The sequence below is a fragment of the Pelecanus crispus genome, chromosome Z (genome assembly GCF_030463565.1).
Source record: "Pelecanus crispus isolate bPelCri1 chromosome Z, bPelCri1.pri, whole genome shotgun sequence".
In the NCBI taxonomy this organism is placed as follows: Eukaryota; Metazoa; Chordata; class Aves; order Pelecaniformes; family Pelecanidae; genus Pelecanus; species Pelecanus crispus.
In genome coordinates this window covers 53,734,009-53,806,097 of record NC_134676.1, presented here as the reverse complement: position 1 = coordinate 53,806,097, position 72,089 = coordinate 53,734,009, and the positions used below count along the sequence as shown (strand labels likewise).

Genomic DNA, 72,089 nt, shown 5'->3' with positions numbered 1-72,089 from the left:
AACTTTCAACACACCCATCTGCTTCTATGACCAGGCAAATGAAACAGTGAAACTATTGCATGGTGTCCTCATGCCATGCTTAGCGAGATCTCCATTGGAGGTGTGAAATGCTGCTGTCAGCCAAAGTATGTGGTGGCATGAATTGGGGCCTCTGCTGGCAGTTAATTTTATTCTGTTGCCTTTATTCTTGTGTTGTAGTTTAAGTCAGGAGAGACAAAACACACACTGTAATTACTACACAATAATAGGATCCAAGTGAAGGAGTTTGACTGTTTATCATCTCAGTGAAACAGTGGTCAATAGTGCAGAGAACAGTACAGAGTTACATGTAGAAAAGCAGTTATCTCTATTTCCCCATTCCCTGCTGTCACGAATCCTAATCTAGGATCCTGCTGACTATGCCAATTTGTTGCAAATGAGTGATTTAGATCACCATCAAAGGTATTAGCAAAACTGGTTTTAATATGATGTTTAAAGGTGCAACTTAACAAAGTTCGATGGCAAGGTTCACCTTATTAATTACTGCATGGAAGAAACATACAAAGGAAAATTGAGTTACACTCAGGTTAGACTGATTCACAGAGAGATGCCAGGGACACTAAAGGGTAAGGAGGACCCTCCCATTGAGTCTTGAGGTTCAGAGTGGACTCCCTTGCATTCTGAACTTCTTCCTCAGAGAGGAATCTAGGTGCAGCTAGGTCCAAACCTAGTCTCAGACTTGGTCAATGGTTTATGTCTAAAGGATTATATATGCAAAATTTATGTAATTTTTCATTAGCATCAATTCAGCATGCCATCAAAGTTACCAAGACAAAATCAAAGTTAACAGACTACAAGGTTATGCATGATATCGGTTGCTTACCAAAGATCTGCTGTTGGTAAAAGGTCTCTCTGCCTTGAGGAGCAACCTTGAGAGGTGTCCCAGCTCAAGGGGAGATCACCACCATGCAACCACCCTGCCTAGCAGGGAGAGGTCAAAAAAGGCTCGCTTAGGCTGTCATACTTATACAATAAAGTGCTTGGCCTGCAATCAAATTACATGCAATGGAAAAGGGATGCAGGACACTCCTTGTTCCCACAACTTACTTTGTTCTTTGATAAATGAGTCTTGGAAAAGTCACCTGCTACTCATGTGTCAATCGCATGATCAGTGTTCCAAGCTCATATGAATCGATGCTCACTGTGTCACTCTGCTCCTTTGTGGGTTTTCAGAGAACAGATTGGAACTAGAGGATTTCATGGCCTGGCTATGTCTCAGGCCTTTACCTCCTCTGGAGCCTGCACCAAAACACCACCAGTCTGGTCAAGGGGTTGAGTGCATCCATCACACCTGCAGACAGGAGCGGGGCTCTCAGCGGTTGGGAGGAGCAGGGTGCTGAGCGTGGTGGCTTCGGCCATGTGAGCTTGGTCCCAGGCATCCCTGGAGGTCCTCCACCACCAGGTGTCCCCCAAGGCAGAGTTGTGCTGTCCTCCACTTTGGGAAGAGGTAGATTAGGTTGCTAAGGAGGAGAGCCCATGAACTGCTCCAAGTTTTGGTCATTGATTCTCATAGCAAGATGCTGAGAAAATATCCTCATCTAAGTTTAGTTCTGTTACTTCTACACATTTTTTTCCTCACACCTGCCCAATTGTCCATCTAACAAAAATTACATCCCTAACAACAACATAGCAACATACTGAAAGTCAAAATGTGGGATTCCTCTGTCTACTGAACTGCTTGACCAATGCCAGCTCTGTTGGCGTGGTCATGCCAGCATAGAAAAGAATATACAACCCAGTCAGACATGCTGGCAGAAATGACTGTGAAACCATTGTTGCTATCTATCCAGCTTAGCCTTTCTTGTCTGAGTATTAAAATCTGCTAGACAAGATCTCGGACATCATATGTTGCCAGTTTCCATTTAGAAGGAGCACTGAATTTTGCTCTGCTGATTCTTGTCTAGTACATCTGGTAGGGCACACCTTTCTCTTCAGTGCTTTCTAGTTCTAATTTGTTATATTCGAGTTTTCAAATTCCACACTCACTAGACACTCTGTAGGTGTAAATCAGATTTTTAACTGATCCTAGGTCATCACAACATCTGAGGATCTGTCCTTTTAAGCTGACCATCTCAATATTGCCCTTCTATGTCTATCTGTTGGTTTCTGTTCTAAAAAAACTCCTGGGATAAATAAGATTATTTCCTATTGGTAAGATGTGACGTTTCTTTAACAGCCAAATTAAGATGTGATATCTGATGAAATGCAAGGCCTGATATTTGCTACACGAGAATGATACCTATTTTAAATGTCAGTTCATAACATCTTTACTATAAATCACTTGGACAACTGCAATCTCCTGTTTTTGTTCCCATATAAAGGTCAAAGTGTCCTAGTGAACACAAGTCCTCTACAAATAGTAGGAGCTAATACTCTGCATGACTAAATGTCTGATAGAGACAACACATCACTTAGAGCAGATCTGGACATAGCAGCAGAGTTTATAAAAATCTTGGATCAGATTTTCTGATACGCCTGTCTGCAGGCAGCATGCCTGAAGGGCAGCAGAAGTGGCATAAATGGCTTTTTGCCATCACCTCACACTATATCTTCCCCACGGCTTTATCTCAGACCTCATCTTATCTGAAAAGAAAGAGCACTTATGACATCGAAAGCATGTGTATTTGCATCTCAGTTTAGTCTTGGACTCTCAAACAGTTGCTGCTGTTTAAAAAAAAAAAAATCATCTTAGAAAGACTGTTGAATGGTCACACAAATGACAAAACAAAAAGAAAGGCCCTGTTTTGATCTCACATTTATTTTAATCATCACAAAATTCATGGTTCAAAAGAGACATAGGGGAGGCCAGAATCAGGATTATTGGGGTGTTTGTGGTTTTATTGCACTATTTAGAACAGTTTTATCATCAAAGCTGAACACCAAATTGTATTACAGAAAGCTTCCAAGAGCAACTTTTTGGTTTAAGACCATAAAAGGCAAAAATAAACTGCCTTTTTCTGTGTGATAAAAGACCCAGCATAAAAAGTGTCAGGAGGACTTTAATGCCAGTTCCTGTACTCCCAATATGTGTATCTTGGAATTCTTCCAATATGGGAGCAAGATGGACATTTATTTTTATTTTCTTTTTAAATGGAAGAAAGCTGCCAAAATACATAAGGAGAAGGATTAGAGCCAGTTGCTTTTTGTTGGTTCTTGGGTGGGAACAATGCCAGGCAAAGCCGTATGCTGAATTCCCAGGGAATTTCACTCTCAAAAGCCAGCTTCTGGATTTCCCTCGTTTGGGAAGCTCTCCCTGAAAGGGATATTCATATCTAGGAATCAACTCAATGCAGAATTGTCGTGCTGGCAAGTTTGCTATTGGTTATTCAAATGCTGCTCTGCATAGCAGCCTTTGCTGATTTTTTTCCTCTAGGTTGGGATGAGTGGTGAGCCAGGCATGTTTCAAAAGCAAGATTGCAGAGCACCCTGGGTAATCCAAAGTGCACTCTTACAAAAGCAGGAAGAGACCATTGCGCTTGGTATCAATAGCTGCTAACACTGAATCGCCAGGGTCGCTTGCCAAGGCTGAACAATTGACCACAGACACATTATTTCTGTCTTCTCAGAGCCTGTGACGGTATTGCAGCTGTTATCCTATAAAGAGACAGAGGGCTATCTCTTGTTACTAATCTACCCAGTGCCAATCATTCTCACCGTCCTGTATCTCCCCTTTGCTCTATTAGGTGTCCACATTAGTGGGGAAGAAAGGAATATTTTTAAAGGAAGCTGCACCTTCTCAAAATTTTCTTGCTGTCTGCATAAGCACAAGCAAAGGATGTGAAAAATCAGGCAAAAGATGTAATTCTGAGAACTATTTTGAGATGGCAATCGTTTTGTCAACTAAAAAAAAAAAATCTTGGCAGGAATCATACTTCATATTTTTCATATGTCAAGGAGACATTAGAGATCATGAGAGATTTCCTTGAGGCTTTGCAATAAAATCCTGTACTGTAGAAAGGCTAGACCCATGATTAAAGTATTAGACAGGGCCTCTGAATTTCTCTTCCTAGAAGAGTAACATATTTTTTACATGTCTATGGACCACTTCATGCCTCTATATTTCTGCCTGTAAAATGGGTGCAATAATATCTATGTACCATGGGTAAATTCTTGAGCTGTTTTCAGACATTCAAAGGCTGCAGTGATGAGAACAACAACAAAAAAGAGCTAGGAAATAACAATATATACTACAGACATTGCACAGAAAACTAAGCAACTTGTCAGACATTTCAGTTGGCTTCAGTGGATAGCAGAGAAAGAAAGCAAGAGCATACATCATTAGCCAAGCATGAAAGCCACATAATTCACCTTTAACCTGCAAACTTCTGTTATTTTGAAATAAATTATTTCGCTGTTCATTAGTATGAGGCATTATTTAACTTTGTAATAAAGTCCAAATGTTCTTATTATTGCTGAACCCTGATGCTGCAATGTAGCTCTTTTAAAGTTAGCAGTAATCATTTGCAATACAGTAAGCAGATGGAGACCCCATCAGAAATCAATGTCCCATTGTAATAAGTCCTGTGTGTCTAGACAGTCAGAGACAGTCCCAGCCTTTGAAAAGATTACAGGCTGAATAGACAAGAGAAACAAAAAATGTGGAGAAGAAGCCAGCAGACCACAAATGAAGTGTTGTGCTCAGGTTCCCAGTACTGGTCCCTGGTGAAACAGAGATGAGGATATGCCTGGGGGTGCTGTGGCTGAGTGCCTCACACATTACCTCCCACTTAGGGCCCGAAGTAAGAACTGCTGAAGGGCTCCTGCTGCCAGTGAGAATAACAATGAAAGAAAGATAACAGGATCAGCCAGGGATTCTACAGCTGAGGAGAGCTGACATGATATTTATCAGCTGTCTGCAGGAGGGAATCATATTTCTTTTGCACAGATGGATGTGCACATGATCAACTTCTGAAGACGCAAACCAAGAGTTTCTGATTCCCACCCAGGTTTACCTAGTGATTACATTAAATCCAAGCATATTTGTACCTGCATCTGATTAATTATAATTAGCAAAAATGAATTAGTGCATGTACACAGAAGTACCTGCAGGTGTAGTGGACCTGCTTTAACTAGGTCTTGTTAGGATTAAGCTGCTGTGAAAACAGACTGTATGACCTCCAAAACTGTTTGCCAATTTCATCCAAACTTGGCAATGGTGTTCCCATAAGATCTGTGAAAATATGTGGGTTGATAGGGAAGACAGAAACAGTGTTAGTATCTCTCCAGCTGTACAACCTTATCCCACTGGATATTGGAGCTTCCACACAGACAAACAGAATAGGAACTGGGGTTTCATTTATTCATGGTATGACTTGTCTGTAAGTGCACCCATTGTACCTCATTTCAATGCTTCCTTACCTAGCTTTCTTCTCTTCAAGGTCAATAGGATTGAACATTGGCTAAGTCAAATTTGGTTTTTTTATATGTGTGCTTTGACTGGGAGGGTTTTTTTAATAGATATTGCTTTTTATCTTAGCATCTTATCCCAAAGCCTTGAGAAAACCCTGAAGTCCAGAAACAGTCTTGTTGATCCTGGTAAAGTCACTTATGAACCAACAAAAATCAGTAATGATCTGAAAATGTATGGCTTGGCTTATCTCGCTGGCCCAGGACCTTCACAGTGTAACCATCACGAGCACATTCTGAAAAATCTGTCCTTTGAACTGGGAACGTTTCAGGGCAAGGAACACGCCATTACATGCATGGGCAGTACCTACATATTGCAGATGCCAGAAGAATGTGAATGAATGATAGTGTCTTTTTCTTCATTAATCTGAACATAGAAGGTCTTCGATGGTTCAGTTTCTCATAAAGAGGACTTTGGTTTGATGAATCATTGCTTGGCTGTTCACAATATCAAGGAATGTAGGAGGGACTGCTTTGCATGCACACGATTGATTTAATAGATCAGGTCTACACTCCAACTGTAAAAGTCACATCAGTGCTGTTGCTGATTGTCCACAAACAAACATTTGCTGAAAGCTTTGTTTAACAGATTGTACTATCGGGACATCATGATTTCTTTTCTAAACAAGCACTGAACCATGGACATCCTTTCCTGATGTGCTCAAATGTGCTGGACCAGACTGTAGATTAATCGCCCTTGATGTTTCAGTCCAAGACTTAAAAAAAAGCCTTTAATTTTGTAACAGTTTCAACAGCTGAGTTACATACATATTAAACAAAACCTGGTATAGACACATTAAAACCAGACAATGCCTTTTTAATGAGGCTTTTTTTGGTGGGGTAACTTACAAATAGATAACAAATGTCTAAGTTCTGGGAGATGGATTTGGGGAAACAAACACTTATTTCTTATTAGTAGAAGAATCTTAGTCATAGATGAAGAATCCATTTTCCTGAGCATATAACTTTATATTTAAGAGTATGCTTCAATCCAAGTGAATTGTATACTAAATAAGAGGGTTTTCTTAATTAGGAAAGAAGACATAGTTCTTATAAGCAAGTCCATTTTCCACTTTTCTTATTTGTGTGTTTGTGTGTGTGTGCAAACCAACCTGTTAACCACTCTGCTTATAAACTCTGTTTGATAGTAGGGACTCTCTATGCTATTCTATATCACATTGCAAATTCTGTTCTCATTGTTGTGTATGCCTGTCTCCTCTGTGACCTTTTGCCTCCACATTCAGCTGAAGTCCCCCAGGGGGTGACAGAAAGAAAAAAAATCTTTAACTTGGCTAGATATAACAGTGGAGGGTCATTAAATCCTGGTGATCAGCTATTCAATTACAGTCCATTTAATCATACAGCAGCAAAATAATTGGCAACGGCTCAAGGCAAACTAATTGTTCCAATCTGAAACTCGGCAGGGTGACAAGTGAGCTGTGGATGATGTGGTGATGGATTTTGAACATCTGACAGGTCTGATCTGGGAGGAACCTGACAAGAAGACTACTGACAATCCAGGAAGGATTTTCTCTTCAGTCATGTCAAAAAATGAGGAGAGACTGGGGGCATAAGAACAGCTGCTGGAAGGAAAGGAAAAGAGCACTTTCAGGAGGAAAAGAGGAGAGGAAGAAGGGTGAACTCTTTAAAAGCCTCTAATCTAAACCTTAAGGATGTTTTCCAACAAGGGCACAGAGGCAGGTCAATGTGTACAGTCTGCCCTTTTTTTGTTGGTGTTTTTTTCCCCTCTGAATTTCTTGCATCAGCCAAAAAGTAATTAGGCTTGCTGGAACTCATGTGTGTCCTGGGAGAACCGTGTAGTAAGCTCAGAGAGCTCCTGGGCTTGCAGCTGTGGGAAGGACTTAGCTGGAGCACATTGGGTATCATCACCAGTCCTGGAGGCTAGCCTGTGAAACTCTTGCCACAAAGGTTGTGGCATGTCCAAGAGACAGAGGCAGAGCCTGGAATCGTGCCAGTATTGATTCAGCCCATTGGGACTCAAAACACAGTGGTTGGGTGAGTATCTGCAGCTTAGTGACAGCACAGCCTTCTCCTATTTGGAAGGTAAGTACACCAGTGCTGTCAGGTGAGACCCTAATTGGCTCCAGTATGCCTTAGAGAAGCAAACATTATTCACTACTGGAAAAACATAGAGGTTAGTTGGATATTGTTCTGGCTCAGGCTGGAAATTCAGATGTTCCTTACGAAGACCTCAAAAGTCAGGAGAAATGCCAGAATGTTTGAGGGAGAGTTTTGAGGACAGAATTTCCTGGAACGGAGGTACAAATGCTTGCCTCGCTCTTTCCATGTGGTAGCACAAAAGCTTTCCAAAATGCAGAGATGGATGTACCAAAACAACACAGCGATAAAGTAGAAATGATTCAGGTGGGAGCTATGAAGAAGTTATCACATCACAGGCATAACCTGGTGAGCAGCTGCAAATACCAGAATATACAACAAAATTTTATCATTAAGTAAAGGTGTTTTTTTCACTGACCCTGAAACAGAAGGCAGTAGCCATTGCCAGAATCAAGGTTAAAGATTATGAGCAAATCATTCAGAATAAAAATGTCAGTGTTTTGGGGAACAAAACCTCTCTCTTTACAGCATCTACTGTGATCTCTAGTGGACAGGCGCAGGACTGGGAGGGATGCAAGAAAAAGTGAAATAAAGTGTAAGCTGAAGGGGTGAGTTACATATGTGTTTTTATTAAAGTGGTTGCTAGAGATGGAGGACAGTTTTGTAATCAGATCACTTGTTTCTTATTCATTATAATCCTGCTCCAGAAACCTGAGAGGATCATAAAAATGACAGAAGGGTCGAGGTTGGAAGAGGACTCCAACCTTCTGTGGAAAGCAGTGCCTTAGATTAGGTTATCCAGGCTCTGTCGAACTAAGTCTTGAATACTTTCATCAAGGGAAAGTCCACCACTTTTCTGGTTCCCACATCTAATTGTTCTCATGGTGATTTTTTTTTCCCCCTATATCCAAACAGAATTTCCCCTGAAATAGGGGAAGGTGTCTATAGGTGTCCAATTTGTGGAGATGGTCCCTAATTCAACTTTCCACTGCTATTGGTAGTTGGACATTTGTTTGTAATTGCTTCTGTGTAGAGACTTGGAGGCTGATCTCACCCATGACAACTGAGGCAAAGGCAGCACTGAGTACTTTTGTCTTTTCTGTGGGCATTTTTAAATTAACCTTCCACCCCCATTCAGCCACACGCCTACAGCTTCCTTATACTTCCACTTGGTAACTTACTGATAACAGCCTTTTTTGCTATGTTTGACATCTTTTGCTAGTTTGAGCTCTGGCTGAGCTTTTGCTTTCACACTATGTCCTCAACACAGAAATGTAGATTGCTTGTGCACCACTGTGTTGCTTTCCCAGCAAATATCAGGGTAGCTGAGGGGTGGATAGCTGTTTGCATGTGCCACTTCAGTGAACTGCTGATAATCAAATGAAGCCTCTTCTGACAAAGAGATGTTTTTCTTGCAAAAGGCATGGGAACAGAGCCTGTCCTGGATGTCTGTGCAGGATTTGCTGTGAGTCTGTATGCTATTTGTCTAGGAAGCTGAGGTAGAGAGACGAAGAATTAGTCAGGTGTTTTTGAGAGCCGATTATTCACACATAAGATAGACCTAATCCAAATTTACGGCTGAGGGTGAACACCCAAGACTTCAAAACATGCAGGAGAAAAAGACCCTTTTCACTGACAATTAGGGTAGGAATAGGAGGACTCTGAACTGAAACTACCCGCTGAAGGAACAGACAAGGCCTTTTAATTGTATACTTTGTACAGCTGGCATTGAAAGAGACAATGAAAGCTGACTGAACCTTGCCTTCTAAGCTTAGTCATAGCCAGGCTGCACTGCCTCCATGACAAAGAAAGAAGCTGGGGACATCAGTACAATTTGGCTGCAAGCAAGCCTCACCTCTGTTTGACCCTCCCTACCATTTCACCGACTTTGATGATGGCAAAGAAAGAGCCCGCAGCTAAAATGTGCTTGCAAACTCAACTTGCTCTCCTGCAGCAGAACTGGCAATCTGGGTATTACCACCCTCCATTTTGTAAAAATGTGAGCTTTAGGAGATTCATCTGAGCAGGAATTCTTCTGGAACAATAGAAAGGCCATTGTTATTTGTAGTGCAGCAGCAACTAAGGGCTCAGATGGAGCTCTCTGCTCATTCTCAGATGGAAAAATCCATGTTCCAGAGAGCCCACCATCCAGAGCAAGCAAGCCGACTAGGGGAGTGGTGTTGGGGAGGAGCTGCCCTGCCACAGGGACTCCGACACTTGGAGCTCTGAGAAGGTTTTGGACAGGCCCCGGTCTGGGCCGCTCACAGCGAATGCAAGCAGTGAGACCTTGACCAGCAACCTGAACCAAAACCTGAATGTCCCCCACCTGTTGTTCCTTCTTTTTCAGAACTGCATGTTGTTCTGAGAATAAACTTTGGCTTCCAGTAGCAAACTCCTGAGTCAGTCACATAGCCAGTTAAACTGGTAGTTTTCAGTACTTACTGAATATTTAGCAAGCAGCATTTCACATTATGTTTTCTAGAGTTGTTAGTTTTATTTACTCAATTGTGGAGTATCAATGAAATTAATACCTCTGTTAAATGAGTAATTAAAAAATTTTAAATCTTTTAGAAGTGTCTTTTAAGAATGAGTATTATTTGTCTTCTTGGGAATGTTATACAAGTATGCAACCACGTAGACATACATTAAAGGAATATTATTAACACCTGACATATTATTTATTTACTAAGAATGTGATAAATTCTGCCATAGTACATATCTGGAAAAAACCTATTGTTAACCAGCATGGATAATCTCAGTGAACCAGAATTAAGCATAGAGAATTAGAATAAGTATAAAGAGTAGAGTTAAGAATAAATAGAATTACAATGAATATTAGATGTAATTTTTAACAATGTGGAAAACAATCACAGAGGAAGACACTTGAATTGAAGAATGTGCTATATAACCTCTGCCCAAAACCTAAGCAATACTTCAAGAAATGCTTAAAAAGATACATTGATCAGAATGCATGCCACTGAGGGATACAAAGAGTTGTTGATCCAGATGTTGATGTTCCATCAACATCAGTAAATTAATTTATAATGGATAAACAGAGAACAGGTAAAAATTACTTATCCAATGGCTAGGTATAGCTTGAGCAATCTATGATTAAGTCAGTCAGGTAAAATCCCATTGCCAGAAAAGGTAGCTTGCTATCTTACTTAAGGGGAAAATGGACTTAACTTCTTAAACTTCTGTTATCTACTTAATTGTTCATTGTTCCTATCAGGACAACAATAAAAGATATTTGAGCACCACAGACTGACTTTATTAAATACCATGGATGATTCAACGTTTAGGCTGACTCCAACCAAAGCTGAAGATATTTCACCTTTGAGTCTTCAGATTTGAGCTACAGTTGCCTATCAATGATTTCATCAGTACAATGAGGATAAATACCTCAATACTTTTTTGCTAAAGCACTATTTGAATTGCATATTCTGGGGTTCAGAAAAAAACCTTCTACAGCACACTTCCGTTAACTGAAAGAATTATTTTGACCCCCCTCATATGTAATTCAATATTCCTGTGGTTGGCAGTGTTAAAATGATTTTGTTAAAAAGAAGAAAAACAGGAAAAAAACACTAATTTAAAACTGTTTCTTGTTGTCTTGTCACCCATTAGAAGTCTTTGCTAGGAAAGAAACTGGCACAAGAGACTTTCTATGAAGATTAGTGATGTGGGCTTATACACAGATAGTCAGCTGTCTTTTGCCATCCTGGAAATGACAGAGTAAGTGGATTATATGTTACTTCTTGTAACAAATGAAGTGATAATTACAAATTCCTTTCTCCTAAAAAAGTATAGAAATTGGAGTTAACTGAATAAATGTATGACTGTGCAACTGAATTTATTAGACCTTATATGGTCATAATAGGCTTTTGAATTAGCTTTTTATTAATGTATCTAAGCAGTAGTTTTGAACTGAGTATTCATAAGTTATTGAACGCTACACATAAACTGGGCCACCACTGTGAAATCGAACATCAGGAAGCAATATGATTTAGAAGTAATATTATTTCAACACATTTGATTAACGTTTGCTATGTTACCTATGTCAGTATTCACAGTAGCCAGAATACTGCATATATTTGGAGTACAGACATTAGTTTAATAATGAACTTGAGAAATCAGACTCAAACTGACAAATAAAACATAGCCTCACTTGAAAGCAGTATAAGATAAATTCTTCTTAAATTTACTGTAAGTACACTGAAGAAGAAAATTAGAATTGCTAGACTGTTAGGCTTCAGGAAAAGACCACCAACTTTTAAAAATATATACATATACTGTCATCATAAGGTTTCTAAGTTAATAGCAAACTTAATTGAAGTCTCCTAAAATAATCCCGTTGGCAGCAGCATCTTCTAATTCGAAAATGTCAAAGAAAAAAAGAAAGGATCTCTGCAGGAGCCCACATATGATGAAGGATGAATTTTTCTAGAGCTTCGATGCCATCTGCTGGATGGGTAAAAAGAATGCAATGAGCCTGACACCTCTAAGTGGTACTTCTGCCACACGGAAATCTGAGGATGGGCTGTCCTTAGAACTGCTGAAACCTAACAAGATAACTTCATAATTAGGAAAAAGATCCTTCTTGGGACCTAGGAGTTCTCCAGCAAATGAAAGAAATGGAAGAAGGTATAAATGTAAGCGGTATAGACTCCAATGTCATCCCTTTGGCAACAATAGCAAGAATTTCTGCTCTAAGCTGGAGATCAGTGGTTGAAAACTGCCAAGACAGCCAGGCAAGTGTGCATAACTGGTCCTAACGTACCTACATGTCACCAAGAAGACAGTGCTGTGAGAAAGGCAAGTGCTCTCACAGGGCAGGTGCAAAGCAAGATCCAGAAGCACAGGTCATACTACTGAGATGTTGTGGAGGGCCCAGTTCAAGTCCAAGAAAGATTAGATTGATTTGGAACAGGTGCAGAGAAGGACAAATAAGATAATCATAGGAAAGAAGACAAAACTACAGAAGCTTGGCATATTTGGTCTCACAAAATGGAAGCCAAGAGGAGTACAATTACCGTACATGAATACAGTATGAATGCTGAAATCCTGAATGGCCATGCTGGCCCAAGACCAAATAGGTTTAAACAGATCACAATACATTTATGCTGGAGACAAGGAGACAGGAAGGCATTCAGTTCCAGAAGAGGGGGTTTCCGACCCATCATACTTTATTGCTAGAGTCATAAGGACCAAAAAAACAACCCCTGAAGTAAAAAACAACAACAAAAACCAACCTTAATTTGTTTTAAGATGTTTCTAAGGAGTCATATTTGATCTGCTGACCCTGTCTCAAATTCCAAATTTCTACATTTGAGCTAGAGCACCATGTGTAGACACAGAACTACAGTGTTCCTGGCGTGGCTGAGTTTTCAGTCACTGGCGCTGGTTCTCCTAGGGGACTTCAACCTCCCTGCCACCTGCTGCAAGGGAAAGGCCATCAGGGGGATTTGTGGAGGGTGTCAGGCATATCACAGATGCTGGATGGACCAACCTGGGGTGATGCTGTCCTGGACGTGCTACTTAGGAACAAGGAAGAACTGGCCAGGGCTGTGGTAGTGAATAGGAGCCATGACTGTAATCATCCTGATACAGAGGAGTTCACAGTCCCTGGGGGGGGCGGCTAGGAAGGGGAGTAGCTGTGGAACTCTTGAGGGAAAGCTGTGGCTTATTCAGGGAAGAGGTAGGTGGGAGGCAGCTCTTGTGGGAGCCAACTCTGAAGGGCAAAGGAGCTCAAAAGGGCTAGCAGGCCTTTAAAGATGATCTTCTCCAAACACAAGAAAAGTCCGTGCTGATGCTCAAGAGAAAGCCACAACAGATGTATCAGGAGGCTGGCATGGCTAAAGAGGCAGAGCAATGCAAAAAAAGATGTATACAGGTGTTGAGAGATGGGACAGGTTATGAAAGAGGATATAGAAACTCTGCTGAAGTGTGCAGAGATGCGATCAGGAAAACCAAAGTTAAGCCAGGGCTAGCAAGGGATACGAAAAGCAACAAGAAGGGCTTCTGCTGCTACAGAAATAGTAAATCAGTCAAGGAAAGCATGTGCCTGCTTGCCAAATGGGTTGAGTGATACAGTAACAGCAAATGCGGGCAAAACTGAGATGCTCAGTGCCACCTTCATTTCACCCTTCACTGACACTGTTCCCAGGCGTTTTAGCCCAGAGGCAGGGATCAAGGAGCAGAGGAATTCCAGTATCAGAGGATGTTCAGCTCAGGGGGTCTCCTAGCAAACCTTGTCCCACGCAAGTGCCTTGACCCTGATGGGATTTGTCTGAGGGTGTTGAGTGAGCTGGCTGATATCACTGTGAGGCTGCTTTCTGTCACCCCTGAAAGGCTGCAGAGCTTGGGGGATGCGCCAAAGACCAGGGAGCACCAAATGTTGCACCCTATCTTTAAAAAAGGCAAGAGGGTGACCTGAGGAACTCCAGGACAGTGATCCATGCTTCTGCCCCCAGGGAAAGTATGGACTGAGTCCTCTTGGTAGAGAGGCATTTCTAGCCACGTGAGAAACCAGCGTGGGTGGGGACAGCAACACCAACTACATTGTTAGAAATACCAAGACTATTTCTGTATTTTTCATACATTTATTGTATTATTTGATAATTAGAGCTAGGCTAATAATGACAGTCATCCGGCCCCCTTGGGGGCTGGCGGGTGCCCCAGCTGCTGGCCCGGCCCTGGTTTCACCAGCTCCTGGGGCACCCTCCGACTTGCTGGCGGGGTGGCCTCTTGTTTGGAGGTGAAGTGGCCTCAGGACCGCTGGCCCTCCTCTTCGGCCCTCGCCGGGGCTCCCCCGGGGAGCATCCACTGCCTTGGCTGGGAGTGGAGGGCCCAGGCACCCCAGGCACAGCCTCTCCTGGGTCCTCCTGTGGCTCTCCTTGCTCCCCATGGCTGGGAATGGGAGCAGAGAGGGGGCTGCCAGGACCCTCAGGACTGCTGGAGTGGGCTGGGCTGTGGGCAGGATGCCCCCCTCGGGAGGCAGCGGGGCTGGGGGCAGCTGCGGGGCTGCGCTCCCGCTCCTCGGCACCACGGGCGTCCCCCATGCCCATCCGCCCTCGGGCCTCCCGGCTGCAGCAGCGCTCGATGCTGTCAATCAGCCGGCGCACAACGCTCCTCGTGTGCCTGCCCAGGACAGCCTGCAGCAGCTGGATCAGGGTTTCCTCGTCCAGGCCAAAGAGGTGCAGGCTGGACATGACGAGCCTCTGCGCTGCTGATGCTTCCCAGCGGCCACCCTTGAAGATCAGCCCCAGCTCCAGCTGCAGCCAGGGCAGCAGGTGCCGGAGCAGAGCTGGGTCCTCCCGGAACACCCAGACGTGGGGATGGAGGCTGCCCACGGAAGCCCTGGATCTCTGTCCTTGGCGGTTTTCAAAGTCTGTCTGGACAAAGCTCTGAGCACCAGCATCCGAATTCATTCTTGACCCCACTCCAGGTAGAAGTTTGGAGTAGATGCTACCCACCTCCCTGCAAACTACAATGCTTCCTAGGTCTCTGTGACCTAGGAGTTAGTATTGTTTTACACACGGCTTCATGTGGACTGAGTAGTTACACATACGAGTGAATTCCTGATGAATACAGAGGGCTCACACTCTCCAGCTGTCAGGTTACGCATATGCTAGGAAAGCAATGTACTGCAGCAGCTACATAACTCCACAGCAGATGGCCTGTGCAAGCTATAAACACTGTGACAAAAGCCTCAGAGCATAGCATATTGTTCTCTTCTACCTGGCAGTCAGGATAAAAACCAATGTATTGGAAAGTGCATGCTCAAAATCAAGTAATGCATAAATCTATAGTCCGGTCTCTATAGAAAGATCTGTTCTGGTGTCTAATTCCTCACACCATGCTGGAAAAGATTAGTCTGTGTGTGGGGCAGTACAATTGAGGCCAAATTTGTTTAAATGAGTTTTAACTGCATTTTGATTAAATTAAAATACTTTCAGATAACCACAATGATGACTGTAATATGATTAATGACTCATACAAAAATAAACTGATCTAATTTATTCATAGTAGGCCCAGTTAGACCTGTAGGATTTGATTCATTATTTTTCAAATAAATATTATTTTTGGAATCAATGTTCCAGATTAATTGCTGCCAATTTCTGATGTCATTTCCCTAGGAGCTTTTCATAGTGCTCTCAGCAATCCATTCTGCAGCTGCTCAGTCCAGCCCTGAAGTTGGGAAGACCCTCACTGTGACACTGTCAAATCGCAGAAATAGCAATGGGCTTCCCTGGCTGACCGCAATATTTGCCATTATAATATCTCATGCAATAATTGGCCTTGTTTTGGAAATATTGAGACGTCTGGCCTTTCCATAGCAGCTCTGCAGAACTACAGAAGGCCAACACGCAGCTTACAGCTTCCATTTGTGCTCGTTCTTACAGCACAGGCAGGGACAAAGACAGGACAGACACTCAAACAAAGCCTAAATATTAAAATAGTTGGCAAAGAGTCTACACTGCGAAGCACTGTACAATCCCCCTACAGCAACAATAGTCCTTCCTGCTAACAGACCCCAGCAATCAGATAACTGTCCTCAGAGACACACACTGGCAATTGTCAAGCCCAAATAATTTTTATTCTCTTCCCTTTCAACTGTCTAGCACTCCAAGGAAACCAGTGTTTAAATAATGAAACTTTTCATGGATAAAAAGATTTGTGCATTTCCAAATGAACAGATTTACAGAGTTTAATTCTGATGCCTGGGCATTGACACTGATGGGCTAAGCTTCCAGAGTCACTAGCCATGACTGTTACAAGCCTGGAAGATGACCTCTGCTTTAAAATGCTTTGGGCAACATGCAGTATGCAGCCTGGTATTCAACTGCGAGCTCCCCTATGGCCTTTCTCAGCAAACCTCATATCCTGGAGTAGCAAAATGACACTGATAAAACTGCAAGAGAGCCTACAAACAAACAAACAAAAATATATGTGAAGGGGTTCCATTCTAACTGCAGGCACAGTGCTGGAGTGAAGCTGGACTGTCAGAAGCAATGCCCTAGGAATAGCTCTCAGATGCAGCATGCCTTGCAGCCACTCCCTGAATTGAGATTCCTCTCCCCTCCCCTTGTCCCTTGCTTCCTTAATAAATGGGGTAAAATGAATTAACAGTGACTTAAAATTAGGAAGTTCATGTACTTACTATAGTTACCGCACCTAAATCTCTGTATAGGGGAAAAAAAAAAAAATTCAAAGGTTTTGTTACTGAGTGAGAAAATTTATGATACATTTAAGGAAAATTTGCAGATTAGTGTCAGCTGAGAACTCTTCTGTGGCTTTTTGAATGCCTGGTACTGATTTTACAGATAGGAAATATCACCTAGATGTTCCTAATACAGTTACTACACCCACATAATTAGTGTAATAAATATATAAGCCTGTCAAGGTGATAGTCTAATGCACTTGCCATGCTGTTATTTTATAGTGAATTACCAGTATTCTTGGCAGCTGTTTGAGTGCCAATCAAGCTAAAACGTTAACAACAAAAAAGCAATCGCTCTCAAAATAAAAGACCCCAGGCATGAATCCCTACTTAAAAGAAATTTCAGTCCCCTTTTATCATTAAAGGCTGGGTTTCATTTTGATCTCATACTAACTTTACGTCAGTGTGTATGAACTACAGGTGCTTCTGTGCAGACTCCAGTGCTAACATCCATGGTGTCCAAGTGCTGATTGAAACTCTAATGGGAATTTCCACGTTTCTGGGTGTGGTGCTCAAAATGCACACAATGATTTCCCTCATCCAAGGCAGTACAACTGCTTTGGAGCAGGATTTTTCCAAGTCTGAAGGCTCCAGTCCCTTTTGATGACTTTTTCAGACCTTGAGGCACGCAGACATGAGAGGCCACTGATAAAAGCAACAAAAAGTAACATCCAGACCTTCTTCGGCCTGCAGCTGGTAGTGGCTGAAAGTGGTTGCAACTACCTCGCTGCAAGTTACCACTGCTCCCATGATCACTGCCTAATACCTCACGGTCTAGTAATTTGATTAACCTGAGCAGCTGCTCTTTACTATCATAGCAAACAGTGTGAAGCTGCTTCAGTGTTGTCTTGCACAAAAACCATGGAAGGTTTGTAGCACTTTCATGCCTTAAGTAAACCTCCAAATTATTCCTGTAGTGAAAGAAATAATGCTTCCAATAGGAGACAGATAAAGCTCCTGAGTGCATGCAGAATTAGACTAAGGGTGAATTAAATTACGCTGTATCAGTTACTGCAAACTGGAATCTAAGTACTGGTTCACCTACTCCAGAGACGTGCTTGCAGCTGGTTCAGCCTTCCCGAAAGGTGCACTGGCGTTCTGTGCTAATATGCATAACAGAGAAAGCACATGGGAGCTCTGCATAAAGGCATGTGGAATGGAGAGCAGTCAACTCAATGGAAAATCTCACCCTAACAGAAAAATAAACACTACATCCTAGGACACCTCACACTAATTCATGCCCATTTAATGTCAACAGCCTGTGGAAAATGCCTGCTTTTGAAACATTTTTCTGGGATAGGTCACTCATTTTGAAAGGTGTAAATGCTGCCTTTCATAAGGGTAAGGAGGGAGCTCTTCATGTTACTGCCTGCCAGTCACTCTGCTACTTTCCCTCACCCCTCCGTTACCAGTGTGTGCTCCATTTGATCCAAAGCCCCTCCAGACTGTGCTGCCCTTCTGGAGTCCTTCTACACATCTACCTGAGTAGCTCTTCCTGACCACCATCTCAAGCTAAAAATCTTGCCTCTTCCTCCCATATCTCTGCTGCCGCTCATCTGGTGGTATCCAGCCTCACAGGCATCCACCTGGAGTACTGCCCTCCGCACACCTCCCCCCAGTTCACAGCATAGCCAATACAAGCTGCTTTCTCCACCTTCAGGGCCTTGTGCCAGCTATGCTACTCTTCCTGTTGCTTCTCACTTTTAACCAAGTGAGGAAAGTCAGCACTTGGCTCCAAAAGGTCTGAAACATAACTTCTCCTACGAACATGCTGCTTTCTTGCAAGCACCGTTTCATTCCTCGCTTCCTTAGATTCCCTTCTTTGGGGTGAGAACCACCTTCATATTCTTCATCTGCCATCGGTCCTAATATCTGGGTAGGACTTGTAAAAATTATGGTAATGCTAATAATGATTGGCAGCCTTAAAAACATACAGGTATCTAAGACAGTGGGATGACCCAGGCAACAGGGTGTAAGCACTTATTGCAAGTCAGTGCAGAGACTGAATGCACTGACTGACCACGAGCACTGACTGATGCAAGTATTTGTCTCGATGTTTGCCAGAGAAACCGCAGAGCCTTTCACCAAGAGTAACTGGACAAACTGTAGTAATGTGCAATAGCGATTTTTTTTCGTGCTTGAAGAGGGAAAACACACATAATCTGACGCAAAAACACACAGACATGTACAACACTGACCTTGTTATGCACAGCCCTGGACAATGCTGCTGGGTCTAAGGGTCCATAACAGTCAGGGTCCTTGAAGCCAGCAGTATGCTCACAGCTTTGAACTGGTATGTGTAGTGAGAAAATTCACTCAGTGGTGAGATCTTATCCTAAGATGTTTGACTCTCTAAGCAGGGTCTTAGCCTTAGGCCTCTGCCTGATGGACTTCACGCAGTGCATGGCTTGAAGTTGTTACTTTCCCAGGTTGTCAGGCATATTATCCTGTTGCTCAACATTTTTCTTGCTTAGCTTCTTCCTCTTTTTTCTTTTAATGATACACTTTTTCTCAACTCAAGGCTGTGCTTCTTCCATGACCAGTAACCGACTACTAGTGAATTTTTTATAGCCTTGGGGATGCTCTTTTAGCCCATACCCATGTTTTCAAGACCTTTGCTACTACCATACTCAAAACTGCAGGTTGCAATACAAGACACTGTTACAAAGCTTCTTTTCACAAAGTAAGTTCTCACAACAAGTCAATAAACACAACAGACCTGGTCCTCTGGACTCACAAAATTAGCATAAGGACTGTGGTCTGTTACCAACAACAGCAAAACTGCTTTTACTGGGCCACCAGCAGCTGAATCAGGTCCTTGCACATCTGTTATAAATAAGCAGACTTGCATCAGACCTGCTGTCTCAGCTGTGAGATTCTCCTGCTATTAGATCTAACATTACTGAGAGAGACCTAGGAAGTCACACACTCCAGCTACTAGCTACTGCAGGCTCCACAGCACATGTACGCACTCTGATAAACTACTAGCAAGATCCTAAGCTTTGGATAACTCAGTCAGAAAGGGGACAGCACAGACTCACGTCCTCTCTGTGTGGTTTAAATATGCACATCTTTCCAACTTCCAGAAGCACTGGGGCTACATAAGGAAACCTGGCTGCAGGGAAAGGTGTACCGGAGGCACAAATAATTTCCAGTTATCTTCCCCACCACATTCTGGTTTCACTGTGTTTTCCTCTCCCTCTGCAAAGAGCCGGCTGTAATTAATGGCTTTGCCTAGTAACCTGTAAGACATGAAAACATACACCTCCATTTGGGAGACAGCAGTTACTGGAGAATCATGGACAACTGAAAAGAGCTGAGCAGGACAAAGCCATGGTGGCACAAAGTTGGAGCAACAGGGAGATCAAGTTATTTGGAAACAAAAATGCAGGAGTTCTGAAAAACAACAAGTAATCGCTGTAGGCATCTGCCATCAAAATCTCTTTCTAACTTCTGGGCTTCATTTCACATCTCTTTCAAATCAATGTAAGTTTTTCTATTTGCATAGAAGAGGTTTGTGCGCTCACTGAGTCAGCATACAAACTGTCGTACGTGAAGTCAGTGTGATACTACAATCTGAACACATGGCAATTACCCAAAATACTTCAGACACAAAATGAGAAAAGCCCAAGCACTGGCTGTTGAGGAGAAACACTATTGACACTAAAAGATGAGAGTACTCTGGGAAAAGAAACAACCATCAATTCTGCAACTGATAGGAAGCATCCTGGAGAAAGACCTGGAGAGTCAAGTTCTGCCGTAACCTATTTTATGGAGCTGAAGCGGCTGAGCTTGAGAAAACACCAAGAACTTGTTTATTTAATTTAAGCCCCATACAGTGAGTCATCCTAAGTTCCTGTACCGCTCAGCAGGGGAAAAAAAAAAACAACAGCTTTTTTTTTCCCCTCATTCTGTTTGCCCAAAGTTCATACAAACAGCCAGGAAAAACTTCATCCTTAGCATTTCACAGCCTTTGGAGTTGAGTCCCAGTTATGCTGCAGCTTTTACAAGGCCTCACAGCAGAGCTAAACAGCCACCACCTAAATGAACCCTCACCCCACCACAAACTGGGCAGAACAGTTTCATACTATAACCAGCAACCACAAAAATCAGAATGAGTAGTTTACATTTAACATATTCTGAGCAGAAAAGAGTAGTGAAACTGACACAACCACTCAGCATGAGGTACTTCCGTTTGCATGTGAAGCTCAGCACTTACATATGCTGGACTGCTGAATGAAAAGTTTAAAAAAAATCGCTTTTATTTTATCTGCAAAGCACAGAATTAGATCTGGTATCAGGCAATAGTGAAAGTGAACAAGCAGCATATTTTAAGTTGTAACCACCCATGCAAAAAATAGCAAGCGATATTTTATCTCACGCCTCTTTTTTTTTTTTTTAAATAGCTCTCATGCAATGCAAGCAAGTTATTCTGTGCTGCCAAGAATGCTGGATTCCTACTCGCAAGAGTCAGCAGTTTCTTTTTGGTTGTGAAAGCCCTCAGAGGCTTTGGCTGTCTAGCAGCTGTGTGTCAGAGCCTGAGGTGGATGATGACAGAAGCAGCACCACCAGCTCTGTGTGCAACACATGTACACATTCATACACTCCTGAGACACGCTGAGGTGTCTCCCACTTTCCCAATGCAGCCTGCTGACCTCTGCTCCACTGCGCTGCTGGTAAGAGATTGTTATGAAGCCAAGCTTACTGTAATAACAAGTTAAAAGATGATTTTTGTTACAAACATTACGTTGACAATGTGGCAGAGTAGAACTTCCCAGGGCATTATGCAATACTAAGAAATTTGGGGTTTAATTACATTACAGTATTAAGCTAAGCCTAACATGAGTGTCTTCTTTTGCAGAGAGACAGCCTTGGTTACAAAGAAAATGCACTGGGAGATCCCACACCTACTGATGGAAGGAGCTGGGGTGGGTGTCTCTTTTACCAGTATAGCTGGCTCAATTTTAAAGGTAGCAGGGCTCTCTCTTCACTGCCTAAGGAGTACCAGGTGAAACAGAGGTTAGTAACTCATTAAAGGTAAGCGCTAACTGTTGAAACCGGCACTGGCAGAACTGAGACATTACGTTGTCCCATCCATTGCACCAGTTTCTGTGGTAAGTGAGTAACCTCCTAGGCTCCCTATTTGCACACATGGGATCGAAGTGAGGTGGAAATGATAGTTCAGAAAAAGATGATACAGCCTTTAGGAAAGGCAAACAACTTATAAATAGTAGTTATAAAGCTGGGGATGACTATGGCAGAGAACTAAACTTCTGCAGTATGCGCATCGTAAGGCTTGTCAGGATTTTGTGAAGACATTAAGTCTTCAAGAAGGTTGCTGTAGGCGTAACAATCCGTCACTATCAACTTCTTGGAGGAAAGATCTTTCACCATGCTGCACTGGAGGTTTGCGGCGCTGCCAGGTAAGCTTCTTTCCTGACCTTGTCAGCTGCATCCTCTGGACACCAGTCAACGCCGCCAACGAACGGCACCCATGTTGAACGGGCCCACCGCCTCACAGCACCGCTGCGGGGAGAGACCGCGAAGGAAAACGTCACTACCCACGGCGCCATACAGGGGCCGACGGCGCACGCCGCGGCAGGAGCTGGCTCGCCTCACGGCGCAAGTGCCAGCGAGGAGACGCCGCACAGCCCCGGCTGCCAGCCACCGCGGGCCCGCCGGACGGACGCGCGGCCTACAGCGACCCGACGCCACCCTGCAGGAGAAGGCTGCAGCCTTCAGGCCCCCCTATAAACACGTATGTATGTATCAATAAAGCTGGGGCAGCACCTTATAAGCGGTGTGTAGGGGTACGCAGACGCAACGCTACTCCCCCCTCACGCCCCCCCGCCCCTCGGGTCGGCGCCCGCCACGCCTGCGCAGTGAGCGCGCCGCCGGCTGCGCGGCTCCCGCGCCTGCGCAGTGTGTGTGTGTGCGGGGGGGAAGCCCTGCGCTGGCGCCGCGGGCGCGAGGCGGCGGCGGGCAGACCGGTAGGCGCCACCCAGCCGCGGCGGCCGCGCATGCGCGCCCGCGCCTTCCCCCTCTCCCCTGCCCCCCCCCCCCCCGCCCCGACCTTCGGCGGGCGGGAGCAGGGTCCCCGTCCCTGTCGCCCCTTCACCCCGCCGCCGCGGCTCCCCTTCCCCCCGCCGCCGCCTGAGCGCCGCCTCCGCTCCGTGAGCGTGCCTGGCGCCCCGGGGCCGCGCGGCGCGGGGCGAGCCGTTGCTCCGCCTCCGCCTCCTCCTCCTCTCTTCTCCCCTCTCCTCCCTCTGCTCTTCCCCGCCTGTCCCGCTGCGCTGCGGGGGACGCGGGGGCAGGAGCGCGACCGCGACGGGCGGCCTGTAGCCGCCGCCATGCAGATCACGCTGAAAACGCTGCAGCAGCAGACCTTCCGGATCGACATCGACCCCGAGGAGACGGTGCGGGGCCGGGAGGCGGTGGGAGGGCCGCGCTCCGTCCCCTCCCGGGCTCAGGCCTCGCTCTCCCTTCCCGGAGGAGAGAGCGTGGCCCGGGCCGCGGCCGTGGGGAGAGCCGGGGGGGGGAGGGGGGAGGACGGGTCCCTCCGCCGGGGAAGGGGGGGGGGGGCGCCGGAGCCTCCGTGAGGGCCTGGGGTTGTGTGGGGGTGGTGCGGTGACCGCCCGTGAGGAATTTGGGAGTGCGGGGGGGGGCCGGGGCTGGCCGGAGGGGCGGAGTGAGCTCCACCGTGGGGTAGAGGAGCGGGCCCCTTCAGCGTAGGGGGGACGGGGGTGATGTGGGCCCCTTTGCGGGGGGGGTCGGGCGGTCGCGGGGTGACTCCTCTTCCTCGGGGTGCGGAGGGGTCTGCTGCTGGGTGAGAGTGACTTTCCATAGTTGGAGGAAAGGGGCTGTTGCGGCCAGTCCCCCAGCGGGTGGGCCTTTCTCGTTATTTTGGAGAAGAATGCCCAGAAGGTGGAAAGGAGAATAGCTCCTGTTGTACTCTGGAGGAGAGGAGCAAGAGGACTATAGGAAGCTGAAGTTTTTCTTCCTCTCAGGAATGTTACGTGCCCACACCCGTGGATTAGTGGGTAGTGGGGCAATAGGAGTAGTCTCTGCTGTTTTATATAGGGAGTACTGGGAGTGGGTCATGACCTCTTGTGGGGGAGGTTGTGCAGCAGAAGGAAAATGCGGTGCTCGCTCTCCACAGATTCCCGCCTAGAAAGGAAATGTCGGGAGTCTTGTAGGGCTCTTCTCTGCAGGAGTGTGCGCTGGAGAGGAGCTCATGAATCTCTGCTCTGAGATGCATCCCTATACACTTAGGCGAGTGTATACTGTGTTTGATGAAGGTGGGCGATTGCAGGGAGGCTTTATTGTTTTGCCCACAGCGTGAGCTGCTGTGATTAATCTGCACTTATGAGGTGAGAGAGTGCATGTGAGATTCTGCTAACGGCTGTAAGGTGAATGTGGGTGTCCTGCAGAGCAGGCATTTGGGTGTGTGTTGGGTTTTATAATAGTCGCCCTTATTGCCAGCCTGCAGTGACTGTGTATCTCTGTACTTACAAGACTGGGGGGGGCAGGAAGGATGCTTTTTGTTTGCAGGTGAATGTTTTCTGTTGGCACATGGGAGTCTGCTGAAAAATCCTTGGGCAGATACAGTGTTCTGAGTTGAAAGGAAGGGCCCTAAGTGAGTTTGCAGGGTTGGAAGTTGCCTTGTCACTTGCCTGGACATGGATGGTTGCCTCTGATAGCTGAGTCCAGACATCCTTGTGGCCTTCTTTTGAAAGATTGGGGGAGTTTAGTGTCTGAAGGTGTGTCTGCAGCAGCTTTTCACGTGACATCTGGGTACTGAAACTCTGGAAACTGTGGAACATTGCATCTGCTTTTATAAAGTCTGTTGGTTTACCATCTTCCACTTCCATCTCAAGAAAAATAAAGGACGACAGTTAAAGTCAGACTAAGAGTTCATTTGGTTGAACAGTGTGGCAGAGGGAGATGGCAAATGTCTAGCTGAAGCATGTGTTAGAAACCTTCAAGGATTTAAAACATTAGTCTTTACTTGTTAATGAGAAAAGCTCTCTAATCTTTTTTCCTGTTCTCTGTATTCAGTAAGGTCCTGGGATATAAAATCAAGGAGAGGACTGAAGGAATGTTGCCAGTCAGAACCCTTACCAAGCGTATGAGACAGCAAAATGCATTAGCCAGAAGTTGGATTAGGGGAAATTAGACTGCACTTTATGTTTATAAATGTAGTTGCTACAGTAGCTTGGTACCTGAAACAAGAATGCTGCTCCTGAGTGTTCAGATTTTGGCTAGAAATGGGTGGTAAGATAGGGGAAATGTGGGTAGGGTTTGAGGAGGACTTTGTTTTAAAGTGAGCAGGGTGCAGCCTTGATCTTATTATCTGTAGAGGTGTGGAGGTGAAAAATGTATTTAAATTTCCTTGGTTTACTTTTTGGAAAATTATGAAGAAATTCTTGATGAAAGTGTTGTACATTGTAGAACTTAATAAGGAGAACAGTCTTGAGCCTTCAGTTAGAAACCAAATCTATTCAAATTGGAAAATGCTTCAGAGTGTCATCTGTTAAGCAATTGTTTCACAAGTATAAGTTTGAAAGTTCTCCGTCTGATTTTGAAAAATAATAACTTTAGCTAAGTGCGCTGGTTTTTTTGATTATTTAACATCTTGAAACAAACATGTCCATTTTCTGGAGTTCAGGAAACATTACTTTTGGTCTTTGAACTATAGGTGTGTGTTTTGCTGCTAGAGGTAGGCTTGTTTACTTGGAGCTGTGCCCCATACTGTGACAAGGCCAAAAATCAGTTGTGACAGGGCCAGGAAACTAGTTGCTCTAATACTCGATTCTGCTCCTCTAAAATTGGTTTCTGATTCCAGCAATTTCTCCCCTTATTCTCAATACAAAATTAATCTGAAGAGGCTTGATGCAACAGTGCAAGGTAGTGTTCTAACAAGAGTTCATGCTTGTAACTGAAAGCTGTCATTAATAGTAAGGAATATTTAAACAAACCTTCCAGTGAGAATTTGAAGCAACACACTTCATAGTAACTAATTAGACTTGTTACAGCTTTTACACAAGCAACTAATTTTTTTCCCTGATTAATCAGACAGTTAAATTTTAAAGTTCAAAACATGCTTTTAATAATATGACTTTAGTTTTTGTTTAGTTGTGTTTTTAAAGTATTGGCCCACTGAGTATTTTGACTGAATAAAAATTAGACTTGAAGCATGGAGTATGCTTGTTGATGAAAATGCTGGATGAAGACTGTCAAATATTTTGACTGACTAAAAAAGTTGAAAATATTTAGCCTTCAGCCCTGTTATTTGAGAAGGCATACTATCAAATGGAGAAATTTTTGCAGGCATGGCTGTTTTTGTTAAGTTTTGGGAGAAAAACCTCTGGAGTGCATAGGAATCAATGTTGTACTTGTGCTTTGCAGAAGGGTAGATTTACCTGTTGTAATCATTCTATTGTTCTGAGCAGCGCAGTACTTGATCATTCAGACTTAACCAGGGTAAATGAGAGTGTGCATTTATCTACACAGGCTGCTTCTTGTGTTTGTTGACTGTCTGTGAGAGAGTAAATATGTTAAGCATTGTGTTAGGAGCAAATAATAAGCCTTGTTGGAAACTGATGCAGACCTGTGTAGCCACATCTCTTGCCTGAGGTGACAGTGATGACATTGTAGGCTTCTAAATCTAGTGCTTCTTCTGTAGACATGAAACGGACTTTTAAAAAAACCTCAACAAACATTCTTAACTTTCTTTGAAAGTGGAATACCAGTTGAAGGTAAGTCCGTCCTGTTTCTTTTTCAGCTTCCCTGTGCTGTTAACCTAAAAACCCAGTTGTCAAAATGCAGAGCAGTGCAAGGAATATTCAGATGTCAGTAGTCTTTGGCCGCAGTCTCTGTGGCACATAATATGGGCTTTCACATCTCACTGTTCTGCCACAATGTTTGAACACCCAGGATATGCCTGCTTGTTTAACACCATGTCAACAGGACACTCGTTGTGGAAGTTTGCAGTTCTGTATGTGCTGGTGGATCCTTGATATATTTATGCTTTATTATGAAACGTGTATGGGGATTTTTGGATGCTAACGTTATACCCCTTTGGTGCTGGAAGCTCCCGGTTTTTAAGTTTAGAAATTTCGGCTAGATACTAACCGAAGATGTATTAAATGTGTGGGGAGTGTGCTCCAGCAAAAATGAAGCAAGATCCAAAGGGTATGTAATAAGGCAAAAGTGAGATTTAGTATGTATTTCATTTTTCTGGATAAAACAGGTATACTGGAAGGAAAAAGAGATACTACTCTTATCTTTCAAAAGATAATGTCATAGCAAAGAATTTGTATTTTCTGATTTGTAGGTGGTATAAAAACATTTTGGCTTTGTAACACCAATGAGGTGGCACATAAAAGGGAGATGCTTTTTAATATGTGCATGGGGGGTTATTGTGGTTTAGCCCCAGTCAGCAACCAAGGAACACACAGCCGCTTGCTCGCCCCCCCCACCAGTGGGATGGGGCAGAGAATCAGAGGAGCGAAAGTAAGAAAACTTGTGGGTTGAGATAAGAACAGTTTAAGAATTGCAATATAAGAAAGCTAATAATTTGTAATGAAAACAATGAGAGAGAGAAACAAAACCCAGGACAAACAAGTGATGCAACCACTCACCACCCACCAACTGGTGCCCAGTCTGTCCCCGAGCAGCGACCACTTCCCCCTGGCCAACTCCCCGCAGTTTATATACTCAGCATGACATCATATGGTATGGAATACCCCTTTGGCCGGTTTGGATCAGCTGTCCTGGCTGTGCCCCCTCCCAGCTTCTTGTGCACCTGGCAAAGCATGGGAAGCTGAAATGTCCTTGACTAGTGTAAGCACTACTTAGCAACAACTAAAACATCAGTGTGTTATCAGCATTATTCTCATACTAAATCCAAAACACAGCACTTCCAGCTACTAGGAAGAAAATTAACACTATACAAGCTGAAACCAGGGCAGAGGTGTCTATGATAAAATGACAAGCTGCTTTAATTCTCTAAAGAGAGTGCAGTGATAAATTTCTGAATTATCTGAATGGATAGAGTATGATTTGTGAACCCATAAAATTTTATTAGTTACATCTGTTTGTATCTGTTTGGTATATGGAGAGCTATGCTAAAGCGTCTACTAAAAAAGATGAGTATTGAAAGCCTATGTAATTTTAAAGCATACTTTGCATCAATTCTTGTTCTGTCTGGGGCTAGGAAAGATGCATGGAAACAAATAATGGGTTGTTGTGAAAGATACCAATCATATTCCTTAAAGCTCTCCTGGTAAACCGCGGGCTTCTGTTGCAAGAACATTTTGTGATCTAGCAGCATTACTGAAGAATAAGGGTTAACACAATTCAATATGTAAGTGAACGAATTGTAAATAGTAGTACACGTATCTTACAAGAAAGCGATTTCCTTTGGGGTTTTGTTTTGGTGATATAAGAAGATATAGGAGTAGTAGATTTCATTTTGGTCATTTTAGTTTTGCTGAATTTGTAGTTTGTTGTATTTGCCATAAGAATTAACTGTAGAAACAGTTCTGCAAGAGCCAGAAAATATTGCTGGATGAAATAGTAAAATCTGACTCTGAGGCTTGTAACCTGTGAGGAAGTATGAACACACTCTGACAACCTTCCTGTGTGTGTTTCAGTGTAGGTTAATCCTGCAACAGTTGCTGATAAGAGTATTGTTTTTATATTTCCTTGGGAGTTTATAATCTTAGTGGTTAGAGGAAGAGTGCTCTCATGATTCTCTTCAAAATCCAGAAATATCCTTCTAGGTTAAAGATGCCTTTAAGATGTCTCAAGTCCCTGATATTGTTCTCTAATTCTTCTTTGATTTTACAGCAGGTATCTTTCTGTTGTAGAGGATTGTTAAGTTGCTCTTGCATCTCCTAGGATTTTGTTGGTGAGTGTATGCACTTGCACAGTCAGAGGGGGTGTGAATGCGAAGGGCCTGTACTTGCTGCTTGAGGTTTGATAGCTGACTCTGCAAAAATGGTGGCTTCGGAGATTACAAGAATGAGAGTGTCAGAAGTTATGTTTCCTGATAATTCATGTTTATTTCATTAACTGCCTGGGTTTTTTTGCTAGTGCTTTTCTTTGGTAGCTAGTCTTTTTCCCTGTTTCCTGGCCAGAGTAAGAATTTTCAAGCAAGGGAAGTTACTCTGATTCTTGGCTGAAGAAGGCCAGGCTTTCACATATTCAGGAATATTTTCCCTAAATTCTACTGAGCGTTCTAATACAATTTCCAAAGAACTTTGGGAAGGATGACACATTCTTTAAAATTGAATAAAGGAGAGTTTAAGATAGCATAAATTATGAATACAACTGATTTTATTCATATTAGGATATGTTTTTACATGGTAGCCATTTTTCAAATGCATTGGCTCTACGACTATAATTTTACAGCTGTTTTATTTGGAATGTTCTTACCCAGTTTAGCTGTCAGCAAGAAAAAGTAACCTTTGTACTTTTAATAATTTGTCAATATGATGTCCTGTATTTCTCAAGAACCCAGACTTTCTTGGACCACCATTCCCAAGATGGACGGTTGAGAAGTTAAATATACAGGTTGTATGCAGTTATGGATAGCTCTGTACATAATTGTGTCTTATATTTAAAGTCTGTTTTGCAGGTATGATTGGTGTCCTGGTTTCAGATGGGATAGAGTTAATTTTCTTCCTAGTAGCTGGCATAGTGCTGTGTTTTGGATTTAGTATGAGAATAATGCTGATAACACACTGGTGTTTTTAGTTGTTGCGAAGTAGTGCTTACACTAGTCAAGGACTTTTCAGCTTCCCATGCTCAACCAGGTGGACAAAAAGCTGGGAGGGGGCACAGCCAGGACAGCTGACCCAAACTGACCAAAGGGGTATTCCATACCATATGATGTCATACTGAGTATATAAACTGGGGGGAGTTGGCAAGGGGGCAGCAATCGCTGCTCAGGGACAGGCTGGGCATCAGTCAGCGGGTGGTAAGCAGTTGCATTGTGCATGACTTCTTTTGTATATTCTTTTGTTGTTAGTATTATTACTATTACTTTCTCTTTATCTCAGCCCCTGGGTTTTGCTTTTTTTTCTGATTCTCTCCCCCATCCCACCGGGGAGGGGGAGCCAGCAGCTGTGTGGTGCTTAGTTGCCAGCTGGGGTTAAGCCATGACAATTGCTAAGCAAAGATGTCTGTCCTTGATACAGGTAACAACAGGCTGGAAGGTGTTCCCTTTGGAAGTTATGGGAAGTGGAGAGTACATGTTAATTAACGAATAATATGAGCAGATGACCATGCTACTGTCTGTAGTCTCATTGCTGCCCTTGTTCATACAAGGGCATGTTTATTGGCAAACCTTTTGAAAGTATTTTCATTGTATTTCTGAAACACAGGAAAATACTTTCCTGAATGGAAATTTATAGGGCTATGTAAACTACAGGACTGAAGAATAGGTCTGCCAGTGTCTTCTCCCACCAAGGTTTGTATCTTTGGTCACTGTTCCAGACAGGATACTTAGATGGAGTGGACTCACTGAAACAAATCACTTTTTATTTTACAGGATAAGATGAAGTGCAGCATGTCTTAGCTAGGCCCTGTAAAGGCCAGACAGGAGGCCTCAGTGGCTCTCCTCTGCATGCTGCCCTGCAGGGAGCATCGAATGAACATGGAATAGGAAAGGGATTGTGACTGCTGTAAACATACTGAGTTGGAGTGTGTTCTAAAGGCTAACTGAGCCTAGTTCCCCCTGTCTCTCTTACTCCCTGTGTTTTTGTATCGGGGGCATGTTAAGCTTAGAGAAGGGAACAGTACTGGGGCTGAAATCCTTATCCTCGTTCCCCCAACTTGAATGTCTGAGCTTCACACCTTGTATTTCTAACTTGGGGTTTTTTTATTTGGTTATCTAAATGAAGTCCATTAATGCACATCTGAATTAAACTTGTTTTACGCCTCCAACTGGTTTGTCAGTATGCAGTATTGGGAAAGGTTTTGTTGGTTTTTTTTTTTTAAGTGTCTAATTATTTAAAATGTCTTGTCAATTTTGTTCATACTCAAACCACTATATTGCTTTTACATTCATTGTAAATCAGTTTGTGGAGAATATTCTTGTTGTAAAAATTGTCTGCTTAAAGGTACTAGAGGGTGGTTTGTGCTAATCAACATGACCATGCAATCTGAGTCACCACTCAGAGAATGTAAGCTTTCTCCTTAAAATAAGCCCTTGTGAGTTCATAGGAAGCACTCAGAGCTGTCAACAGCCACAACTTTCTGCTTTTTTTTGAAAGGTGCAGATAGGTGAGCTTTTTTTTTCTGTTGATTAAAGCTCTGCTTCATGTTGAAATCTATGTGTTCATGTCTTAGTACAAAGCTGCATGTATGCAGCTCTCTTAGTCACTGTTTAACATCAGAAAACTGACCCTAGTGTCTCCTCTTTTAAACAGGGCTTAGATCAATTTTGAAATGCAGGATAGAAGTGTGTAGAGGCCAACTTTGAGATCAGAAATTAAATTTGTTGATCTCTGGGCAATGTATAACAGCAACTACTAGACTGATCACCTAGGTGTAGATGAGCTCAATTTGGAGAGCAAATTAGAAAGGCAGACGTAATTGCTCAGGAAGTAAATGTCAGAGCTAAATGCGGATTTGTACCTTGCCAATTCCAGACTATTTATCTTCCAGACCATGCTGCTGCTTTCTTTGTGTACAAACTTCAGCACAGTAAATGCAAATAGTAAATGCAGACGTTCATTAATGCTTTAGACTCTCTGTGAGGCTGTTTTTAAATATTGGAATAATTTTAAATGCCTTGTTTAGTTCAGTACAAATGGTTTTTTCCCCAGTCACTTACTAACATCATAAACCTGACTGGACTCACAAGACTCCTCCTCTCCTATGGTTCTTCTCAATTACTGTATCTGTTATGCCTTTGAGACCCAAAGTAGGGCAGTAATCTGTTCATGCAGCTGTTGAGGTGGTCTGCTGACTAAATATGAGTGTCCTGTTTAGGAAGACGATACAAGAGATTGCTGTGAATGTAGGTTTGTGCCAGCAAAATCTGCTTTTATTGTTTCTAGAAGGAAGTAGCTAGAACAAAATGCATTCTTATCAGTAAAGCATTTACTTATGAGCTAAGTAGTTTCTTATCTTCTGGACATTTCAATAGTAGGCACAATATATGCCATTAATCTGTTGCTGATAGTGGAGTTTGATTAAGGGTAGTAAAACCTGTTGCACTGGTCAGTTTGTTGCTTCATTAGCTGGTTTATTGTCTGATACAACTGTATCATCCTCACCTGACTTTGAGCAGTGTCTATATGGCAGTATAATGTGTGGTAAATATGTTTTCAAGGACAGTGGGAGGGAAAACTTGGGAATATTAAGCCTAAATTCTAAACATAAGCGTTTAGACTATCATGTCCTCCCTCAGGGAAGAAGAAGAGAGGTAAAGCCCTTTGGACTGAAAGCTTTCGTCCTTGTCTAAACGATGACTTTTCCCAAAGTGTGGGAGAAACATGTTAGTCTATTACAGAAGAGATGGAGATTGGTAGAGAATTATAAGGTAGATTTAAAAAAAAAACCCTGCTCGGAGTTTCTTCTCAAAAAGAAAACAGTTCAACTCTAAGTAGGTTGGTAGTAAAGGTCTTCACAAGTTAGTCTTGGGATCCATCTCTTCATAGTCCTTTTATTAATTTGATAAGAATTTGATGATTTTGAGTACAAATAAATAGAGACATAATGGAATTGAAGAACACAAAGTTTAACATTTGTACTCAGCTTCCTGATTGGAGGCCAGTCTTTTGGAAATGGCTGTCAAATGAGCAGCATGGATTGAGTTGGATTCACTAAAGATGAAGCCCTGAAGCTCATAGATCCTGGAACTTCCAGTAAGAGTAGTGATGCCACTCTACTACATGTGTGCTGGCCACCTGTTCCCAAGGGGAATGAATTTCCACCAGAGCACGTGGAGGAAGGAGGTGCTAGGAGGATACGGAAGACTGAGACTCCCACGTGAAAGGGGACTAAAGGACCCTGGCTAGCTTAGCTCACAAGCTGGGAGAAAGATTTCATAGTGCTGTATAAATATTTTACAGTGGTAAGCACCATGGGAGGTGGGAAGGCTATTCATGCTTGAATTATAACATAGGCATAAGAACAAATGAGTATTAATAGTCTGTGAAGTAATTTGGGATGGAAATTAGGAAAAGGCATCCAACATCAGAATAAACTTTGTAGCAGCCTTGCAGTAGAAGATGTAGCAAACAACCATACTTGTCTTTAGGTGAAGCTGAATGAAATTCCTGAAGAAGATTGTGATGTGGGAGGCAGGTGTGTGTCTTTATATCAGAAGGGGCCCTTTGCAGTTTTATTGTCAGTTTCTGTAAGGATCTCAAGAAATTCAGAAATTTATCTTGCCTGTGTTGTACAGCCTATGTAATTATAAATTAAAATTGATGGAAATACACTGTTCACTTTTTTTATTAGGAATTGTGAAACATGTTTTTGACTCAAATGATTTTTTCCTCTTCTGTTTTAGCATACTGTATAAGGTAGGAGAAATGGAAATTGGTGTGTGAGAGGGGAGGGAGAGAGTTTGCTGAATGTACTGAGCTGTGGGAACTACTTGCCTAGATGGAACCCATAATGCCCTGCTTGCTTAGCTGGCTAAAATAACTGTATGGAACAACTGGGCAACTTAGCGCTGGCAGATCTGTGTAACCCGTTTTTAAGGATGTCCAGCTGGTATGCAGTTAGGGACTGGTATTTATTTGGAAGACCTCAGTTTTTCAGGTAGGAGTTGATCAGCTCTGACTCTTAATGAAACATTGCATGGCTTCTATTCTTGAGGACACTGTGTTCAGTACAGTCTGGAAATAGTAGGGAGAGTTTCGCATCTAAATTCATAGGGGGCAGAAGAAAATTGTCTTGTAAGTTGGCCGCTGTAGTGTGTACGTGTGCTGTTTTTGAATCTTTAGGGTAAGTGTTTGCAGATGAATCGATGATCATTCTTAAAGGTTTTGTCATAAAGTATGGGTTCCCTTTATTCTGCTGAGAAGTTTATTAGGGCAGAAGAAAAATGGGATTCTCTGAGGACTGAAATATATTTTGAACTCTGATCAGGTGGAATAAAGCTAGGTAGCCTGGAGGTTTGGTTTATGGATCTGTATTTTTGAGAAAAATATGCCATGTTGTGGATGCAGAGGTTGACTGTTTATCTTAGACCTGCTTTCTAAGTTTGACAGATCAATGTGCTGGGTGTGCTTTCCCAAAATTAATTTTCGCTTAAAAACCCTGAACTGATGGTGATGCTGAAGTCTAGATTCTCAGTGACCTAATTTGCTAGAGACCAAGTTCAGGATCTTGCTCTTTTCAGCAGCTCACTGTACCACTAGCTGGAAGATGCAGCTACCTTTCTGAAGAGCAGTGAGAGGGATTCTCTCTCTCTTTTTTTTAAAAATAGTTTAAATCTAAATGAAGGTGGTTCAGACTACTGTGTCTGATGACACACAGGTTGTTTAGGGAGCACTCTTATGTATTCTTTTCTGTTGGTAGAATTAAGTGCACAGGTATCTTCTTCTTGGTGGGTGCTAAGTCTTCAGTCATTCCAGCTAGAACCACAAGAGGCAATCTTATGCCACTAGCACATTACTGTTAAATTGGATGTATCTGATGTTACATATTTCTTTTTTATTCTGAGAAATCAAGGAGATTCCTAGAATGCACTGAGGAGAACTTCTTAAGCCAGGTAATAGACACCCCTACCCGAGGGGATGCAATACTGGACCTGATGGTAACCAATGCAAGTGAGCTCATTGGTGACGTCAAGACTGTGGAGGCAGCCTGGGCTGCAGTGATCATGTGTTGATGGAGTTCACACTCCTGAGGGATATGGGTCAGGCGAAGGGTAAAGCCAGGACCCTGAACCCAGGAAAGCAAAATTCCAGCTCTTCAAGGAGTTAGTCAATAGGATCCCCTGGGAAACTGCCCTCAGGGACAAGGGAGCAGAACAGAGCTGGCAGATCTTTAAGGATGCTTTCCATAGAGCGCAAGAACTCTCAATCCCCAGGTGTAAGAATTCAGGCAAGGAAAGGAAGAGCCCAGCATGGCTGAGTCAAGGCATGCTGGTCAAACTAAAGAGCAAGAGGGAGCTGCACAGGCAATGGAAGCAGGGACAGGTATCCTGGGAAGAGTACACAGACACTGCCCAGTTGTGTAGGGATGGGGTCAGGAAGGCCAAGGCATAGCTGCAGCTGAATTTGGCAAGGGATGCAAAGATGTAAAGAATAACAAGAAGGGCATCTACAGGTATGTCAGCCAGAAAAGGAAGGTTAAAGAAAGCGTATCCCCCTGATGAACAAGAATGCCGACCTAGTATCAACAGATGAGGAGAAGGCTGAGGTACTCAACAACTTTTTGCCTCAGTCTTCACTGGCAACCTCTCTCCTCACCCCTCCCGAGTCGATGGACTGCAAGGTGGGGACCAGGGGGGTAAAGCCCCTCCCACTGTAAGGGAAGATCAGGTTTGAGACCACCTGAAGAACCTCAATGTACACAAGTCTATGGGACCTGATGAGATGCATCCCAGAGTCCTGAGGAAATTGGCTGAGGTAGTTGCCAAGCCACTCTCCGTAATATTTGAAAAGTCATGGCAGTCAGGTGAAGTCCCTTGTGGATTGGAAGAAGGGAAACATTGTGCCCATTTTTAAAAAGGGTAGAAAGGAGGCCCATGGGAACTACCAACCTGTCAGCCTCACCTCTGTGCCTGGGAAGATCATGGAACAGATCCTCCTAGAAGCTATTCTAAAGCACATGGAAGACAGGGAGGTGATTCGAGACAGCCAGCAGGGCTTCACCAAGGGCAAGTCCTGCCTGCCTAACCTAGTGGTCTTCTATGAAAGAGTGACTGCATCAGTGGACAAGGGAAGAGGTACAGATGTCATCTCTCTGGATTTCTGTAAGGCCTTTGACATGGTCCCCCACAACATCCTTCTCTCTAAATTGGGGAGATACAGATTTGGTGGGTGGCCTGTTTGGTGGATAAGGAATTTGTTGGATGGTTGCATTGAGAGAGTAGTGGTCAACGGCTCGTTGTCCAAATCGAGACCAGTGACAAGTGGCATCCCTCAGCGGTCTGTACTGGGCCCAGTGCTGTTTAATTTCTTCATCAATGACATAGAGAGTGGGATTGAACGCACCCTCAGCAAGTCTGGAGACAACACCAAGCTGAGTGGTACAGTTGACACGCCACAGCGATGAGATGTCATCCAAAGGGACCTGGACAAGTTGGAGAGGTTCATGATGTTCAGCAAGGCCAAATGCAAGGTCCTGCACCTGGGTTGGGGCAACCCCCAGTATCGATACAGGCTGGAGGATGAAGAGATTGAGAGCAGCCCTGTGGAGAAGGGCTTGGGGGTCCTGGTGGATGAAAAGCTGGACATGAGCCAACAATGTGCACTTGCAGCCCAGAAAGCCAACCGTATCCTGGGCTGCATTGAAAGAAGTGTGGCCAGCAGGTCGAGGGAGGTGATTCTCCCTCTTTATTCCACTCTGGTGAGACCTCACCTGGACTACTGCGTCTAGCTCTGATGCCCTCAGCCCAAGAAGGACATGGAACTGTTGTCCCAGAGGAGGGTCACAAAAATGATCCGAGGGCTGGAGCACCTCTCCTGTGAATAAAGGCTGAGCGAGTTGGGGGTTTTCAGCCTGGAGAAGAGAAGGCTGCGGGCAGACCTTATTGCAGACTTCCAGTACTTAAGGGGGGCCTATAGGAAAGATGCGACAATCATTTTAGCAAGGTCTGTTGTGACAGGACAAGGGGTAATGGTTTTAAGCTAAAAGAGCGTAGATTCAGACTAGTTACAAGGAAGAAAGGTCTTATGATGAGGGTGATGAAACACTGGAACAGGTTGCTGGGAGAGTTTGTAGATGGCCCATCCCTAGAAACATTCAAAGTCAGGTTGGATGGAGCTCTGAGCAACCTGATGTAATTAAAGCTGTCCCTGCTCATTGCAGGCGTATTGGACTAGATGACCTTTAAATGTCCCTTCTAACCCAAACTGTTCTATGATTCAATGAATACTGCTTGCTGTTCAGCCATCATAATTACTAACACATTTTTTCTCAATTCCCTTGGCCCTGTAGTGTAAACTGCAGTTTGGCTATGTCAGGAGAGGAGTGCCACCTGCCAAAAGAATGAAAGCATAGCCCTGTCATTTGTGACAGACTTATGCAGAAGGTTTTGGAAGAGGGCAGTGCCCTAGGTCACTTGTAGTGACCTCACCTTGTTGTATGAAGAAGCACTGTACACGAGGTGGACAGCAAAGGCAAATGGATCGTTGGAATTTTACTGGCAGTATTTTACTACAGTAAATACCTTAAATCTTTCGCATGGATCCAATTACTGTGTAGTAATTAACATGCGTTTAGTGTGTCCTGACCTAAACTACCACATTAGCTGTTCAGACATTATTATTTGAGAGAACAGATTTTGGGTTTGTTCCTTGTAGGAAAAAGACACTAGTCTGGAATAAAACTCAAAACACTAAAATATGAGGAAGACAAAGCAGGCATTTGAAACCAGTAGCTTGATCAAGTACAGTGGACATGAAACAAGCCTTAATTTTCTCCCTCAAAGCAGATTATATCTACTGATCACATTACAATATTTGTTACAATTCTGTGACAAATATGGTGACTGTGAATGAAAGAAGCAGCTTTGAGACATCTTTCAGTGATTAGTACAAGTGCATAAATATATGAATAGGTAAGCAGTGTGTTAATTTGCCCTAGTGGGTGCTTAATTTGCCATAGTGGGTGCAGGACACTTAACTGGAATTGCCCAAAGTATCTAATACTTGAAGGTTCAGGAAGAACTGCTTGATGGCTTATCTGTGGCCTAAGAAGACTGTTCAGTTGTGAATGACTTCCAGCCTTAAATAATAATTTGGGAGGAATTCACAAATTAGATTTTTAGTTTTCAAGGAAATGCTCTTCTAAAATAGATGTAAATCCAGGGATAGAACAGACTTTTGTAAAGTAAGTGCATGAGGGCGATGATCCTATCAGTAAATTGCTAAAATGAGTAATGGTTTGACCCTGCTTGAAGACTTATGGATGGCAGTGACCTGCTGTTAGTTTTGCTGTGGAAAAGCAACTGGCTGGCTGGAGACTGATTCTAAAGCTTTTGGCAGGTGCTGGGATTGTGTGTATATTAAGAATACCAAGAGCATCCTTCCTCTGTCTGCTGAGGAAAAAAAGAGTTGGCTTCCTGTTTCAGTGTAGTCCCACAGAGGGAAATCATATGTTGTGTTCTGTATTCTTGTGTGGCTAGTGATTTAATCACGTACATCAGGTGTAAGCTTAGAGAAGAGGTTTGATTCTGCAGACCTCCTTTGCTGGGTCATGAAGCCTGGTAAAACAAATAGTCCTTTTTATGTGAACTGCTGAGAAGATGCAGCTCCGTTGTGAGCATTAAAGTTTGGTTCATCTGTTTTGGGCTAAACATCCAAACTGAATGGATTAGCCTGGTAAAGAGACTGATAAAGAAACATGGAAATAAAATCTGAGAGGAAGAGGGAGAAGTGAGGGGACTGGTGAAGGAAAAGGGGAAACATTACACAAGGGTCCAAGACGTTGTTAACAGAAGAATAAAATGAAGCCAGGAAGCGTGACTGGCAATGTCAAGTGGATGACAGATTTTAATTATGGCAAGAATCACAAAGGTCAGCTTCACAGTAAATATTTACCATTTACCACCTGAAAATACTGTTTCAGTGTATTTACTACTCAAGGAACCCTGACAATGAGCTACAGCTTTAAAAATTCACAAAAAAATGGTAATGTTGCAGCTACTTGCGGCACAAATAGTTGCCCGCCCATCTGATTAAGCTGTCAACATTTTCATGTGCTTAGCTGGTTAAGTAGCTAGGTATATGCATCTCCATTGCAGCGTTTCATGAAAAAACCTTATGAATATTCAGGAAAAAAAAAAACTTTAGAAGATGGTGTTAGTTTGTAGTAATAAATTCATAACAGATTGGTTGTCTTTGTTTTACACATATTGTGAGTGTCTGTTAGGGAGCAAGAATGAATATTTGTATGCAGGCAGTTTGTCTTAAAAGATGATTTCAAACGTACCAATACAGAAATCCTTTATCTCCTCAGGATAGCGTTATGCAGTCTTTCTGGAGAATACAGGCATTCTGATAACATAGCAACTAACACAGTGTCTTTTGAGCTATTGCATGTGATGCTCTGAAAGTCCGGACTGTATGTCAGTGGTCTGTGTAAGCAAGTAAATAAGGCAAAATACTTTCATGTGTAGGCTTAAAATTGCTATGCAGAGCTCCAAAAATTACGGGGGAGGGGAAGGAGTTGAAAAGTACTTCTATAAAATGAACAGCTGGACAGTTTGCACAAGTCTTTGCATATCAAGGCTTCAAGTCATTCCAGTGAGTTAAATCGAATGGCATAGTGACCTTACCAAATAAACCCAGGCATTCCCCAAAGAGTTGTTATGATGAAGAAAACCATCAGCTGTGTATAGCATGTGTACCCCCTGCATTCAGAGAAAGAAGAGGGAGGGGAAGTGGGTCAGTAGATAAAAGCATTTTTCCCCAAATTTCTCAATTATTCACTATGTTGTAAACTCATACTTAAAGACTTCTCATGGAGAAATTACTTACCTAATTTGCTTGAGCATGGGAGATTATTTGGGACGGGAACACATTGCTCTGCAAGTGGTTACAGTGACATCTTTGGAAGACATGTATTCGACATAATCAAGATATGACTTAAAACTACTTTTTAGTATTTAAAACTTAGAACAAAGTGTACTTAATTGGGTTTGTATTGTGAAACTTCGTTTGTTTTTTTTTTCATTAAGACTGTTTCTGTGCTTTAGGTGAAGGCACTGAAAGAGAAGATTGAATCAGAAAGGGGGAAAGATGCTTTTCCAGTAGCTGGCCAGAAATTAATTTATGCAGGTAATGGATATTCTGAAGATACTGTACCGGAATCTACCTTATTTTTTATGTTGTTCTTTGACTTTACTGTGAATGTTAAGTGTTCTAAAGATTATAAACACTGAAATGCAAACAGGTTAAAAAACCCCCCACCAAACACAAAACCAACAACAAACAGCATTGTCAAAGGGGACTCTTAATTTTGAATCGGATTTTTTCAGGTTTTAGTACATACGTGTCTGTTGTTATCTCTGCTCTTACAGCATTATATCCTAACAGCTTTAGTCCTAGGTGGGGTACGAAGTAGAAATAGCTTTTGTTACAAGAAATCAAGATATAAGCAGATCACATCTCATCTTCTGGGTTAACTCTTTTCTTTTGTTCGGCTTATGCTGTGTATAGCTGAAGTGTTCCTGTATATACCTCAGAGAATTAAAAATCAGATTATTTCTTTTGTATTAACAAAAGAAACCCACCACCAAATCCTTGCTATAGAAAGGTACTTTCAATACTTTTAAGCTCTGTCATTAGAAACATGTATTATGTGCTAGCAAAAAGCAGGCTAATGTCAGATAAAGACATGAAATTACTTTATTTGAGCTGATACAGTTCAAATTTTTTTGGCAGTATTTTTTTACTGTTTTCTTCCTGGCTGGTCCATTCTGGCACTGATACACAGATGCAGTTGTTTGTTCTCACTTCTTGTCAGAACTTAAAAAGTTATATTCTAGTACCCCCTCTAGTGCTTTTTCCTCTCAAATGATGCTTGAAAGAAACTTTAGTGGTCGTCTTATTTCTTCAGTGTACTGCTTTGTAAACAGTATTGGTTTTCCACTTCTAATAAGCTAGTAAGCTAAAGCCACTGATCACAATAGAAAGATGCTAATGGCAGAGAAGTTGTGAGTCTCTCTGTGTTTGTACGGACTCCTTAGGACTATGTTTCTTAGCAAGTTCTGTGTTCCTTGTACTTCAATGAAAGGAATGCACATCAAGGAACATGAAAGTAAAGTCACATGTATAATAAAGAAATATGAACAGGGTAGAAGGCCTTGTGCAATACATGTAATTGCATGACACACTTAATATTATGTTTTTGTGATTAAAAAAAAATCAAGGGTTTTGTAAGATCATATGATGTGACTTCAGTATTTTCAGAAGCCAGAATTTATCTGCAGCATTGTATAATCCTCACAAGCAGTAAGAAATGTAGGGAATAAGATTTAGAATAGAAAAACATCCAAGGATTGATTTGTATTTTTTTCTTGGACAAGAAAGACAACAAGGTTGTACTGATGACATTTTTACTTTGATTAAAATGAGCTTTAGAATTTTCATAGTTTGGTAAGGCAGAGTGATATCCCAACTGAACCTGATTAAAAGTATACCATTTGTTATTAACAATGGTTGCACTTTTTTTTTAAAAAAGGTTATGCTGACCAACAGTGAGGTAGATCTGTTGTGTTGTCATTTACAATAGGGTAAAGTCTAAAAACCCTGAGAGGGTTGTGTGCTGAGAAGATAGGATGTCTGCATATATACATTGTGCAAGCTCCTTCCCCAAAGTGCCTATAGCCCAGAAAATTGTAAGTAAGCCTGTGTAGGTTCTGAGTTAGATGCTGCACCATCTGACTTGGGTATTACTACTACAACTGCAGTACATATAATACGTTCCTGAGTATTTGACTTGCAAGATAGGTGGAAGCAGTAGAGAGGAGGACAGTGCCACCTCATTTGTGTTCTGAGTGCCATAATGCACATGCATTGCTTGATTTCCTTGCAATCATCAGGATAAGGATGTGTCCTGCTAGTTACAGTTAGGTGGGGTATTCCGCTATCAGTGAGAATCATTACAAAAATGTGTATTTTCCTCTTGAATAGCGAAACAGTCTTTGGCACATCTTCAGAAAACGAATCAATTAAAATCGAAAAATATTTCCTGAAAAGTTTTGTAGTAGAAGTAGGTGCTATAAAACTCACTGAAATACAGACTTAATTTTCTGATTTTTGGTAATGCATCTAAATCAGCTTATCCTAAAAGAAAAAAGTCTGTGTGGTTTAATGTGTTTCTGAGTTCTTGTAGACATGAGACATAGTACTTTGCCATAGTGCCATCTCTGCTTATGAAACAACAAAAGTGGTAGTATAACAAACCAATGTTTCTGGTTTTGTCTGATCTTTTTTTTTTATATATCCTTCTGTCAAGGTTGCAGGATATAGAATGATTCTAGCTTTTTCTAATGCTTTAGCCTTTTAAGAACAAATTTTTAAAGTTGCAAAGTCACAAACTTATCTAATGCAGATAAACTTAGTCTGTGGCAGGGAACTGTAGATAGTTTACTACATCTGAAGAGCAAATAGAAGATAAGCAGGAAGGAATTTTCTTACTGTGTCTAGAGTGTGTGAGCAGGCATAAGTTACTCAGTTAAGCTTATTGTATGCTAAAGCCTTTCCTCTACATTACTTGTATCTGTGTTACAGGTCCAGTAAATCTTTCTCTAGATTTAATGCTTCTGTTTTAAATGATTTGAAGTGTCTTCCACACTTATGGCAACAGCCTTCAAGCTAACTAGTACTGTGGACATCATAGGAGGAAAATTACTTGCAGCTCTACTGCCAAAGCTTAATAGCCAAAACTGGTTTTGTAGGGTTATTAATGTTTATAAATCTTCATGAAATGTGTTTTTGTGGGGTTTTTTGGAACTGCGTTTATATGAGGGAGTCCCAAGATGATCTAATGATCTCTTAAATAACTTCTTAATTTGTATCTATTTAATTTGCCAGGTAAAATCCTTAATGATGATACTGCTCTTAAAGAATACAAAATAGATGAGAAGAACTTTGTGGTGGTTATGGTGACAAAAGTGAGTAGTCCTTATTTTTGAAAAGGAAATTGCATTCATTTCATTACTTTTTTTCATGTGATGAGTGATTGTATATGCCTATCCTTAAAACCAGTGGAATTTGATCATGTGAAAGTTTTGGTCAATGGTAAAAATAAATGCTTGTGTGAATAGATACAAAATACTGCTTCACAATCCTAGTTTGCCTATGCTGATTGTTGTTGCTGTTCTGTGCTCAATGTTTACATCAAAGAAAAAACTTGCCAGTGGCTGATTTTACTATTTCTTCTTTCTTGTCTCTCTGTGTTGTTTTTCCAGTGATACTATTAAAAGGAGGAAGGGAACCTAAATAGTTTATTACTAAGTCCTCTGTACAGAACTCTTCCAGTCTTGCCATGCTGCTTTTCAAAACTCATGGCTGTTTCTTTTGTCAGGCTCAACAGCTTAAACCAGTAGAGAAAGGATACATATGCCAATCAACAAACCTGTGAGTTTTGAATGACTGCAGTGGCAAATTAAAGGGAATGACTGTGACATGTATTTGAAGAATCTCTCCTCTTAACCAGTCACCAGGTTGCTGCTGGCAATCAAGCCATTGATTTTCTAGGCATTCCAGACCCTTGGGATCTTAATAAAACTGGCTTCATCTCTGTCTTGAGATACGAAGTGAATTTTGGAGTTAGAGGTCCTCCTTCTGACAAAGAAAACATATATCAGTTGCCCTTCACTTCTATCTGGTATTGGCTCATTAGATTCTCTGTTTGAATCTAACTGTTACGGCTGTCTTCCTGAACAAACAGCGTTCTACTCTGCGGTTTGCCTGGAGAAGAGGCATTTATCAGTACAAGAAAACTGGTGCAGATGGGATTTCAGACTACAGCTTTCATTTTGTTTATAAAAGAAGGAACACAGACCTCCATGAAGAACTGTTAAATGCAGTACCTTCTTATATTAAAGGACCTGTGTTTCGGAGTTGGGCATTTATTCAGTATTATGGTCTTTTTGCTAAGTCTTTAAGCTCAGTTTCCCTTTCCTTGATTCTTTTCTGGGTAAGACATGCCCTGTCACTTAAGCACAACCGCTAGCTTTGTCTGATGCTCAGATGTGTTCCAGTGTTTTTCTCTGAATGCTTCTTAAAATGTTCTTTATTGTGCCTGTCATGTTGGAAGCTATTAATTCTCAAGCTCTCCTTTCCTTTCAGACAAAAGGAGGAAATAAATTTTTCCTAGTTTAAGAAAACGTTGTCTGAAAGTGATTCACCTTGAATAAGTAATTGCGTTTTGTTAAGTTCAACTATTTTTCTTGGTAAGGTAGAGATGGGGTCAGTCTTGTCAATCCTTAAGGATATTCTCGTGGGTAAGGGACTACAGTGATGCAGGTTTCAAAAACGTCATTCTGTACCTTAGCTGGAAGTTTCATTCTGAGAAGTGTGATTTCTATATAATGGGATTAATACTGCATCCAAGCAAAATTCATGTTTCCATTAGAGATGTGAAGGTTAAATCACAATTACAGGCAAGTATTACGCACTCTAAATTTGTTGCTGTAGATTTCATAGTCCTTGACTCTGCTGGATTTTTGGTGCTCAGGTATGTGAAGTGTTATTTATGTAGTGCTTTGAATGTAAAGAGTGCATAATTAAAGCTTGTTGCAGGTTAAGTTTAAATTTTTAGCATCTCATTTTCCAGCAAATAGCATTCATAATGAAATGTGATTTCTGTCTTTATCACCTTTTTCCAAATTTGAGTGGTGAGAAAACCTTATGCTTTTTGTGCTTGTCCGATGTCTTTTGACAACTGTTCTAGTTTCTTCTGAAAAATGCGCTTTTGTAAAACACAAGATTGTTTTCACATTTAGAGTATTGTGGTCTATAAAGAATTAGATCTTATCTTTGCATTTCACTTCATACTCAAATAGTGTGACTGCTTAGGTGTCCAAATAAGTACTTTAGCGACACTATCAGTTGCCTGTTTAAACACAATAAAAGGCATTATAGATTTAATGTCTTGCAAGATTTTAATGTTATGCTTGATGTTGAGGCAGCAATGTCAAACACAAATGGTCTTAACAGCACTTAATCAATGTGTTGACTATAGAAAGCATGGATTTAAGGAGCTTTGTGCTGTGTCTGAATTCTGTTGTCCTCCTATAGCCCAAAGCAGCAGCTGGAGCGACTCAGCCGTCAAATGCTACTACCACTATTAGCTCAACAACTGCAGCTCCCACACCAGTCACTGCACCAATCCCTGCTGCTGCCCCTGTGCCAGCTCCTGTCCCTCCACCACCAGCACCAGATGCAGTTGCTTGTGAATCTGCACCTGTGAGTACTCCTAAAGAAGAGAAGCCAGCAGAAAACCCACCTGAGGCACCAGCTGCTGTCAGCCCATCAACTGACAGGTATGAATGAGTCTCCAAAAATGGCTTCCCTGTCCATTTCTGTTGCTTCTAGTTTAGATTTTAAGTTGAATTTTCCATTACAGTGTTAGTCCAATCATTTTCTCTGTTCTCCATAACTTTTCTTCTTTCTTAACTGTAACTTCAGTCTCTGGATCAAGTGTAACATTACTGATGGTAAGAAGTGCCCCTCTCCACTTACACTTTCTCCTGTGGGAAGTGTGGTCTTGGGACTAAACCTGTGGAGCGGAGAGTTAAATGCCACAGGAGTTGTGCTCCCGTTAGGCATTTCAGAGTTACTGTGGCACAAGTTTCTTTTCAGACTGAGGGTATTCACCTGTGTGGGGATCTACTGTTCACAAAGCTCTTAAAGACTGTCCTGTTCATAGACCTCTGATTGTTTTTTGAATCATGTTGGTTAGATTTGAACTGTAAGTTCGTTATTGCTTAAAAGTCTCTTAATTTCTGAAAAGAGATTTTTCTTCCAAAATGTAGGAGATAGTATTGCTCTTAATCATGTGATGTCTTAAAGCTACAACTTAACTTGTTCTGAATGCTCCTTGGCCCATCTGCAGATCATTGTGTGAGTTGGGATAGCTTTTAACCTCAGTTCTCTACTTTTCAGAAAATCAAAGGGAAGTCAGAGGTTTCATACCTGTTGTATGCTGTGGCCTTTTTTTTGCTCACTTTAAGTTGCTTAAGTACTGCATGGGATAAAAATGTTGTTAACTCTAAGTCAGTGGCCCTTGAAGTGCTGCATAGCATCAAGTCTTCATTTTTCATACACTGTTTTTCAATTATTTGTGTGTTATATATGTGAATACTGGTGCACAGGACATTAATTTTTAAAGTGGTTGTATTTAAGCACCATCAAATACTGATTTGGTGATAAGAAAACAAAACTTGGAATTGCCTAATATCTTGAAAATGTCATCACAAATTTCTTGGACTAAATACCCTAATTGATGATCTTATTTTGCAATTTTGAGAAATGGAGGTCTTTTTAAAATGGAATACAAATGAAGTTTCATTTATCAGTTGAATAACTTTGGATTTTTTTAACATTAATGGGTGGTGGTTTTTGCTGCTCACTTTGTCCAGTAGGTTCAAAGATCAGATTAAATCTTTGATATTGAAACAGTGCTTTCCAGGTTTTCCATGTACAGATTACAGTGTTGTAAAACTGCAGAAGGGAGCCTCAGTGTACATACTTAACAGGAAGCAAGAGAATAATTTAACAGTAGTTACCACCACTGCCTTGACTTCAGTGAGTGCTGCTTGTTTCTGATTTGCTTTAGAAGTTAAATTACTAAGGCTGGTGAAGGTCTATTGAGCCCTGGCCAGACAAGCTGGTATCCTGTTTCGCCTTTGATCTTTTTCAGTTGTAAATCTTACTAGTGATAGATACTAGTGAAGCATCCTTGTTGGAATAAGTTTTTTCTTACATAAAAAAATGCATCTCTGTAAATGCCTTGTTAGATTTTAGTGGCATCTTCTGAAAATTGATTCAGATTAATTCACTTGCTTATAGGAGTTGCTGACTCTGGTAGCCTGGTAGATGCGAGGCTGCTGCAGCTCCATGTCCCCAGGTCTATCAAGTATCAAGATTGAACATGTATTCCCAGTACAAACACACAATATGTATGTGCTTACATGCATAGGTAAACACAGGCAGAAAAAAAACAGCACTCAAGCAACCACACACCACCAGCAGTCGTATCATGTTCCCCTCTGGCTACTTAGGGCAAATCCCACTAGTGCAAAATCCCACTAGTGCAAAATATGTATGTACAAACATACAAATGAACAGTATGAATTTCTCCAGTAGCTGGCCTTAGACAGTCTATTCTGATAGCTGGCTCCTAGATCTCCCAGTCTGCCAAGGTTTTGGTACCTGGGTGTGTGACTGCCTGAGCCCTGCAACACTGCTCTAGTTGCTGATACTCAGATTCCCTTTGCACTCATACACACGCACACACACACAAAGGATCCATCCAGGAGCTGGCTGTAGACATGCACTGAACCTGGTAGCTAGTCCCTGGATCCCCTGGTCTCACAGTTGCCTCATTCATGGACACACAAACAGGTCTCTCCACTAGCTGGTTGAGGCCTGTGTCCTTACCAGTAGCTGACCCCCAGATGTTACAGTCTTTCAGCAGCGCCTCTCTCAGACCCTCCAGTGTCTCCAGCAGCTGACTCTGACTTACAGGCATTCAATACATGGCTCTCAAGCGTCTTGCCCTACTCACTGTAGTCAAACTTGATGCTCACTGGTGATTACACACACACCAACATATGCATCCACTCAGAATATGCATGCACCGTAGTCTGTTCAGTTGCTGACATCCCAGGCACATGGAACCCTCTGGTCCCTTCTCCAGTTGCTGGCACTGAGACTTCCACGGTGTCTGGTCTCTGCAGTTGCTGGCTCCACAGACGTGTGGATCCCTGTGACTCATGGTTCTCTGTCTAGTTGTGGGCACTTAGACTTCCATACAAACACATGTGTGTAGAATAGAGACACACACCACCACCACCACCAAACCCCCGCAGCATGAAAAACAGTTAGAAATTGAATTCAATTAGAAGGCAGGATGGACTGGTGATCAGGTGTAGGGCATGGCCAGGCAAGTGCTGTTTACATGTGACTGGCCCTTTTTCTCTTTTTGCTCTCTTTACCCATGCTTTTCATCTGCAGGGTGCCTTGATGCTTCCCTTTCCCTGCCTTTGGTTCTTCCCTTAGATATCCCATAGTAAGTCTTGCACAACACCCAAATGCTTTTTCCTGGCACCCCGTGATGAGTCGCACCACCCTGTAGGCAATAATGCCCTTGATCTGTAAGGAGACCTGGAGAGCCTCTTCCATTGACTCATCAGGGGTGTCACCCCGAGACCAAGGGGCTGATGCTTTAAGTTGCAGCCCTGGGAGAAGCCAGGAAAGGGTCACCCTTGGCTCTGACTGAGTTAACTGGGGTACCTCTGCCTGGTGGTGTGCCTCTGTGTTCCTTGATGTTCATGGAGGTGAGCCTTTAATCCTGTAATTTAACAGCTTTGATAACTTGAGGTGGAGTAATTGCAGGTTTTAGCAGTTTATATTGCTGGGAAAGTAGGATACTGAGATTTTAATAAGGGCTTGCCACTGACCTCCTTGGGTCCTTATTGCGGTCAAACTAGTGACTATGGGGAAGCAGTTAGTGAGACTGCTCTATGCTTTTGAAAATCCACCTTGTTCTCCCATCCTTTAAAGCATTCAAGCAAGCAGATGGCTAATCCCTGAGCAGATGGGCAAGAGCCAAACTATTGGGGGGTAGGGGGGAACGTTGGCCTTGTGTTAAAAATGGTAGCATTGTAAGTTTGTAAAATCTGGTCTCACTGTAAGACCAAAAGAGAGCTCTTTGGAAAGTTTTGTTGGTTTTTAGAAACAAAAGGGGCTATTAGAGTTACAGCTGCTGCTGCTTTTTTTGAAAAACAGGAAGTTTTCCAAAGTTTTGTAATTACCATTGCACTTGTCTTCATCTTACAGTACAACAGGTGATACATCTCGATCAAATCTTTTTGAGGATGCTATAAGTGCACTTGGTAAGTGGAGTGTTTTTTTAATGTAGACATTATTTTGGTGCAGCAGAAACAAATGACGGATTAGCAGATGTTGACATTCTCTTCTGTATCTGTCATTGTTAAAGTTATAATCAAAGTACTCTTTTCTAAGACCTGAAGTTGGTATCTTAGAACCAGCATCAAGAACTTCTTTACTGAAGAATATTTCACTTCATATATTTTTATTGTGTAAAGGGAAGATCCTTATCATTCCTGGTTTTTTTCCCCGTTTGCCTCAATTTCTCTTCTAACTATGCAGTTTAAAGTGGCTTGACTAGAAGACTGGATGTAAATATGTATACGCTTTTCTTTTCACTTTTGCTTCCCAGTGTGCAGGTCTGATAAAATGGCTGCCTTTATTATTTACCTGTTCCAGCTTTGACAGTACTGTCTTTGGACACATTTAGATTAGCTGACTTCACCAAATCTGCTGCTATCTGGGTTGAGGAATAATGCCTCCATATACTTATAGTCAATTCACTTTCCTTTTGACAGTTTAAATTTCTTTGTTTCTCAGTGGAATACACAGGGTAAAAACAATAGGAAGTTCTGCCCCTCATTTATGCTGATTCTGGTAGCCAGGAAATTACTAGGCAAACCCACAACTCCTTACTCCTATTTAAATTTTTTGGAGGGGATTTTTTTTTTTTTTTTCTTCAAGTGTAGCAAATTAAAGCACAGAAATAAGGGGGAGGTGTTTTGGGTTGGTTTTTTTTGTCTTATCTCTGTAAACATTAAGCTGCAACTTGGTACAAAAAGTTAAACTAATTAAAGAGTTTCACTTACATTTTTTTGTAGTGGTGTGTGGGTATATTGGAGGCAGGTGTTGTGATTAAGCAGCCCAAGGTGATTGAGGAGCAGTAGTAATGTTTTATGTGTATTGGTGGTAGCCACCAGGTTTAGTCTGTCTAACTGCATCTTAGGTCTTATGTTATGACGTACTGTTTTAGGCTGAAGAAATGTATGAGCTGAAATAGCTGATAGATACTGTAGGAGACAACGAGTTCTGTTGCATTTTTAAAGTGACTGCTGCTACCAAACGTGCTGCAGGCTTTAGTAACCATTCATTATACCTTAGTGGCCCAGATGTGGTCACCACAAAAACTCATATTAATAATGACCAACAAGTTTAATTAAGCTGGTGGTCTTGATTCAGTTATCTTCAGAATTGAAAAAAAAATCTCCTTTCAGTGTAGCAGGAGAACATCACCTCACCATCCATTTTGTATGAAAGTTCTGTGATTGGTATCTGATACAGTAAACCCCCACGTCCCTAACAGTTTGGAAATAACAGGCATTGAGTGTGATTTCCTGGGTAAGCATTCTGCAAGGGTTATATGCCAGAAAATTTTCAACTGCAAAAGGCATCAACTCTGTGGTTCTTTTTCTTTAGAAACTGTCTTAAAAGGAATTTGCTTGCACAAATTCATGTAGTATGTTTTTACATCCCAAGTAGGATCCTAGGCATGTTCTTACTATGGTTTTTCAATTACATTGTCTGAAGATAATTGACTTCACTTTAAAAACACAGATTGGTTTCTACTGATTTGCTTTGTTTTCTGTTAGATATGCTGACTGAAAACTGATGTGGTTTTGTGTGCTACATGAAGATCTGCATGTCTTGCCGTTCCTGTGCAACCATATCTTTCACCGGAGCAGCTTAAGCTTTCTTTAGGGCATGCGACAGGAATTATTGTGGGGAGTGTGATGAACTGGATTTGAAAGTTAATCCAGCTTTAAAATGTTATTTGAAAGACAAAATCAAAGAGCAGAATGAGTTCAGTATTGACTTCACAAACATTCCAAGTAGCAGTAAGTAGAGATAGGCCTGACTGTGTATCATGACATTGCTGGTGTGCAATTCCTGAATTATTACTCTTGGTCTTACTTTTGCACAACTTAAGTAAGTAGACTGTGTATGGAGTACATGTGCCTAAATTCGCAGTAATTCTGTTTCCATCTTTGGCTTTTAATTATGGCTTATGTAGCAGTCTGTCCAGAGCAAGTTGACCTTTTTGCATCTTTTTTTTTCTGTACCAAATCTCTCGTACTATTCTAGTGTCTACCTAGCTTATATGGAAAGAGCACTACAGAAAGTTTAAGTAGTAACTAATTAGATCAAAAGGTGTTCTGTCTGCTGTTTACCTTGATTAGTTTGCTGCCAATAGTAAGGGTAAACTGGTGCTGTGTAAGAAAGAACATGAGCAGTAAGTTAAGCAAAATCACTGTGTTGGGACAATTGTTGGCTTGGCTTTTTTGCTTCTCTGAAGATATGTACAGAAATATGTATTAAAGCAAAGTTTAGGTGGGTTTTTTTTTATGTCTTTGAAAAAATGAAGGTAGATGTAAAATGATTGATCTTGTAGTTGTATATGAAGACATGAACTTACCATTCCTTGAACTCAGGTTGGCACTATTTTGAAGTCTGAGCAATAAATACTCAAATTAGTCAAGGATTGTAAATCCACTATTTATATTTGTGGATAATGCACAAGTATCCTTGGACTAGGGCTGTTTTATTGTCTGTTCTTGAGTATATTGCCCTCAGTCATACATCCATTGATTATTTAGAAGCATTCTTTAAAAATCAGGCAATGTGGTTGTGTTAATGTTGGCTTGAGTTAAACACCTTCTCCCTTATTTTCTTTGGTATTTTCTTTGGTTCTTTTAATTGTGACTTATTTGTCTTAACGGAGTAGCTCTAGCAGTATTTGTTTCCTCTACTTTTTTAATATGTTGTTTTTTATGGTGACTGTTAATTATTTAACTCTTCTGCCACTAACTTGCTAGTGTTACAGACTCAGTCGTAGGGCTCCACTGAGACCAGGAATTCCTTTATCCAAGGAAGGAGATGGTATTTTAATGCCTGGGGTTTGGGGTTCCCCCCCATTTTTGCATGGGAAGATAACAATTTATAATAGAATAGTTATTTTTTTGAATTGTTAAACTTGGTGTCTGCTTTTAAGGAAGGGACATAAAATGGATTATGAAAAGAGATAATAATTTTCCCTATGATACCATTAGTGTAGTGATCAGTTGTCCTTAAATTGCTCCATATATGGTGTGTGTACCCTTTCATATTGATGGCTGCAGGTGTGGGTCAGTTTCAGTCCATTTATGCTGTAAGAGGTGGGCGATTTGACATGATGGATGTCTAGTCAAAATATGCATGAACTAAATGAGATAACTTCTCCTGAACCTTCATTGAGGTCTTCAGTGACTTTCCTAGATATAAGTTTAAGTCTGTCTGACTTCAGTGGTTCCATGTTAAGTTGATTAAATGACTTCAATCGTCATCACCAGCATGTAGCAATATAGAGTTGTAACTTGGTCACTATTTGTCATCTGTGTAACCATAGCATAGTGTAAAGTCTTTTTTTTTAAAAACAAAAAAACTCAACGGCTAACAGTTTGACAGGCAGATATCTGCCTAGAAAGCTTAATTTCCAAACTTACACTGCAGGAGATTTTTCTTGATGACATCAGGAATTGAATATTAGCTGTGAGGATGCCCTTGACCTTAAATGAAAGCATAGAGCGGGAATATTATTTCAATTACGAGTACAGAAGTATCACAAGTGCTGCTTTTTTCACTAGAAGTTTGCATTGTGTTCATTACCCTCTACTATTCCAATCAAGTGCATAATGAAACCACCAGAATATATTTGGAGTTAAAGCAACAGAACCATGGCAAGTTTGATATGAGCTATTCTTTACTGTGAACAACTCAGATTTGGGTAGAAATGAAATTTATCCATTGAAACTTTTTTTGTGCTTTTTTTGCCTTATCCCCTTAAAATCGTGGTCGTGTTACTTCTAGTGACAGGTCAGTCCTATGAGAATATGGTGACTGAGATCATGTCAATGGGCTATGAACGAGAGCAAGTAATTGCGGCGCTGAGGGCCAGCTTCAACAACCCTGACAGAGCAGTGGAATACCTTTTAATGGTAAGCAGTTTATTTTACCTACATCTTGTTCTTTCACTTTTTATTTTGTCCTCACTAAGGAATAATTTTAATTTTGATTTAATTGTTATTTTGAATATGATCCAATTGGTGAGAGTAAGATGTTTTCATAGAGGAACAACATCTCTAAGCAGAGCATCTGGAAGGCTGAGATTCGGATTTTGAGGGTTATAATGCGCTATAGGAAATACTGAAGTCATCTGTAACTACCTCTGTCGCTTCTTTGCTTTTATTCTTTGTTGATTTGCATGGATATGTATGTAATATATGTCCAGTTACAATGATAGTTTTAACTGCCAATGGCTGGCTCAAGGAATGATTTTGTGTCACATCTTAGTGACAGCATTAGTTCTATTTTTGTATTAGTATCTGTAACATCACAAAGGCATTTTTTTAAGTTCCAGTTCATTGTTTTTACTAATAATGCATGGTGTTCTTGGTAATATACTTTCCAAACAGGAAGGTTTGAGAGTTTTTTTGAAGTGTGCTTAATTTAACTGGTGTTTTAATTTAAGCAGTGTTTTGGAGAAGAAACAATTTCTCACTTGATAGATATAATTTGAAAGGTGAAATGAACTTCATTGGCATGAGAGGAAATAGAAGAGTAGCTTCACTTTAATGGAAATCTTGTGAGTTGTTTTAGGGGCTTTTGGCTTACTTCTCATTGTATACCTTATTGTAACCACCAGAGAATCTGTCTGGGAGCTTGTTGCTTAATCAGTATTTCTGGTGTGTTTAGGTTTGCACTCTAGCATACCATTTTTTCTCTGCTGTGGTTTTTCCTTGTTCCAAATCCGCAATTTATTAAAATCTTGAAGCCAGGTATCTTGAACCAGGCCTTGCAAAATATATGCAAATTGAATTTCTGATAGATTGATATGAAAACTGGCATTTTTATCTCCACTTACAAAACTTTCCTTTTGTTAATAAAGTCTTTCTTCAGTAGTTACAACTACAAGTCACTGGTGTGCTTGCTACTTACATTAATGATCCTAAGACTTTGTAACCTGCAGTTTTTAAACAGACCACAAGTGTTTTGAGTACGTTAATGTAAAAAGTTCTGTTCTCATCTAGTATTAGGCCAACGAAAGGTGATGAATACTGTCTTGCCCTAAGGGCGAATGCAGTAGCTCCCATCTGTCTGCCATAAGTCTGGAATCTCAAACATTTGTTTTTCATGCCTTAAAAATGTTGATTTTACTGTTCATTTAGTCTGTACATATACCATAAATCCAGTGCCTCCTGTAAGAGCTGGGCTTGCTGTGCGTATGCCAATCATATACAGTGCCTGTACACTCAGTCTGGTACTTCCCTGCTCTAGGTTATTTCTGTTCAGGAAGTCCTGAATAGAAGTAGAGCATCCCTGGGATGGAGTTCAACACATGGCACATCTGCCAAATAGATTAAGTCTGACTGGTGTCATCAGTTCATTTCTACTCCTTCAGCAGGTTGTGTTTAAAATGGGTCCTGTTGTATAAGCTGGTTCCTTCTGTTTCATGTTATCCTTTACTGAGAATATCTTTTCTCTGTTCTTCTTCCTGCTGGAAAAGAGTGGAGAGGAACAGTCTTGCTCTTAGAGTCCATATTAGCTGGCAGACTTCTGTTGTCCTTCTAGAAGAATCCTGTTGCTGCACATGGTCTTTCTAACTGTTCTTGATCTGCTTGGGTCTAAGTATGTTCCGTATCATCCTGCTGCATCAGAAAAGCTTCTCTTTAGTTAATACTGGTCCATTGATGACACTGTTCTTTGACCCTCTACTTTACCTGCCTCCAAACCATCATCAGTGTTATCTTTTATATAATCTGCAGGGTAGAATTAGGATTTTGAGAGCTGTAAGTGTATACCACTGTCCTGGTTTAAAGAATCAGTACACGAAAGGTACCTGTAAAGTGTTGGAAAGAAGATGTCAAGAGAGTATCTTAAAATGTAGCTGTTCCTTAAATGAGCCCTGAAGATTCCACTTGTTCATGGTTCAGATGACAAGCTGCTCAGTTTTCATGGCTTCATAGCTGAGGATCTAGATGTAATCCTGTGGTCCTTGAGCTGTGGTCATGGAAGAAGGTTTCAATTCCAAAAGACGCCGTTTCTTTTTCGATGCCCCAGACTCATCTTTGGAGGATCTCTTTTTGACCCAAGGATTTCCTAACCCTTAATTAGGCAGGAGTCCTGTCTTTCCTCCAACAACCAGACCATTGGTTGCAGCCTCTTAGTTTGGAAATGTTTAGGAAGCATTTCTTTACTGTGAGGGTGGTCAAACACTGAACAGGCTTCTGAGAGAGGTGGTCGATGCCCCAAGTGACAACATATGCTTGTGAATAGCTGAAATGAACCAGTAATTTCATAAGATTTACCCAAGTTCCCACATTATACTTAGATTCCCAGAAATGACTGATTTGATGGGAAAAGGTATTTAAGCAGTGCTCTAAGGCACTGATAAGAGAGAGTTACCTCAAAATTATGTGATGAATGGAATTTTCTTCCCCCTCTGTGGAGAGAGGGATGTGTAGCAAGCTGATCAAGCCATGTAATGGTAATGAAGTGTGTGACGGAAAACTTGCATTTATTCTTCTGAGTGGCTTAAATGTGGACTTGATGATTAGGTGATTTGTACCTTGATGTGCTTCTTATCTCACAGGTAAGGCACAGTTTTGCCTGGAGCACTGTCCAGTTCTCCCTTCCTAGATGTGGCCTTTATATTAGCTGTGTATTTGTCCTTTTTGTTCAGCTATAGTGATGAATGTATCATGTGAAGAACATGATGTTATAGCAGGATTTTTAATCTACGTTACCTGCCAGTGATTTCCATGGTAGAGTTGCCAAACCTCTTCACTGTCTGGTTACACTGAAGTTCTGTGATTATTTCCACCCACCCTGTTCCTTATGTTTTGTGGTTCCCAAACTGAAGGCTACCTTCTTCATCTGAGGCAGGTGAAATATATTCAGTTACACCAGTGCTGCTGCCTTCTCAGACTTATCTGGATTGAATATGCTGGAAGACTAGAAAAACAGAATTTTTTGATGCCCTGGAAAATGAGTGATGTGAGCTAGAGGATCTTTTGTAGTCTTGCCTCTTTGGCGTTGGGTTTAACATTGCTCCCCCCACTGTTACTCTGTGTGTATCAGGAGGTTTACTGCTCTGTGGAGTCTGTCTCTTTTGGGTTCCTATTGGGCAACTTCCCTTGCCTCTACCACCAGGGCTTGTAGTCATAAAGGAATCTTTCTTGGTGTCTGTCCCGTGCCAGGCTGCCTGAGTTTCTAGGCTTCAGGGAGGAGGATGGAAAGGACAAATTTGGTGCAGCAGTTCAGTGGCAGTGGGGAAAAAGCATGGTTAGGGTGGGAAGTTTGAAGGATTCCCATGCAGGTGAAAGGTAACAGTACGGTCTGTCTCGGTTATATAACCCACATTCTAATGTACTATAATTGGGGTTTTTTAGATTTGTCAGTTTCATCCCCCTGTGCAATTAGTTCCTATGTAAAGTTGTTTGCACATGCAAAATAAAAAGCAAGTTAACTGGTTTTTTTAACTGCTAAAATTTGATAACATACAGGCCTTTTCACACTTAAGATACAGTAAATGACAGTTATCTTGCTGTTGTGTTGAGGAAAGAGGTCCAGAGAGCCGTGTTCTTAAATTTCTTTGTAATTTCTTGCCAGATTGTATGGCATCTATAATCTCACTGTTAGCATTCTCTTACTGTAATGTAACTTTGTTTGTGTAACACTATAACATACTATAACAGTATATTTAGTTTAACTTCTTCACTCATATCAAGTATCTTAGAACAGGATTCAAAGCAAGTATTCATTTATGGAGTAAAATGTATTTTAACCTGATGCAGTGCATGCTTTACTCTCTACCTATACAAATCACATGTTTTTCTTGTAAAAAAAAAAATTCTCTTTTTGCAGTATTCTCTTCCAGTTGTAAATGCATATCTATCACAGCATGTTGCTTTGTATTTGCAGTGAAAGCATTGATGTTTTTTCCTTCATTCTGAAAACTAAATAATACATATAGTAAACCAAATATCTTTTAGCATTCTGTAGGTAATTATATGAACTGTGGCTTTAGGGTATACCCGGAGATAATCAGGCTGTGGCTGAACCCCCTCAAGCAGCAAGCACTGGTGCCTCTCAGTCTTCAGCAGTGGCAGCAGCAGTAGCAACTATACCTACGACTACTAGTTCATTAGGAGGTAAGAAATGTTATATTTGAGAGGATGTATAAACACACACAGTTAAACATTCTCTGCTTCAGTGAATTTTAAGTTCCTGGTGCTTGTGAACTGATCAAAGTGAATTGGGTAAGAGCTGTAACATGGAAATGCCAACTGTGGTACTTGCTGAGAACAAATGGCTTGTTGTACGTGGATATATCTAGAATAAAGCATGAAGTTTCTAAAAATGCTGTGAACTTGCACAGTTCCTTTGATTCAGTATTCTGGTTTAAATGTAAGACCACAAATGTGGAGGGGGTTGTGTTTTCTCTAACTTAAACTCTGGCTTCCTACTTCTGTGGCTAACTGTGCGCTGTTGACTGTACTATACTAATGCATTTACCACTTGGAAGTATCAAGGGAGAAACCTGCAATAAGGCTGTGAGGTGTAGCACCTGGGAGACCTACCCATGACCCAGGACTCCTCACTCAGCAGCGCAGCACATGGACAAAGTGGTTGGTGCCTGCTGAAAAGAACTCTGTCTTAAAGGGAAATAAATACATGAAAGGAGCATAATGAGGAGTAGGAGAGGCTTATCTTAGGCTGTGGCAGAGATGGTGTTCAAGATGTAAGTCTTGATAGAGGCCAGAGTGTTAAACATACAGGTAGTAGTGACAGGCACACATGATATCATTCATAAAGAGAGAATGGGGGGAACTGGATATTTCAGAACATTTCAGACACTGCTGCATTCATGGCAGTACCTAATAGTATAGGATATATGGGAAGGCAAGAGTTACTTGAAAAGGACAGAACTGACCTATTGCAGGAGGTAAACTCTGTTGCAGGCATAGAGACAAGACAGTAGGCTGGGTAGGTCTCTCTGTATGAGGTTACTCAGAGATGAGACATAAAAAGAAAAGTGCTGGAAATCAAGGACAGAAGGCTGTTGCATCTTAAAAGAAGGCTGGGTGAAAAGAAAATGCGTTGTTTAACATTAGTATAAAGAAGTCTTGCTTAAAGCTAGAGTAGGTTAGTGTGAGGAAGCAAGGTCTTCTGTTGTTCAGTGAGAGGGGTGTATTGTCCACTTTCATGTCCTGCTTCTGTCTACAGTTACAGTGTAGGTATGTATTTTATTAAGAATCTTGGTAACTTTTAAAGAAACATGTTATCTTAACTGATTTTCAGGACATCCACTTGAGTTTTTACGAAATCAGCCTCAGTTCCAGCAGATGAGACAAATTATTCAGCAAAATCCTTCTCTGTTACCAGCATTGCTACAGCAAATTGGACGGGAAAACCCTCAACTACTGCAGGTGAATCTTACAACAACAAAATAATGCTGCTAATTTTGATTTAGCTTTACAAGAAAGGGATATGTTGATGTTAACTGGGATAGTGTGTTAATAGCAGTTACAACATTCTGTTGTAGGCTTTTCAGCAATTGTTACTGTACAGAACATACTTTCTGTGACATTAGAAATGAGTCTGAGTCTCTTTATAAGAGGTGCAAAGGGTATCAGGAAGAGGAAAGGGTCACTGCAATTGAACTGAAACATGAAATTGTATTTCTTATGGTTAGAATTAGTAATTTTTCTCTATGCACTTTTTACACATTCTTTTGACTTCTTCAGAATTCAGTGAAAATATTTTTACTTGTGTGTTGGCAGGCTTAAACATGCTTTATTTCAATATATTTATTTCTTTTATTCTCCCATGCATCACAGCAAATAAGCCAACACCAGGAACATTTTATTCATATGTTGAATGAGCCAGTTCTAGAGTCCCGCCAAGGTTTAAGTGGCAGTGATGATAGTGCCAGCACTGGAGGAGTAGCAGAAGCTGGAAATGGTCATATGAACTACATTCAAGTAACACCTCAGGAAAAAGAAGCTATAGAAAGGGTGAGCCTTTCTTCTTTGAAATGTTGCTTGGCTGTTGCTGTAGGGTGTTGACTCTGGTGCATGCTTAAGACATGCCTTAACTTAAACTTTGTTTATGCTCAGTAGTTCTGCTCAGTAGTTTTTGATATATTTGGTATTTCATAGCTGTTGTAGTCTTGTTTCAAATCACATCTCTTCTTGATTTATAGCAATTGAGTCTAAAATCTCTCAAATCTGTCTTACTGAGAAGATGCAGAGCCTTTTAAGTGATCAGAAGCCGTCTGTAATAATTGATGACTGAATGGGTTTCCCTCAGGGATGGGAACTCAGGCAGTAATTCCTCTCGCAAAAGCCTCAGACGGTACTGATCTAGATCATGCTGTGATAGGTTTCCAGGTACAAAGGTGTGTCTGCATGAGCACTGTTCGCAAAGTACTTAGGTAGTAAGAGCTCTCATAGTTAAGTAGCTTAGTTGAAGTCACTACTTAACCTAGTTATTTGTCTATCCATGAGAATTAGTTAATTATAGCTTTCTAAAAATACAGGTAAACATGTCTATAAAAATATACTTGGGGCGGTATATTGCATTAATAAATACTGTGTGCAACACTGACTAAATATGGATTTGCATAGATGGCAATGCCTCAGAGATTTTTTCGTAGAACAAATTGCAAAGACTTATGTCATACTGTGGTAGTGTTTCTGTATACCAAAGACAGTGTTTTTCAACTGGCAAAACAAAAGGTTATGTAAGGATCATCAGAAAAAGATCAGTTTTAATATAGGTGTCAATTCTCTAGATCTCAAGGAAACTGACAAATAATAAAATTAATCTAGTAAAACTGTTTGTCCATGTACTTCTTCACAGATCATCCTCTCTAGTGTGCTGCATTTCCTTCTAAAACCATTTTACGCAGTAGAGCATCACCTCTACAACCCATTCCAAAACCCAGCAGAGACCTGTATGCTTCTTCCCCTTTCCATGAAAGACACACCTCAAAATCTAGGTGTCTTAGTATTACAGCTGACACATTCATGCTGCTTGTAAGCATGAAATTAAATCTAAGAATGGTTGATAAGGGGTAATAGGACATACTTTCTTGCAGAGATTTGATCTGCCCTATATGTAAAATGCCTTGCAGGTGCTGTGAGGGTTTTAAGAAAAATCTCCAAATGGTTGTATATACTTGCCTTTGGCTAAAACAAAGATTGGTTTGCCAAATGTCTTTAAGTGCAGGCTAAACCCGTTGCCCTTGGCACAGTAATAAGCTCTTCTCCAGTATTCTCCTCCCCTGTTGTCATTGTGTCCCAGACATTAATTAGTTCCTTGACTTATGAAAAATAGATTGCTCTCAACTTCTCATGGCTGCAACATATAGTCAATTTTTAAAAAAGTGAAAGTCCAGTTGATACAGTTGAAAGTATAGCTTAATGCCATGTGTTGGGCTACCTATTAGTGATCACAGGCTGGGGGGAGCTTTTGTTCCATGCAACTTCTATTAAAACTCCCAAGCTTTGTATAATTAATAGTTTAAAATGGGCATTGTTTAAAGCTTTTTTTTTTTTCTGTAGCAGTGCAATGTGACGTTACTTCCTGACATTACTGTGACCCAAGTCTGTTTTAGTGACTTACTGTAGCAGTGAAAGAAAAGTGATATGTTTTATGGTGCTTCATTAGACTCATTCAAATCACTTTTTCAAGTGAGAATTCTGTTTACTAAAGACAGAGGCAACACCCTACTCTTTGCTCACTAAAGATTGTATTGTGCTAGGCAGCAATGTTTGTTTCAAGAAAGCAGTAATTGTTTAAGTGGCATCTCAAGATACTAGACATACAAAGCTTAATATACAAAATGTACTTTCTAAATGTGTTTCTTTTCTTCAGTTAAAGGCATTAGGATTTCCTGAAGGACTTGTGATACAGGCATATTTTGCTTGTGAGAAGAACGAAAACTTGGCTGCCAACTTTCTCCTACAACAGAACTTTGATGAAGATTGAGAGACTTTTTTTTTTATTTCACACCTCACACCAGTGCATTACACTAACTTTGTTCACTGGATTGTCTGGGATATTTGGGCTTATATTCATAATGCTTGATGTATGGTATATGGGGAGCCGGGGAGAAGAGAATATAGGAAACAAAGAAAGCAGCAAGTATGTCTGCTTTAAATTAGCAGATGCAGAAAACCACACAGTGTAAAATAGTATACAACCAAAAATCAGCTTCTGCAGATTAATTAGTTCCTTCTATAAAATGTAGGTTAACTTTTTCTAGGTTTTCACTCTTTTAACTGTACTAGTTCCAGAAATGTAGTGTAATGCCCTGCTTCACGTTCCTTTCTACTTAGTATTGGTATTGGAAGTAGCCTGTGCTACCTAGATTCTACAATCTATATTTCATGGCGACACTGGATAGCAGCTTTGTGAAATCTAAAAGATCTGAGCACATGTAAACATGAATGCCAAAGTATGGGTATTTTGCTTTTTCAGATGTGTTAAAGTAGAGCAAGCAGCTCAGTATTTTGTTTAATGCTGGGTTAATACAATGTTGGCTTTTTTTTCAAATGAAAAGCCATTTCAATTAAAAGCGTCTTGATCGTTGAGAAACACCCCCCGTCCCCTTTGCCCCCCTCAAATGAGCTGAGAAGCTATATACATACAGGTAAAATTACTATCCTATTTACAGCTTTTCTTTTTGGGAAAAATGATAGATATCTAACTACTGTTCACTTCAATGTTATGTTGCAGTAAAAGTTTTAAAAGCAATAGTTTGCATGTTTGGTTTTGTTATATGCGCTCTTGTGAATTGAATATTCTTTTTCTGCCAGCAAACAAAATGCAAACTTCATTTTTGTCTGCTGCAATGAGACTTTTATCAAATCAAATTTCACCTTCCTACCTTTGTTGAACCGGCTTTTACAATACAGCTGCAAGCATCTCTGATGATATTGGCATTCTGTTGCTCAAGTAGATTGTAATGATCAAGCTATTTCTGTTCAGTGAGGACTTTTTTGGGTTTATTCACTTTATGAGGAATAGAAGTTCATAACTCGAGATATCAAGCAAACAATCAAGTTATTCCAACCCAAAAGAATCTGCACTCATACCTTTTTGTATTGGAAATGAGCTCTGGTTACAGAGTTTTGAATCTTACTTCTTGGTACCTACTTGTCACTTATTTTGTCTATTCATCATAAAATGTAACAATCTTCCTTTTAATATACCTTGACTTTTAGAGACAATTTTGCCCATCATTGCAATGCTAGCAATGAAAACAAATTCTAATTTAATCTAAAGCTATTATGTGCAACATTTGCTGAATACAGCTTGGGGATGTTTTGAGTTTTTACTGTTGTACATGAATTACAAATTTATCTCTACAGGAACCAAGAAAATATTATTTATGGTACAGTACTGAGCTGTTGTACCACTAATGATATTAACTATTTAGTGGTATAACTAAAAAAATATTTTCTGCTTAGGTTGTGTATCAGTGGATTAACTACTTAACTACTACTTAAGCTCAAAGTACAAGACTGAAACATTTGTATTTGTGTTTTGTTTCTTTATTGGTTGGCCATAGTCTGTTAAATAATTATCTGCACAAAATAATGAAATGTATTAAAGCATTTTACTTTTTCTTTCTGTCCTTAGACCTCTGTGATGTTTTTCCAGACAGTGTGTATTTTAATTATTCAGATTTTATTCTTTTAAAATTTCATAGGTGTGTAATGTCTAAGTGATCAGTAGCACAACCCAACTCTGTCAGTAAGGAGAGGGGATATCGCTAACTAGAAAATTAAGTCATTCACAATGCTTTCATTTTAGAGAAGTTAACATTAATACCCAAGTCACCCAGTAGGCTTCAGCTAAATAGGATTCTCAGTATATTTATGGACTGGAAGAGATGGATTTTGATTTAACACTCTGCAGGCAAAAAGTGGCTATTTGTTATCTGTAAAAGGACAGCTGCCAGGTGCTTGAAAAATGCCAAATTGATACAAGGACTTCTTGAATGTTCTTTACTACATAGCTAATAACTACCTAAGACAAAAGTTTTTAGTTTGTGGGAGTCTTCTGTACTGATCAAACCACTATCAGAAATAACCATTCCTTCTCAAGGAGGATGGAGAGTAATACAAGAATGTCTGTGGGTGTTTCAGTCAACTCCCTCCAATTTTGATTCTGAAATGTTTGTTTATTATAAACGTATTTGAATTAAAGACTGTTGAGCTTGGTCTTTGTAAAAAAAGCTAGTAGCTTTGGTCATTTGTAACTTTGTATGCTGAGTGACTGAGGGGTTTATAGCTGCTGTGGTTGAAGCCTTACTAGTAATTCTGTTCCCATCTTTCAGCAGTGGAGCGGTGTTTATGTGGCTTCTGGTGAACAACAGTGTCTGACCTTACATGCTAGCAAAAACTGTTATCTGTTCAATAGTGGGAGACTTGCTAGGGAGCATCATGTACCTCTTTGTCGGTGCTGCCAAAAGTGAAGAATATATGGAACTCATATGTTTTGGAGAAGGTAAGTGTGACCTGAATAAGTTGTGTAAGTTGCCTAGGTATGCTGTGCCTCGTTTTCTACAAAGTACCATCAGGAATTGTCTGCACAGAGTGCTTTCCAGGTTGTTTGCTGCAGATCTCTTAGGAGTTTGGGGAGCAGTCTCCTTGGGGCCTTGTGAACGGTAGCTAAGAAAATCAAGTATTTCTTCCTAAGTTTTGGTACTGGAGTCCTTACCTTTGTTGTAAAACTTCTAAGTATCTGCTTAGTGAAAAGCTATTAATGATGCATTTTTAATTGGGATTAAAAAAATTACTCTGAAGTCATTAATTCTATAGTTGTCTATTCTTATGTCCTCTATACAGCTGCATTTTAATCCTATGGTGCGTTAACCTTGTCCAGAACACTCTTATGAATCTAGCTAAAACCCAAGAGATTGGATTGATGATATGCTTTATTCTTACCACAGTAAGAGAACTTTTTAGGAATGTGAGGTAATCACTTTTGAAGTCAAACTGTGGCTCTGATTTTAAAGTGTCAGATTAAGCTTTACTTCAAGAATACACATGAATGAACGAAACTGGGAGAGACAAAGCCAAGGCTTCAAATAGCTGATCTGTCACCTGTGGTTTCACTGGATATTTCAGTTGTTTTTACAGAGATTTGGAGGCAGGCATGTTAATGTTTAAAATTTTTTGCAGATTTCTTTCAAGCCAAGCTCTGTCTGTGCACAAAACTAAGCTAGAGTTTCTGCACTTGAAAATATTATATAATTCAATGGAAACAATAAGGTGGGAGTTAAGAGAGAACATCTTTGTCAGTAGCATTTTTAGTTCTTCTTCCTTGCCTGGTTTGGGACGCCAACAAAATGTTCAACACACTATCTTTTGAAAAACATTGTTTTGAAGCTACAGCTATCTAGTTATGAAGCCACAAAGTATAAAATTTTGTGACTTCACTAAACTATTGAGAAAAATAGGCTTATTTCACCTGTGATGAAATGAGGTACAGGAATAATTTAATTATTAAATACCACAAAATACATGGCTGATCAGCATTGCTGATGGTTGGAATTTATGGCTGCAGGCTGTAGCTGGTGCTGCTGACTTCCAGTTGTCAAGTGCCAGTGCTGTATTTGTATATTTCCTCACAGAATATGTGACCTGCAAAGAAAAAAAGGACGTAAACCTTCTTGGTTCTTGTTAGCACTCAACTTCTTTCCTCCTTCCTGATAGTGAGAAATACTTAGTGGCTAGGCAAGAAAAAAAAATATTAATAACACACAATTTAACTCCAGTTCTAATCAAAGCACATTTTATGAAGACACTAGCATCTGTGGCATTTCCTAGGCATCTGTGCCTAGGTCGCTGTTCAAAATCAGTGGCAAATTGACATTCCTAAAACACCAAACCTCAGTTTGCCATGAACAAGAGTGATGATTTTACTCACATGCAGAATGGAGAGCTGTTATTGCTGAATCCAGCTGTTTGGCATGACTGTCTGTGGGAGAGGCATGTAAATAACATTTAATGGTGGCTTTGTCGGCTGCTGCTAGCAATGAGGGTAGCCTTGTGTTCTGAATTCAGTTCAGAATTTGCTTTGCTTCGGAGTTGTTGGAAAGGATCTGTTGCTTTGCAAGTTTATTAAAGAGGCAACTTCGTCCCTGGTGAATTGTATATCCTACACTGCTTAAAGGGGAGGCTAGCTGAAAGCTAAGAATGCAAGTGAAGAGAACTGAGAAAGTCACTCATGCAGTGATAAGATCTTAGCCTTTCTTTTTGGGAAGAGTCACATTACTTAAGCGTACTGATGCAAAGTGAGGCTGAAGTTGAAGTCGTGCTTTTGATGCACTGTATCTGGTGTTCGTGCCATCAGGTGGCAGAGAAAGTGGTGCTTTTAATGGGAGAGAAATAACCTGTTGGAAGCTAGTGTGGCAAGAAAAATAAATTTGACTAATGGGGCTTCTTCTAGTGCATGGGCAGAATTCTGCTATCTTCTGTGTATTTAGATTTTGAAATTGAAGACACTGGTGCTGCAGTCCCCTTTCATTGCTGCACTGCTGGAGTTTGTGGTGTCTTTAGGGTGCTGTATTATGCCTTAATAAGCCTTACATGCCCTAATAATACCTTTTGAATGCCTTATATCTAAGTGATTAAGCCTGTGCTTACATAAATAGGTATCTTAGTAGTAAGATATTACTTGCATGATTGTGGTTTGTAGGCGGAGAAGCTGCAAGCTTGTCACCAGTATTACTCACTCCAGCTGAAAAAATTCTCTCTACTTGGCTGTCACATCATCTTCATAGCCTGCATGGAACAATTAGTGCATTTTACAAATGTCTGGAAGGTTCTTTTTGTCCCTCTTCTTAGGTAGCTTCTCCTTGGGAGTTTTGCTTTATGGTGAGGAGAAAACAAGTAATTTAGTACATCAAGACAAATGAAACGAAGTTTTCTATATGCTTACCTTTTATTAGATTCTGCTAATCCCGTTTTGTGTGTTTGTAGACAGTCCAGTACCCTGAGAGGGGCTGCAGTTTTTTTCTTTAGTAGAAACAGTAGCTGGGTCATCATTATGCAATGGCCTTAATCAGATGGAAGTATAGGTTGCTTAGTTTTAATCCTGCTTTCCCTTCACCTCTGACCCCAGCTACAGTGTTGCTTGTCTTCATGTTAACACTCAGATTTTGTAATTGTGGATTGAACTACACTTGGGAGATGAAAATGAAGAACAGTTCAGCTTTCAGAATAAATTAGCAGCTACAGCAGTGTAGATAGAGGTCACACAAAGCTGACCAGGCTTCTTGTATGGCTGGCTTACAGGGTAACTGTGAGAAGAGGGGAGAAAGGGACAAAGCAATTGATTTTGCATTTGGGGCAAGAGAAGGTAAAATGCTTGCCAGGTTACTGTAGCAGTTTGTGAAGTTCTGCTGGGACTGTAGAGTTTAAGTCCTAGGTTAGGGAGTCTTAACAACATGCAAACAAGGTGGCTAGAGAGGGTAGATACCTGAAGAAACCTCTCTGTTGTTTATGTGAGGGTTTTTATAGACATGTGAAAGTATGTGCAGCTTGCAGTATCAGGGTTGGACTTAAGTTGTTATTTCTACTCAAAATTGCATCACTTTTGTCATGCAAACTGAGTGTAACCTCATGATGCCGAAATGTGTGCTACTTAATGGAGTCTGTTATCCCAAATCTGAATATGTAAATCTGAGAGCAAATAAAACTATGGTGAGCCTGAGTGTAGAGGTGGAAAACACAGTCATTTGAGTTTGCCTGAGAGAATAGACTAGAGATTGGTCCTGTGCTTGATCAGAGTACAGGCTGTTTGGCAGACCTGAGCGGTTCAAATAATGTAAAGGGCTAGCAATTACACTCAGAAAAAGTAAGGATTCGAAGGAGGTGGGATGAGGATTTTGGAAATATCTGCTATTCTGGGACTTTTTAGAAAACTAATTTCGCTAACTGAAACCCTGATTTACATCCTGTATTCCAAGATCCTCTGATCATTTTTTTCTAACTTTTCAGCTTTAAACGATCTGGAAGGAAACTTTCCATGCTTGGTGTCTGCCTGTGACTGTCTTGGATATGGTTCAGATAAAATCCAGTTCTGCTGTTTTGGAAGATAATACTGGGTGTAAGGGGAATGCATGTACTAGATACCTAGATGTTCTTGGATGTGGTCTCTTTTTTCCACCTATGGGCTTGGGGTCAGGAAGAGAAAAAATTATGAGGGTTGAAGTTTTTTTTCTTTGGCTTCCAATGTTCAGTGCCCAGGCAGAGCTTCTGTGATGCAAGAAGTCTGGAAGTCTTGGCTTTATCCATCATGCCTATGTCAACAAATTTGAGAGCTTGTGTGTACCAAGCTAATGTTTCTGGTCTGTGCATAAACAATTACCTGACCTACTCTGAATTGTTAATTTTACTGTTCTTGCACAGACCATTTGTTCATTGTAGGCATGGAAATGTGGCTGTTCTTGACTGCTGTGAGAAGTTAGAGCACTTGAAATATGTAGGCTTGAAGTTTGGACAGGACCGGTGGAAAGGAAAAGGCCACAGGGAATCAGGCTTTGGTTAAAAGAGGCAGTTTTTTAGCCATTTGGACTGAAACCAAACAAAAGCAAATGAGACTATATTGTGCTGCTACAATAACTCATTTACAAGCATGTAAAACGAGCTTTCCATTGATGGCATTTTTAGTAATTTCATTTTTTCCTCACTTTTTTCTCCTTGCTTATGTATTATTTTGAGATGTTCTGTTTCTGTTTGGCAGCAGTTTGTGGGCCTGCTTGCAGATACTGTGCAGATCACAGAATCACCAAGCTATGGCACATTCAACTCTGGAAATGAATCTTGAGAATCTGAAGTATCGCCTGTCCTCTGCTGTTAACAAGTATCTGTAAAGGCTACTAACAAACTTTCTGTCATCTTGTTCTCATTGCTGTTCTGCTTGAAGGATGATATCCTGTAACAGTTATAAGCTGCTGCTTTGGATGAAGTGGAAAGGCTGTCTGGTTTTGACCACCATCTGTGAACCACGAAGGGATGGAATTGGAATCAGTTTTTCATATGGGCAACCTTAACTTTATTGTCAGGTTGGCAGTGGATGTGCTGTTCATACAGGATCATTTTAGGTTTCAGGATCATTTATTTCTAAGCTTATTTGAATAATGAAGGACATTGTTCTTAATACAATGAAGTAAGATTTGAGGCAAACGTTGGAACAGGTTGCCTGTAGTGGTTGTGCTGTCTCCATCTTTGGAGGTCTTCAAGTTCAGACTGGTTGAAGCCCTGAGGATTCTGGTATGATCCTGTGGCTGACCCTGTTTTGAGCAGGAGGGTGGGCTAAGGATCTCCTGAGGTCCCTGACTGATCCAGTGTTTCAAAGTTAAGTACTCTCATCATGTAACCTTACCATTCTGGTGGGGACATAACTTCTGTTAAGGCTTATCCTCAATTTCCACATCTTGTCATTTTTTTTTTTTTTAATATATTTATTTTTTAGGTTCTGATGTGTGAGGAAAACAAGCTGCAGAATCAGGTAGAGTTAGATGACAATTCTTATCCGATGATGTGTGACATTGCCATAAATTGAAAAAAGGATTTTTGAATGGCATATAATATAAATGCCCCATGCATCTCTGTATTATTTACTGCAAAATTGTCTGGCCTCCTTTACCTGGTATGTTTATTTTCAAAAACATTGCTTCCACAAATGGGCTTACTTTCCCATCTTTCCTCCAGCTAAAAGCATCTATTCGTGTTCGTGAAAAATCTTTTCAAGAGGCAAAAGCCCTCCCAAAAAGCTTAATTGTGTGGGTTGTTTTTTTTAAACAGATCATCCAGGTGAATAAGAACATGAATTTTCTAAAAGTGTAGACTGAAGTAATTTTAGAAAACATTACGAGAAAGCCCTTACTATTTTCAGATCAGCCACACAGCTCAGTAATCTGGTTCACTCTCTCTGGGTTGGGAAGAAATGAGTAGAATAAATCATAAATGCCATTCAGATTTCAGTGATGTAGACTCCCAGGCTTGCCTCAAGGAGAAAACTGCTTGAGTCCTTTGGGTGAGTTATCAGAATGTGGGAGAAATCCCATAGCCCTGTCCCTGTAGGCTGTAACAGGGAGTACTTAAAAATTACGTGCCAAGATTGTTCTGCCGGAAGAAACAGGGTAATCTTTCAGATTGTGCCAGTGTGTTGGGTTTTCAGTACATTCTGGTGAGCGTTGAACAAAGCAGATGTACAAGCCAGTGTTTGCTGTTCCTGTTTCTGCTCTGGGTTGGTGGCTAGCTAGATGTCATTTCCTTGGATGTTTTCTGACTGTGGGACTGCCATAATGGATTGCCAAGATGGGATCATTTACTTTGTTGGGATATCTTTAAGTTCAGCTAGTAACATTGATGATTAAGGAGGAAGTAGCACAGTGGCATTTCTAAACAGAATTAATTTCCTGTGTCAACAAGTTATTTCTTTAGGTGGAAGTTGGGAAGAGGTGGAAATCTGTCCTACTTCTCGTAATGGCTGGTACTGAAAATTGAGGAACAAAACCAGTCTTTCACCACTTACCACTGTGCAGTGACTACTTCTGTCACGTCTTCCCCTCAGGTTTTTATGCTTTGGAACTTGCACATTCCAGCTGTCTACAATGAAGAATGAGGCTCTGGTTATCCTGAACCAGTCTGTCAGTCCACGAGGTGTAAAACAGCGTATTTATCAAGACTTTGAGGAGCCAGAAGGTCAAAGCCCCCTTTCATCCACAAAAGTAATGCATTTGCTTCTTCGAATATGCTTGCTAAAATGTTTCCTGATCCTTTAAGGTTGAACTACTTTGGTCTCCATGCTACTAAAGCACTTTGTTCAATGAAAAATGACAATATGAAAAGGAATGTCCATGCAGAAGCTTCTTAGAGGATTTGTCACCTGATAATCTCTGAACAATTAAGAGCAGATTGGGGGTGGGAGGAGGAATTCCGGTTCTGGAATGACAGGGCAGGAGACGGCACCAAATGAGGTGCTGTTACTGTCTGTCTACTATTTCACTTCAAAGGACCTGCTCATTATCAGTCCTGAAGTTACCATGCACCTTTCTAGCTGTGAGAAAATGCAGCGATAGAAGAAAGCATTTGCTTCTCAAGCCTGTCTCTCTTGCTAATGCACACAGTCTGAGCTATTTCAAGCCTCTAAATTCTTGAGCTCATTCCCAAGTGCTAGAAGTATCTTGACAAACCAATGAACAGAACTTTCTGCAGTGGATGTGGAAAGAAATACTCGGGCTGAGTACTCTGCTGTGTTCCTGAATGAAGGTCTGCATTTTGAGTGCCTGCCTGCCCACCCTCTGTCCAAATTTGAGCCTGAGCAGACTGAAGGAGGGACCTTCAGCACGCACTGGATGGGCACTCAGTGCAAACAAAAGAGCCATCTGCTGAGCAGACAGTATCATAACGTACAGGGTTTTCTGACAGAAAACAAATAGTGATACTGCTGCTGTTTGTGTGAGAACAATGTACTTGGTGCTGTGAAGAACTCCAGATACACTCTGACAGTAAAGGAATAAATCTTTCATGCCATTAGGTTACTCCTTGATGCCAGTCTGTGAGCCTGAAAATAGTCGTGTCTGCTTTTTAGACTAATATACACTAGAAAGCAGTGGCTTGTTTGCATGGTGCCTGTTTTCTGTACATCTCTCTGACTGCATTAGCAAATTAAACAAACTTGTAATTTCTGTCCTTTTTTCCATCCCTTCTGGACCCAATGTTGGAGACTGCCTTTGAAACAATCACTCTGACAATAAATGGAGACTCCATGGTGACTTGAAGATGTAACTGATGTAATGCGGGAAGAAGGAAGTTTTTCTCAACCTCCTGTTCAAAATAACCCTGGTGCCCCCCACATTACCTCTCTGTTGCATCTTGGTCTTGCCTTATGAAAAAGATGGTGGTGCCTAAATAAAAATGGAAGTGTGATTTACATCAGTTGGCCCAAGGCTAAATTGCACTACAGTGTATAGTAAAGGACTCTGTTATGCTACATTTCTTCATGTCTCTGCAAGTCTTCCGTAATCATTGTGGAAATCTTGCTCACAGGAGGAACAAGCTGATCCATAGGTGTTCTTGCTTATGGCAGTTGTCAGCCTGAGAGAGGATTACCTGTGTGATACCAAGCTAGGTGGGGCTCTGTATGAGGCACTTGAATTACACCTCAGCTTGAATGTAAGTTTGAGTTCTATGGTTCATGCAAAGTGGAGGGCTTTTAGTGCCCAAATGACAGCTCAGCCCTTGTGGGGATTTTGGTGACAGTTTGGTTTCTTCAGAAAGACTTCAGTTTGGAAAACTTTTTTGAAAGTGGACCCCTCATGCTAAATTTTTGGCAGCTGGGTCATTTGTCATCACCTCAGCACCGGTGGCTTTCATTATTCATGGCAAGAAAAAATTTAGAAAAAGTGTAATTAGAAATTAGCCTTATAGGATTTTTTAGTAACGAGCAAAGATCACTTGCAAAGAACAGGGCAACTGACACGTAGCCCAATCTATACCCCTATAACTAGATTAGCCTGCATTGTCTCTGCTGTCATCTGAAGCAGCTGGCAGTACTAAGTTGAGTACTGGGCTGCTTTAGGTCTGATGTAGGCTGATAATTGCCCTTCTCAGAAGACACTGCAGCCTGTTTTGAGACTGCTTGTCATGTGAACATGAATGTCTGTCTTAGAAAAGTCGAGCTGTCTTTGGTGATCTGATAAGTTGAGTGCACATACTTCAATAAAATAGTGAACTGGGGAAGTAGGTTTTACTTGTCCAAATAACAAAAACCAAAACAACCCCACCAAAGTAGACCTTTGAGTGCCAGAAATAATAAAGCCTGGTTACATGTGGGTTTGTGGCTCTTAATATACATTGAGCCCTCATAGAACTTTTCCCTGTGTTGAGATGTTTATAAAACTTTTATTTCTCTTGTGAATTTTTTGGTTTCTAACTGCATATGGATGAGTTTGCACGACTGTCTGCTTTTCTGTAGCATGATGAATTTGTCTTTGGCTGCTTAACCTCCTAGGGGTGCAAACCTCTGTCCCAGTCAAATTTGTTGAATAGGTTTGGGGGAGGATTGGAGATGGCTAAATGGATAGATATGTCCTCAACATACTTGAATATATCAATGTCATTGATACAACTTCTCAGAAAACAAGGTTCTCTTCAGAAACTTAGCAAACCCTAGAACTGAATTCTAAATTATTAATGCCATGTGAACTTCAGTTCCCTGTGTGCCATTTTGGACACTTTCCTCCACATAGAATGCCTGAGTCCATCCAAAATGTTTTGAGTAATAGCTGTTACTGAGCTGTTCTTTTATTTGCTGATGGATACGTCAGATGGCTACTTCAGTTTTCCCAACTGCCCTCCCAAGTAGGACTTTTTTTTAAGAGGCCTTTATTATTTTGAAGTGTCTGATAAAGATGCAGTGACCTTCAAGCTAAAGCATGGAATGGTCTGTGATGCATAATTATATTTCAGATATACTTTTCTAACTTTTCCAGGTCTCCCTTTAACCCC

General features: G+C 41.1%; 1 protein-coding gene across 2 annotated transcripts; it reads left to right on the top strand.

Moving 5' to 3' along the window:
- Window positions 1-23,042: 23,042 nt before the first annotated feature.
- On the top strand, window positions 23,043-62,198 carry RAD23B (RAD23 nucleotide excision repair protein B). Of its 2 annotated transcripts, XM_075725930.1 has the most exons (10): window positions 23,043-23,163; window positions 39,645-39,726; window positions 42,487-42,566; window positions 44,698-44,942; window positions 48,463-48,518; window positions 52,357-52,484; window positions 56,576-56,699; window positions 57,850-57,977; window positions 58,389-58,565; window positions 60,430-62,198. In XM_075725930.1, exons 1-10 carry the CDS (start codon window positions 23,098-23,100, stop codon window positions 60,541-60,543), a joined length of 1,200 nt encoding a protein of 399 aa, XP_075582045.1. In that variant the 5' UTR covers window positions 23,043-23,097; the 3' UTR covers window positions 60,544-62,198. The 2 variants fall into 2 exon arrangements, with proteins under 2 accessions (XP_075582045.1, XP_075582046.1); XM_075725931.1 differs by lacking the exons at window positions 23,043-23,163; window positions 39,645-39,726; window positions 42,487-42,566 and adding an exon at window positions 42,986-43,032.
- The last annotated feature ends 9,891 nt before the right edge of the window (window positions 62,199-72,089 follow it).

Bases quoted from the DNA above. Each gene is read 5' to 3' on its own strand.
- RAD23B (XM_075725930.1), top strand. From the start codon at position 23,098: ATGCAGATCACGCTGAAAACGCTGCAGCAGCAGACCTTCCGGATCGAC. The intron at 39,727-42,486 runs GTAATGGATATT...TTAATTTGCCAG, and splicing joins CCAGAAATTAATTTATGCAG to GTAAAATCCTTAATGATGAT. The intron at 48,519-52,356 runs GTAAGTGGAGTG...TGTTACTTCTAG, and splicing joins GGATGCTATAAGTGCACTTG to TGACAGGTCAGTCCTATGAG.